Source organism: Brassica napus, chromosome A2 (genome assembly GCF_020379485.1).
Source record: "Brassica napus cultivar Da-Ae chromosome A2, Da-Ae, whole genome shotgun sequence".
In the NCBI taxonomy this organism is placed as follows: Eukaryota; Viridiplantae; Streptophyta; class Magnoliopsida; order Brassicales; family Brassicaceae; genus Brassica; species Brassica napus.
This window is the reverse complement of record NC_063435.1, coordinates 8440361-8510189: the sequence shown is the minus strand read 5'-3', so window position 1 is coordinate 8510189 and position 69829 is coordinate 8440361. Positions and strand designations below refer to the sequence as shown.

Genomic DNA, 69829 nt, shown 5'->3' with positions numbered 1-69829 from the left:
CTACCAAAGAGATCGAATAGATATATTTTTTAAAGAAAATCTCAATTAATAAGGAAAAGAAAAATGCCAGGAAAAAATAATGTGAAACTACCCAGCACTATAAATACATGTGGTCTTCAGCAATATTGTTCACTATATCTCGCCGGCAAAAAAGTTCACTATATCTCACCAAACTCTCTCTCAATATCTTCAACTTTTTAATAAAAGAAAATAAAGAGGGAAATGATGTTTGTTTCAGTAAAGTATGCCCTCGTGATAGTGATGACCTTGATATTAAGAGTCCTATACAACTTCATTTGGTGTTACTACCTCACACCAAGACGCATTAAGAAGTTAATGGAACGTCAAGGCATCACCGGCCCAAACCCACGCTTCCTTACTGGAAACATCATCGACATCTCCAAAATGGTTTCTTACTCTGTCTCCGATCATTGCTCTTCCATCCACCACAATATCGTTCCTCGCCTTCTCCCTCACTACGTCGCCTGGTCTAAACAATATGGTACGTACCCAGGTCCAACGTTCCTGGATGTCAGGTGTAAGATTATTTTTTTTACATATGTTTTTGTTATTATAAAATTAAAATTCAATTAATTTTTCTTGAATGTTGGCGTCAGAAACATTAAAGCCACAAATTATAGTTTCATTTGACGATATATGCTTTCAAGTGGATATGCGTGCAATGCATTTTCATTGAAAACAAAGTCGGATCTGAGACTTATGAAGGTCATGAACATTTTTATAATAATTTTAATATTTAAACTTTTTAACAATTTGGAGGCGATGCAACCCATGCATAATACTTGTTAAAAATTTGGTGGCTGACATACATTTACGCCATGTCATTACGAAATGACGAAAATTACCTTTTGCAGGGAAGAGATTTATAGTATGGAACGGGACGGAGCCGAGGCTGTGCTTGACGGAGACGGAGATGATTAAAGAGTTGCTGACGAAGCACAATTCCGTCACCGGTAAATCATGGCTCCAGCAGCAAGGCACTAAAGGGTTTATTGGACGTGGTCTTCTCATGGCCAACGGCGAGGCTTGGCACCACCAGCGCCATTTGGCAGCTCCTGCGTTCACACGTGATAGGCTCAAAGGATACGCGAAGCATATGGTGGAGTGCACAAGGGTGATGGCGGGGAAGCTAAGGAAGGAAGTTAAGGAAAGTGGAGGAGATGATAAAGAGGTGGAGATTGGAGAGGAGATGCGGCGGCTCACGGCGGATATAATATCTAGGACGGAGTTCGGAAGCAGTTACGACAAAGGAAAGGAGCTTTTCAGTCTACTCACTGTCCTTCAGCGACTCTGCGCTCAGTCCACTCGCCACCTCTGTTTTCCTGGAAGCCGGTGAGTTCTTCATCTTTTCTTCGATTTAACGCTATGATTGATATAATTCGCCTAACTCATGTGATTTAATTAAAAAAAAATTTATAACACATTTATGCTGAACTACAACTTTTTTTTTTGAACTACAACTTATATATTCATTCCATTTCATATTATGTATTGTTTAATGATTTTTCCCACATATAAAAATTTCTACTATAATTTTTACTAACACATAATTTTGTCTCTTTTATTAAAATTAACATAATTAAATTTAAAGCTTTATATAAGTTTTTGCATAAAAATTTAAAACAACAATTAATATAGAAAATATAATAATCATCTTTAAATGGCACTCAATCCGAAACGGCATTCTGCAGTATAGTTTCACAAGTTCTAATTAAATACTTAAATCAGTTCTATAGTATTGATAAAACTGATGTAACTTTAATTCAACAATATCAACATTATTAAAATAAAATTGAAATAACTTACATGAGTATAAAAAACTAAAAAGCATTACTTTCGTACATGGTTACTAATTCTTAATTCACTAGCGCGCCAAAATAAAAACGTTGCATGCAACTATTTGACCTTTATCGTAATTTTTTTTTTTTTGCTAAAAGACCTTTATCGTAATCCCGACGTGTAATTATTCTTTGTGTTTCTATAGGTTTCTACCGAGCAAATACAATCGAGAGATAAAGAGTTTGAAAACTGACGTAGAACGTCTTTTGATGGAGATTATAGAGAGCCGGAAAGACAACGTAGAGATCGGTCGGAGCATCTCGTACGGGGACGACCTCTTAGGGCTTCTCCTGAACCAGATGGATCGCAGCAAAAACAACCTTAATGTTCAAATAATAATGGATGAGTGCAAAACTTTCTTCTTCACTGGTCATGAGACAACCTCTCTTCTTCTCACGTGGACCCTCATGCTCCTTGCTCATAATCCCACGTGGCAGGAAAAAGTACGCCGTGAGGTCCGACAAGTTTCTGGCCAAGACGGTATCCCTTCCGTTGAGCAACTCTCAAGTCTTACCTCGGTACGTTATTCTTACTCACACTGCTACATTTGTCTTCTTATTGTTCATTTACACTGGAACAATGGTTTCTATCGCCATCAAAATCACATGGACTTTGCAATTTTGCCGAAATCTGTCGAAAGATCAATTCACAAAATCACAACGATTTAAAAGTTATTTTCTTTACGAAAAAATATTTTTAAAAATATATAATTGAAGGAGACAGTTCATTTGTGTTTCACGTTTTCCATTGAAATTCCCAAAAAGTAATTTATAAAAATAAAACATTGGATATTAAAATATGTAAAAGCAATAATTAACTTGAAGCCAAAAAGAAAGAAAAAAAATATATATCGTTTATAACAATTGAAACATACATGTTAATGTCTTATGCGTTATGCATCAGAATACACATGTCGACTAAGTTTTGACTTTGGGCGAGATTTGGGATAGAATCACAATCATTTCTTTTATTTTCTTAAAATGTCTTGGTGTGTAATGCCAATTTTTATGGGTGGGGGTGGGGTACTACCTTCTTTCAACACACTACAGGCAATGCCACTAAATCTCAATTAGTACATATCTGGTCAACTTTAATATGATATATATTGTTATATATCTACCCACAAATTTGTATTAATGTATTCTCCCGTAAATTATTATATAGTGTTTCTGTCAACTAAATAAACAAAAATGTAAAGATGGTTAATTGATTGATTAGATATAGTTCAGAGTCTGATAATGCATGTCATGCATGAATGAAACACATAGTCATTTATATAGAAAAACATTGAAGCAAGTAGCATGTGGGTACATACACCCGTGAGTACAAAAGTAAAGCCGTGGGGACATGCCCATGATTTGATACATAAAACGAGTGTAGAAAGTTGAAAAAAACTACACTCTCCCGTGATTCCATCTTACATACCCTACCACTACAACCACCTACTACTACATTACCACCCGTGACTTGATTTGATACATAAAGAAACAGAGACCTGCAACCATCCACGCATCCTCCTCTTTGAACCCGTGACCTACAAAGCACAACAGTTACAATATCAATATACATCAAGGAAAAGATTAAAACACAAACATCATACACTGCATTTCCTAGCAACCAACTGTAAATTTCAAAAAAAATAACCACTCACCAACTTAAAGCAATTCAGATATGAGTTTGTTTTTTAGAGCAAGCTCTTGATCTGTAAGTGTATCAGCGTTTTTGCCTAGCAACCTATCAAGTATTTTCTGTTTGGATAAAATATTCTTGGCTGCTAGAATGGTTTCGATCTGATCAAACGCTGCTTCATTGCCATGCTTCTTGCGTTTTGCTGCTTTGCTAGCCTTGACTCCGGGAGGTCTAACATCTTCCTCGCGACCCACCTCATCCGCAGTTTCCTTCCTTTTCTCCTTTGCACCATTTGATTTCAGACTGTGTGATCTCCATTTTTGATCAAACCGAAGCTCCCTCCAACAATGTTCAAGAATGAACTTGGATTTGTAGTCATTAAAGAAGATGTCATGAGCTACCTTCATGACATCATTCTCATTATGTCCACTCGCCTGCTCCTTCAGAGCAGCTTCATGACATCCCACGAACTTACACACCTGCTCATTAATCCTTCCCCACCTCTGCTTACATTGACTCCACTCCCTAGGAATAGAGCCAACGAGCAGAGGGCTAGCATTCAGGTACTCCTCTATTCTCTTCCAAAATGCTCCTAGCTTCTGTTCATTACTGGTTATTGGATCCTTGCTGGTGTTCAACCAAGCACTGATCAACACCAAATCTTCTTTGGTTGTCCACTTCCTCCTTTCCGGAGGTTTAGGAACCTCAGAAGATCCTATTTCTATTGGCTGAGGGGTCTGGGAAGTAAGCAGGTTAACAAAGCCGGGAGAGTTTAGGGGAAAAGGATCCATTTTGGTTGAGTATTGAAGTTTTTAAGTTTTCGTTTATGTTTTAAGATGTCGATTAGCTAGGTTTTTAAACTACTTTTGGGTTTGCAAGTACAAGGAAGTAAACACCTTCTAACCACTAAAAATTGATGACACTTAACTTAACTACACAACTACTTCACACAGACCATTCAATAAACATCAAATCAGGTTTTCAAATTAATTATTTCAAGTTTAAATTTAGTTCTGGTTCAGTTGAAGTTTAAATACAAGTTCACACAGACCATTCAAAAATTGATTACACTTAACTTAACTACTTAACTACACAACTACTTCAGTTTTGGTTCAGTTCAAGTTTAAATTCTACTACTACTCTAACCTACTCTAGTTCAAGTTCAAATTCATTATTAGGCAACAACTCTAGGGATAGTGTGGTTACCTTTGTGTTTTCAGTCGAAGCAGCATTTCTCCAAGTGATCCACTTGCACGGTCAGGTTATAAACCTTCCCAGTGAGCCTATCAACCTCCACAGTGAGGGCTTTTACCTCTGCCTGTTCAAGGAAATGACAATGAGATGGTGTTAGTCACTGTATAAAAGATAAGAAAAAAATTACAAAACAAAATTCATAAGTGGGAAGTCAGATTACCTCCAGACTCTTGATCTTATTATTCACTTCCGGCAGCCACTTGATCACCGCCTCCACCTCCTCCACACGACTTGTGAGCCGTTCGATATGCTCCTGCACACCAATGACCCAAGGCTGACGATAATGAAAACCATCAGCCTTGGTAACAACACATAAACTATATCAGATTGTTAATTAACAGACAAAAACAGAAGACATAATTTAAAAGACAAGAACCCGTTTTATACCTCGTAGTTTATGCAGGTGAAGAAACGCTTGCCGGGGAGAGTGTCGTATTCCTCCTTCCCACGAACCTCGTGAATTATACTCCCACCGCAGGGACACCTCGTCGGAATCCCGTGTTCTGAATCACACACGATTGAAAGCATATCGATGTGCTCCTTTCTTCTCTTTGTGTCTCTTATCTCTGCTTCGGGATCCATCTGTATCAGGAAAACAAATAATTAGAACAGAAGCAACCGAGAAACAAAAAAAAAAAAATTTGAAAGACTAACTAAAAACCCCCAAATCCAATTCAAATCCACGATGAACGAACTATAAAAGAAATCTGTATGTTGATTTAAACGAAGAAATTAAAACCCCCTTTTAGATTTCAAACCCTTACACGAAACCCCCAAATCGAAATGAAATCCACGATAAACGAACCCTAAAAGGAAACCGTATGTCGATTTTAACCAAGAAATCGAAACCCCCTTCTCGATTTACAACCCTAAGATGAAACCCCCAAATCGACATCCTTAACCTAGAAACCTCTCGAGATCAAATCGAAGCTATCTCGTCCCGGAGTGATTGAGACTCACCTGAGAGCGTTTACGAGTGACTCCGACGACGAATTGATCGAGAAAAGCTCCGGCTCTGGACTCCGACACGAAATCGCCTCAGAGACAGAGAAACCCTAGATTTCGAAGAGAGAAGAGAAAATGGGATCTTTCACGCGATACCCTTTTTTTCTCACTCAACACGCGAGATCGCGTAGCCACTCCCTCTGCGCCGCGTGGCATGACCCCGTATCATACGGGCTCACTTGGAAGACCCGGTTCACGGGTTGAAACCCATTTATTTATTTTTTTTAATCGAAAAGCCCTATGATACCGAGCCTATGACTCCCTCATAAACCCCCGATGCGGGTGGTCTGACACAACAAGTTTTAGATATTCACTTTTGTAACTGGTATTTTATTAAATTAATATATTATTTACATTAGCATTGGTGCAACATCAGATTAGATAAGAGACCCATGATGAATTGGTTTTCCACCCTTAAAATCAAACTAAGGAATATTTGAGTGATGGATAAATAAAATATGCCACTTGTTTTAAAAGATTAGCACTACAACATGCGTTGCATAAAATACTGCAAAAAAAAAAATCATGAACTAATGATTCGATTTGACAGCTTGAAAGAAAGATAATTCTTAAAACTAAGTAAAAGATCTTTGAGAAAGAGTCATATGGCACTTCACAAGTTTGCTAGATATGATTCTTAATAAGATTAGGTAATATAATATTAAACTAACATCTTTCTTTTAAAATTTTTTTGAACAGTTAAACAAAGTGATAAACGAGTCACTAAGACTTTACCCTCCTGCCACTCTTCTACCAAGAATGGCATTTGAAGACATAAAACTCGGCGACCTGATCATCCCTAAAGGCTTATCTATATGGATCCCTGTCCTGGCGATTCATCATAGTAAGGAATTATGGGGTGAAGATGCGACTGAATTCAATCCTGAACGCTTTAGTTCTAGAAATTTCGCGTCAAGTCGTCATTTCATGCCTTTTGCAGCCGGTCCTAGGAACTGCATTGGCCAGAATTTTGCGATGATGGAGGCAAAGCTAATATTAGCAATGCTTGTTTCCAAATTCAGTTTCACAATATCGGAGAATTATAGACATGCTCCTATAGTTGTGCTTACTATAAAACCTAAGTATGGAGTTCAACTAATTTTGAAGCCACTGGATTCGTAAAGGGGGGGAGACCTATCTTATTAAGCTTCCTGAGAGACTACTGAATTTTGAGTAACATGAGGGAGTTGTAATTGAATGATTTTGAAATGAGTATAATGAAGAGTTATTGGGTTCAGTTTAGGAGACACATTATCTAATCTTTCTTTTTTTAATAATCGAGGTAGATACAAGACCTGAAAAACAAATTAATATATCTCCAAGATCTTTTAAAAACTAGGTTTTATTGTGTTCCTATAAACTGCGGGATTATTTGATAGGATATATTAAATAACAACACATCAGTTATTATATAGTATAAAATACAAAATATTGCTATTGGTCATCTATTCTTTTAAAAATATTAAATGGTAAAATACAATATATTGCTCCAAAAACAAAACGTCTTTTTAAAGATAAAGAAATTGATACTTAATTTTTTTGTCACCAGCACAAATACATAAAGAAATTGATACTTAATTTTTTTTGTCATCAGCACAAATATACTCGATTAAGACTCTGCTAACTAAGACCATCTCCATCCATTAGGACCTCTAATGAGTTCTAATGATTAAATTAAGAATAAATAAAGTGATTTGGCAAGTTTAGAACTTTGGTTAGTGGAAATAATTTTTTCCTTCTCCAATGGGAGAACCTCATAGGGGTTCTCTCTGCAACACGTCTCATTTCCATTTTTTTTTGTCATCCTTGTGATTTAATCATCGCATGCATGCATTTCACAAACTAATTTATTTCCGAGCATTCATTTTTGTACTTTTCTTCATGATGGTGATCATATTGGTGTGTTAAAAAGACGAGGTTATGTTTTCTTTTATCATCAATGGGAAAGTGTTGAAGACAAGGAATTGGACAAACATCAGCTTCTGTACAGACTTACAGAAACAAGCACCACAAAAACTAGCAGTGTCATACGTCCACCATCCTCCTCCTCCTCCCCTTCACCACCAGCTCTATCTTCATACTCACTTTTGTTCTCAACATACCAATGAAGGTTCACTCCTTTACCAGCAACACCGTACCCCAACCTATACTTCTCCTCATCCGGATCCCCTGCCCTCGCTGCAGCATCTTTCGCAGAGGCTCTCGCGGTCGCAGCAGCTTCTTTCCTCACCTTCTTCCTCCTCCCCAGGCTTACCATCATCCTTCTTCGGTGTTAGCTCGATGGGGTCGAAGATCTTGATCCTCCTCCTCCTCCTCCCATTCACGAAATCGAAAGGATGATTTTACCAATCCGAGAAAGAGATTGAAATGAGATTCGAGAGAGAAGCGGAATCTTCGAGAATGGAGGAGAAAGAAAACTAATTTCACACAAACGAAGGAGAGAGAGAGACATTAATGTGTGTTCTAATTACAAGATGACACGTTAGGGTGTCTTACTGATTCTAAAAAGTCCACGTTTGGCACCGGTTTTCTGTTTATTTAGCATTTTTCATTTATTTTTATTTTTGCTTTTGGTTAGAACCTGTATTAAACTACCCCGATGGAGGTGCTCTAAACATGCGACTATGTGTCCATAAAGACAAAAGAAGATGGTTGATTGCAAGTACCAAGTGCAAGACTGTCTGCACTTGTGTTTTGAGTCTGGAAAGCAAGATATATATATGTGTGATCTCTAAAGTGTGAAATTTTTTCTTGATCCGTCAAATCACTTCAAGATAAAATGCAAAAGAAGGTTATTCTTCTGGTTCCCAAAATTATCTTGACCAACTGAAAACAATTTATCGCAAATGTTACATGAAATTTTCGTAGATTTTTCATGCTTTCCATCACCCAAATGAAGACTTCAAACTCTGTGTGTAGAAGAGAAATGTTATTTCTTGTATTTCTAGCCTCCATCAATCCATCAAACCCTTCCAGAGTACTATACCAGTCATTACCAGCGGGGAAGTTCAGTCATATAAAAGGTCTAATCACTAACAGTTCCCATCCCAGTTCACTTCTTCTCCTCCTGCTTCTGATGAATCTTGAAAAGACGCATCCACCTCCACCTCTTATAGGCGTCGGGTCCAGAGTACCTTATCTTTCCATGATCCATCAGTGAAATACCATCTACCTATACTTCGGAGCATTATTTAGGTCTCTTCCTTTATGATCCTTATGTTTTTAATCTGAGTCCCATTATCCATTTTTTTGGATTTGTGGCTCCTTTCAGAGTATAGCCTATTATGCCTCATGTCTCTGCTAATTTTAGAATATCTCTAGGATCACTGTCTATGCCATTGAAAATCTTATCATTTGAGCTTTCAAATATACCATAAAATCCAAACAAAATGAACATTTTTAGTGATTGATGAAATCCTCTAAAACTGATGATCCATGTTTGCAAAAACCCATACCTGAAAAGTTGGTGGACATTGAAATAATACATGGTTTACTGATTCCTCATATGCAGCACATCTCTCACATTTAATACTTCAAGATTTTAAATTTTTCTGTACATGTAAACATCATGTAATGATTTGTCAAAGGTAGTGTTCAGCTTTGGGAGACATTTCTTTTTCAGGAATGAGCCCGAAAAGCCTTTGTGTCTGGACCATAAAGTTGAAGTGGTCTTGTCTATCCGGGTAGTGATGGTCTACGTCATAACAAGATTTCACCATATATTTACCTGATTGTGTGAAATGTCATCCATCTTTATCTGAAATGTAATGTCTACTTAAAGGAACCCCCTCAATAATTGTTGCTTCTTCTTGTTCCACCAATAATATAATAATCTGAAAGTTATTTACTGTTTGCTGGTCTCGGGCGAGAGACTGGAAACCAAGGATCATTCCATACTAAGATAGATGATCATGTTCAAATTCTTTTGATTAGTCCTTAGCTAACCAGAGATCTAGCTGATACAATACTTCGTCAACCGTTGGATGATGAATAAGATCGAATCAGTTCTAAAGGGCTTGTCTTTCTGAAATACTGCCCTTTAAAAATCCTGGCGAATGATGAATTTGGTTTCTCGATCAAACACCAGAATTGCATTCCAAGCATTGCTGTATTAAAATCCACAATCGTCTTAAATTGACAATCAAAGCACTCTTCCTTTTTTGCTCTCTGCTCTCCGAATATTGGCAATCAAAACCTCCGTGTAAATAATAAATAAATATGGAGACAGTGGATCCCTCTGCCTTATGCCTCTACTAGGCACTATATGACCTCGAGGTTGGCCATTTAGTAAGACCTTGTATTGCACCGATGTAATATATTCCATCATCAACTAAATCCAATGTGAGTTGAATCTCATCTTTGTTAGCAAAGCCTGAACAATGGCCTATTATACTCTATCATAAGATTTACTCATATCCGTTTTTATCGCCATAAATTTGTTTTAGCATGAATTGTTTGTCCTTAATCTATGAAACATTTTTTAAGCTATCAAAATATCATATGTAACTAGACCGCCCTGGAAGAACGCCGAATGGGTCTCCGAGATTAGTATCGAAAGACATTTCATTAGCCTTCCGCACATCACCTTTTGAAATGATCTTATATTCCACATTGCAAAGAATTATTTGTCGCAATTCGGTCAAACTAGTAGGTCTCCATTTTGGGAATCAAACATATATTCTTTACGTTGAACCTTTCATCCAATCTCCATGTCCGCATAAAATTGTTCACTAGATCAAGAAGATCCACCTTAATTATATGCCAGGCATGTTGAAAAAAGAGGGTTATAATTTCATCTAAACTTGGAGCTTTTTGAGATCATCATAAACAAAACTTGTCTAACTTCCTCTTCAGTCGCTACTGCTGTTAACCGAGTCTTTATCTGTGAAATGATACTGGTCGGAATCCCCACCCCTCCCCCCACTTCATATGTTATCCATTGGCCCTCTTCGTTTTGTAACCTGATGATCCTATGTCTTGACCTTTTTGTTTTTTTCAGCATGGTAAATTTTGTATTTGAATCCCCTGCATAATGCCACATATTCGTATCCTCCTCATCTTTGTATGATTCCTGGAGTTTCTTTGATACCTCTAGAATGACCTCTTGGGTCTTGTTATAGTCAGTTTGAGCTTCTTCTAATGCTTTTTGTAGTTCATTTATCCTTTCATGTGGGGGATTTTCTCTATCTGACTATTTCATGTCTACAGTAACCAATTTTGACACAAAATCTTAACTTTATTGTTCTGTAGTTGATTCCCACCTCCACAATAGATTCAATTAAACTCTACTAACCAATCCATTTTTTGTCAAATCAAATTTGTCCTCTCTTCCTTGAAACCTTATCTTCAATTCTTGCTACTATTGGTCGAGGATCTGATCTCACCATACATGAATATTGTATTAAGGAGCAAGGAAATAATGTGTGCAAATCTTCATTGGCTATTGTCATATCCAGTCAGCATCAAATCATATGTTTTTCCCTCCTGCCTTACCATGACATTTGGTTTCCTAATGCTGGAAACTCAATCATTCCACAATTTCTTATCATATTGTTAAAAGCCATAAAAGATCTAATGTTTCTTGATTCTCCTCCTTGTTTTTCAAGGTTTCTAGTGATCCCATATTAAAGCTTTTAAAAATGTTTTTTCACTATATATATATTTGGGTAACATTGCAGTAACAAAAAATACTCGTGTCTCATGACACTGTCGTTCTCCTCTCGCCAATATCGCCATGACCCCGGATGATTATCTATATATTAAAACTGGAATACTTTTTGGTACTGTTTAGAAACATAGATAGCAGTATAAATGAGAATTGTTTGGAAACATGTATAACCGTATTTTTTTTATCATCAGCATAAACAGACTCCTAAGACTATACAACCAAACTAGTAACTCTGCATCCATGTGAACGACAAAAGACAATTGCTTTCTGGCACTGTGTGCTAGACAATTCGCCTGTGTGTTATGTGTTATGGGTACATGAATGATGTTCGAGTTGTTGAAACTTTCTTTCACGATTCTGATATCTTCCAAATAACTTGCAAAAGCTGGCCATTCTTCTGGTTCCAAAACCATTTTCACCAATTGAGAACAATCTGTTGCAAATGTCACCTCGAACTGACGTAAATTCCGCATACATTCTATTGCCCAAATAAGCGCTTCCACTTCCGCATGAAGGAGTGCCAGACTCGCCCTTATGTTCTTTGCGCCCATCAAACCATCAAAACCTTTCAAAGTACTATACCATCCTTGTCCTAAAAAAATCTCCTCATATTTCCATGACTCATCTGTAAACATGGATAACCGTATAAAAAAGATGTATAGTGTCATTTTAGTAATTTTATTAATATAATTACATTAATTGTCTTTTCATATTTCACTCAGTTTAACAATTTCATTAATTATATTACCTTTCATTAATTATATTACCTTTACAATATATCACATTATTAATTCTATTACATTAATAATAATAATAATAATAATAATAATAATAATAATAATAATAGTGCATATTTTTATTTTATTAGTTAATCAACATTAACTTTGTGCCAATTATAAAATCAAAAATGTAAATAACTGGATTTTGCATATGGATAAATGTTCGGTTTAGTTTGTTTTACTAAAATATTTTTTTATTTTAGTTTTAATCAGTAGAAAATTACATGGCTAAAATATAAATGACATACTTTTGTGAATAAAATAATAACTTAAATCAAAATAAGAAAAATGTATTACATTTATTGTCACTTAGTTTTTCACTCCATATAATTATTTTACTCTTAACCTAGTTTCGCATCACTTGCATCTTCGTCCTTGACGTTCTGACATAGCTTTAAACCGTATGTGATGTTATTGGACCCATTGGAATCGTTTAAGGGAACCTTCGGTTCTAATTCGAGACATGAACCAGTGTTGGCAAATTGAAGAGGGAGATCGATATTCTTCATCTTCTTGTGAGGCCTCCGTGTATTTTTGATAGGAGGAAGAACATATTTGGGAATAGTATCAGCACTTTGTGTTTGATTTGGAAGGAAGAGAGAAAGAGAGTTTCATGAGGATAATTTCTATTTAATAAGTCCATCTACTTTATATATTAATCTATGAAAATAGTACTTTTCACTGCCTTTTCAATTCGTTTGGTTTGGAAGGGAGAGAGAAAGAGAGTTTCACGAGGATTGGTTATCTTCTCTCTTACTCAAACGATGCCATAATGTTAAAAAGGCAGTGAGAAAGTATTCTTTCCATAGATTAATATAAAGTAGATGGATATATTAAATATGTAGTGGAGTAATGAGCTGAAAACATGGTGGTAAGTAGGGGTGGGAAAAAAACCGAACCAGACTAAACCAAATAGACACATCCGAACCCAAACCAAAGTATATATTTAAACCATTTGGTTCAAGATTTATCAACCCAAATAGTTTGATTTGGTTATGTTTTAACCGAACTGAACCAAAAAAACCAAAGTGTTTTTAATTAGATTACTTAAATATACTTATAGTATTAAGATTTAATATATTTTACTTTTAACCTAAATAATTAAATATAATTTATACATTTTAGTTTTAAATGAATAGAATAAACACAAGTAATAATAAAATAAAAGAATATGAATTTTATACATTAATATCAAAACCGAAAAATTACATATGGTATTTATATCAGGTTTGAAGATAATAACATAAAATTATTGGGATTATATATTCTACATTTTTATTGTAATTTTTGGCTTTACGTTTAAATACGAAGATAATAATGATTTTGTGTGAATTGATGTTTTTCTATGTTTTTCTACGCGTAAGGCGCAGGTCTCAAAATTAAATAAAAAACTCTTTCTATTTCACTTAATTTAGCCAAACACATAGAACAAGTCTTTTTTATTAGTTTATAAAATCAGTTAGGCATGAATATTGGATATTCATTTAGGTACATGTTGTTTTTTTCGGGTATCGTTTTTTTTTTTGAAATTAGACATCATTTGAATATTATAAATTTATGTGTAGGTTTTGAGTTAGATCTTTCTTGGTCTAGATGAGTTCAGTTATGATATATAGGAACCGACAAATGTCTAAATAACAAATGTATCTGAAACAGGTTCGAATATACCAAAATAACTATATTACCTGATTCGGTCTAGCTCTTTTGAATACAGTTAGCTATATTTCGACCCATCTAAAATATATAACACTAATTATGAAAACAAATATCGATGTTTAAAAATGTAAAACCAATATCCGCGCGGATGCAATCTGTCTTTCTTTATTTCTTCAGTTCTCCCTTCTGGTTCATATGTCGATTCCAATACATTTCCACTTGATTTTACAGTAAATATAGTAAAATAAATGTTATTAGTTACGGAAGAATTAAGAAAATAAGGAACGATAGATCCTACGTTGGCATAGATAGATATACTTTTGGATCAGAATTCAAAACTATATCCGTTTAGACCAAGTTTTCTATTTTTGTAATTAATATTTTTGAATGAATATGTTGTTCAAAAAACAAAGAGAATGAATATATAAATAATTCAACTTAAAAATGGTTTTATAATGATAATATAACTTTGTGGAATTCTATTTGAAAACATCATTGAAAAGACTATAAAAATACTTGTGGCTAAAGTTCATTAGAAGCAAACCAATTTTCCTTGCATATTTGTAGCTAATCCCTCTCATTGTCCGAATCAAAGAGACTTAAATTTGTTTGTCTATTTACTGATTAAGGCTAGATGAAGAAACATGATGTTCATCATGTATTTTCCCAAACCAAACAGGCTAGGGAAATTTGGGCAAGGTCTCCAACAACGAACATGCTACCGATATGAACCTTCTATAGCATGAGCACTAACTATTAAAAAAGGGCAAGCCAAGTGATTGGGGCGAAATAACACAAATCGTAGGCGAGAAGTATTCAAGTGCTTCATATCGGGTCAACGCAGATGATCAAAAATAACACACTTATGATCCGACATTCAATCATGGGAGAGGTATAATATAGACGTAAGACTCTTTTCCAAATTTGTTGACACTTGGCTAATTTGGGTTTATGTTTCTTGAAGTCCTTTATAAATTAGTATAGTAACAAACGATCGGAATACTTCTTGACATCAGTTGAAAGACACTTCAAATATGGATAAATAGTACTAAGTGCATTTTTTTGGAGACCAACCGGATCAGTTAATAGAACATAGAAAAAAAAAAAAAAAGACATTCTCCTTTGAGAGGATACACTATTTCTTATTCTTGCTCTTATTATTTATTTAAGTCTTAGCCATTTCTAAAAAAATTTATATTTTCCATGTTTTTTACTTTAAAAGTTACAGTACAAAGTGAATACTCAATGAATGCATTATTTTTTCGAACCATAGAAGCTTGTACTATTTTTCGTTGTTTCTATAATTCATTTTTTTGGCACCAGTTTATGGTATTATTTTGATCTTTATTGATTTGAATATCAGAGTGGCATCAAAAACATTTTTTTTTATGTTTAACATGGAGTATCTCATGTCCATAGAAAAGCTTAGACTAATATCCAAAAGAAGATGCAGTTCATAGATAAACTCATTTTCTGAATATTAAAATAGATCATAAACAATAGATTTAATCCTCATGGACACACAATAAAATATTATGAGTACTTTCAAACCCAAGTTTCTTAACAACCTAAAGCTCGCATCAAAAATATTATTCCGTTGTATTTTCTGAGCTTCGACGTATCTATCTATTTTGCTGGAGACTTTTTTCAAAAGTAGAAAGACCCGTATTCACATATAAATCATTATTAATATTTTAGCAGTATAATTCATAAATTTTATTTCCAAAATTTTAGCGATAAATTGTCCTTTTATTCGAATCTAATAATAGCAACTTAAAAATTGTCATTCAACTAGGTACATGTATTATTCTTGTTATTTATCAAGTCATTATTTCAAAATATATCAAGGGTATTTGGCGATTGTCTTTGTGTAAGGTCACATTATGATTTTGGGCATGAGCCAAAAAACATAGTTGACATTCCTCTTGTTTTTTGGACTTTATAGGGCAAAAAGTGAATTTGAATATAATAGTATAGAAACTCATAATTATATATTCTCTCCGTTTTTGATTAAGTGTCATTTTGATACTTTTTACACATACTAAAAAATTGCAGAAATATATGTAAGTTGTTATTAATTATATCTTTATGACCAATAGTATTTGAGATAAATAAAATTATTTATAAAATCAATACAGTTTGCAATTATTTTTCAGCTGAAAGTAAGTATAATTTGCATTGGAATTGTAAAAGGATATTTTTTATGTAACAAGAAAAAAAAGTTAGAATGACATTTATTATGAAACAGAGGGAGCAGTAAGTAGTAAAGTGGGTTCAATCTAGATAAGCTTTTAAATAATAAAGAAACGAGTTGATACCTTGTAGTTTTGGTTTTAGGTCAGCGATTATAATGACTAACAGGTTGGTTTTTTTTTTTTTTTTGAGAAACAGGTTGATTTTTGGATCTTATCTTCTATTATTTTAAGTGAAATCGATAAAGCATCCTTGTTGAGTTGTTTCCCAGCGGAGAAACATGCCAACTTGTAGTTTTGTACGATATATATTTGTCAACCAACTTGCAAGTCTATATAAGTCCATTAATCATTTATTGATTCTTGTATATTCTTTTTTTTTTTAAGGAATTCTTTTATATTCCTTAATAATCTTGTCAACAAATTTAGGATGACTAATTTGAATATCACCAAAATGAAGTTCGTGTAGAGAAAATAAAACGAAAGCAGTTAACAAAAAAAAAAATTTCAACACTACACTGCCATACCAAGTTATCAACGCTATTTACAGTATAGTTGTTGGAACTTGGAAGTAACGGCATGGTGGAGCTGTGCTGCAATTTGTATGCAATGCACACATTTCTCTTTTCTTTTTTTAAACAATCATTGTCAACATGTAAATGACTAAAATATAACTTTTGCAATTGTGCAGATGGGTCACCTTTTTGGCGTCTGCGTAGGATACATCCTTTCAATAATGATTAGATGCAAAAAAAAAAAAAAAATTTTACTTAATATATATATATATTATCCTAAAACAGTTAATATATATATATTAACTGTTTTAGGATAAAATTGGAGATTTGATCCGCGTAGATACTGGTTCTTACATTTTTATATCTTTGTTTTTCATAATTAGTGTTATATATTTTAGGTGAGTATTAATATACCTAATTATATTCAAAGACTTGGACTGAATCAGATAATATGATTATTTTTGGTGTTATATATTTTAGATGAATCTTAATATAACTAATTGTATTCAAGGATTTGGATCGAATCGGATAATATGGTTATTTTTGGTACAAATATCCAAATCCGTTTCAACTACATTTGTAATTTAGATATTTTTAGGTTCAAATATATTAGAACCATACTCATCCAGACTCAGAAGAACTCAACTCAAAACTCACACATAAATTTATAATATTCAAGCGGAGCCTAATTTCAAAAAAATAATACACGAAAAGAACAACTCGTACCTAAATGGATAGTCAATGTTCATGTCTAACTGGTTTTATAAACTAATAAAAAGGACTATTATATGTTTTTGGCTAAATAAGTGAAATCGAAAGATTTTTTTATTTAATAAAATAATTATATGGAGTAAAAAATTAAATGACAATAAATATAGTACATTTTAATTATTTTTTATTTAATTTATTATTTTATTCATAAAACATGTCTTTGTGTTATGTTTTTGGCTGCATAATTTTTCACCGTAGTAACAAACTAAACTGAACGTTTAACCATATGAAAAATCCAGTTATTTAACATTTTTATTATATAATTCACACAAAATTAATATTGATTAACTAATGAATACAAATCTACACTATTATTATAGTAATATATTTAATAAAATTGTTAAACTGGGTGAAATATAAAAAGATAATTAATGTAATTATATTAATGAAATTACTAAAAAGACATTTTAATTTTTTTTATATTGCTATTCATGTTTACAAACAATTCTTATTTATACTGTTATTTATGTTTTTAAAAAATACCAAAATGTACAGAAGTGGGTATTACTTTGGGAGCGTGTGAATGATGTTTTAATAAACATAAAAGTAATATATGGTGAAAGTGTTAACTTATATTTTTTTGTCTTGTACAACACTATAATCTAACCATATTAAATGAATGATGATCAGTTTTTTTTTAATACGAATGATGATGAAGTTACATATAGTTCATATGATTATGATGAATAGATTTACCAACAACAATTCTTTTGAGGTAGCACTTCGCATACTACAAATTTGTAACGAATGGAACTGTATTACATCTATAGTCGACAGTTGTCCTTGCAACACAAAATATCACTACAAACGATCCTGCCTATAAGGCTTAAAACGTTTTATGAACTTAGCATCAATTAATCGGTAAGAAATGAATCTACTAATTCTTGTCAACCTCTAATACGTAATTAACAGATTAATTTATTTGTGCACTTAGTAATTAAATATCTAAAATAATAGTAATTATATATTTAAAAAAAAATTAATACATAAGTATCAAATTGCTCAGCAATAATACTAAAATTGCTATTTTGAAGTTACAATAAACAACGACAGAGATTAAGAGGAATTAATTTTTTTACAAAAAAAATAAAAAAGATTAAGAGGAATTAAGATCCATTAACCAAAGCATCCAGTAAAACAATATTTGACTACAAAGAATACGAAATGTTTAAATGCAAACCTAACAATAGAATTATTAGGTTATATGAAATATCACAATTCACGTGTTCGTTAGAAGATAACTTTATTACGTGTTCGTTAGAAGATAAAACCCATTCTCAGAAAAAAAAAAATAGAGAAGATAAACAGTAATGAAGTTTTCAAGTATTAAAAATGTATACCTTATCTGGTTTTTTTATTTTGCTTGTTCATGTTTGGTAAAATGAAAACTTAGTAAAGAGATATGATTTGAATTAATTCTGGAGTTTTGTTTTATAAATGAAAATGTACAAAAGGTTTTTGTGTTTCCAAAATGAAGTTTGTTTTGGAAATTTGGAATCACATTTTCATGACGATTATACAATAATAACACATTGATGAAACTGCAACCTATGTTTTAATTAGAGACCCTTTTCGAATTACTATGTTGGCCATTTTCACTCGTAAAGCACATTATTTTCTCTATCACATGGTAAATCAGTGACTTGATGCCGAAACTGAAAGTAATTAAGTTGTCATCACAGTGAAGTGATCTTTGCTCCGAAATCATGCGGCTGATGTCATCCACTAACTAGCCTAGAGATTGAGTCTGCGCTAACACTATTTACAATCACCACTATGCCATTGGGTTGTAATTGTAGAAAATTTACTTTAATATTTTGTCTGTAGGATTTTTGATTTAGCTTTAAATGATGTAGCTTTAAAATTTCCTACAGCTAAAAAAATGGGGCTTTAGAAAATAAGATGTTTACAGCCATTTTTTGTGTGTTTTTGCTGTAGTTTTAATTTTTTGGTTGTAACTTTAAAAACCAAGATAAAGCATGATTGGTAGTATTTAAGGTTGTAGATGAAAATTAAAGTTAAAGTCACTTTCTACAGCCCAACTAATCACCCCCATTGTTGTGGGTTGTAACAATAAAAATATCTAACTCTTTTTTTTGGTTGATCTGATTTCAAAACAAAATAACATCTTAAATGCGAAAGTCTACTATGAAAAAAGTTGATAAGATCGGTATTTCTAACACATTAGTTTTCACTATTAGTTGATACTATATATTGTCACTTGGGTTTATAACGAGGGTTGTATATGGTGAGGTTTTTTTCAAACATAAGACTAAATGGACCTCAGAGTTTTTAATTGAGATCTAAAAGTATCTACAATAGTTTAATATGTCGACAAAAAAATATCTACAATTTTCTCAAATAATCATTTTTAAGTTTTTGTCAGACAAAAATAACTCTAAAAAAAAGATCAAAATAGGCTTTTTTATTTTGAAATTTTTAATATTTATTTTTTATGTTTTAAAATTTAAAACATTATCCCCAAAACCCCCTCCCTCCCTCCTTAACTATAAACCCTAAGTCTAGATTAGTTAACCCTAGAGTAAAACTTTTTTTCATTGAGGGTTATTTTTGTGACAAAAACTTAAAAAAAGACTATCATAAAAAAAAATTTTTTGTTATTTATTCAACACCTTCACTTTTTTTCTAATACTTCATATCATTTTCTATTTCTTCACCTAATAATTTAACATTTATTTCATTTTTAACATCTACAATAGTTTTTATTTTAGAATTTGTTATCTTATCTAACCACTCTTATTTTATATGCTTATGCTTTTTATAATGTTGTAACTACATATTTCTATTAGTTTTGACTATAATTAAAGAGAAAAAGACTAGAATAGCACTAAACCAAGTTTTTGTTCCCAAAATAGCACTCAAGGCTCAAAGTCACAAAAATAGGTTTCATTAAAGAGGTAAATATACACTTATACCCCTTGGGTTAATTAATCCAAACCTTAGGGTTTAGAGTTAAGGGGTGAGGTTTTGGAATTAGGATTTAAAATTTTATAAAAAATAAATACTAAAATAAAAAATAAAAAAATAAAAATTTTAAAAACAGTTTTAAAAAGTATTTTTAAATTATAAAAAAAAAAATTGAAAAAAAAATAAAAAAAAAATTTGAAAAAAAATTTGAAAAAAAAATTTATAAAAATTTCGAATCTGAAAACATATAATCTGAAACTATAAAAAAAATTTTTTATTTTATTTATTTTTATTTTATTTATTTTTATTTATTTTTGTTTATTTATTTAATTTTAAACCAAGGGTATTAGGGATATTTTACCCTTTAATGAATGTCATTTTTGTGACTTTCTCCTTCTAGTGCTATTTTTGAGACATAAACTTCAAAAGGTGCTATTATTGACAATTGCCCATAATTAAATTAAATAATTAATTAAATTTGACATAGTTTAAAAAAATTACTTTACCTTTATTTATGTTTGTATTTTCTGTATCCAAATGAAATGAGATTAATTTATATTTTCAAATCATAAAAATCATGAATTTTGATATAAATTTAATTTTTAAAAAAAAAATTATTGACTACAAATCATTAAGTTCCAACCTCCAATAATTTAAGAGAAAAAATTTCAAAAAAGAAATTGAGACCCAATAAAAATACAAAGAGACTCCACCTCACAACACCTAGCTGACCTAGGCGCGTGTGTTTTTCACTCTCTCCACACTTTCTTCCCTCAAACTTTGCTATGTGGCAAAGAGATCCTATTTCAATGGTATTCAACGGGTTGAAAGTTTTCGACCAGAGTTTAATCCACCTATGTATTTTTTTTTTGCAATTTAACAGTTGATCTCTAATTCAACTACTTTATTGTTTGTGGTCTAAGAGCATCTTTAATGCTAAACCGTTTCACGGTTTCTTAGTTTTAGTTTTAATTTTTTTTTGGTCTAAAAAAAAAATTTTAAAAACGAATCAATCGCGGGCCGTCACGTGTCGGTGTGGCCTGCAAACAGTGCAAAAACCCAAAGACCCTCGAACTAAGAAATCCCTAATAACCAGGGATAAAGATGGCTGAAGACAATATTTTATGTATATATATGCCCAAACGGTAATCATTTAGTTTTTTTGTAGGATTCAAATTTAATACTGACAGAACTTAGGACTTGAGGCTACTAACACTTGATAACTTATATGTTTTATCTATTACAAATTGAATAATTTAAAATCAATTCAAATGTTGAACACTATTTGTATTTGTGAGTGGCTGACAAAAGATTAGTGGTTTTATGACTGTTACAACAAATTTGTTGTAACTGTTCAAATTCAAATCTAGCACAATACATGTTGACATAAAAAGGGTGGTTCTTTTACCATAAGTCCGTAAGTGATATTTTTGTTGTGCTCCCACGAGATGTTGGAATGAATGGCAAATGAATATACTTGAACTCAAGTCATGTAGAGTTTGGGCCTTTTTTTTGTTGAATAAACATTTGGATCCAAATCCAATGAACTAAAAAGACCATCCTCATCTCTAACAAATTAATCCATCACACAGGGCCCACGCCTATTATATATAAAATCCTTTGAGAACACAAATCTAGACACATGCAGCTGGTGAGTCTTTTGATTCACATACAAATGTGCTTTTAGGCTTTAAAGTAGATCATACGATTTTAAGATTGGGTTGCTTTCTTAAGCCTCTCTGATCATCAAATGGAGTTTTCTGAAGACAGAAAATTTGTTAAAAGTTAAGATCTCTTTATCATACACACTTGTGAAGAACACCGAACAAGCAAAAACAGTAAACAAAGAAACTTTAAAAGCCAGAAAGAAAGAAAGGAAGATTCGTTAATCTCTATTTGTACACCAAACTCAACACAGAACCAAAAGAAACTTCTAAGACGAGCAAAAAAAGAGACCATTTCATTTTCACTCGCTGCACACGAGTCCAAGCTCAATCTTACACGTATCCGCATCATCATCGCACGTGCCAGACTTCTCCAACTTCCGTTTCTTAATCGGCACCACCACGTGACTCCCACGTGCGCCAGACGGCTCCAACCCCAAAGTCAGCTCAAGCCCGATCCAACTCGGTTCCTCCGTCGTCTCCTCTGACGAAACCATACTTCCTTCACCCTTCACCACCGCAGACTCCTGACTCAGTGACGACTCGTGACTAAGCGACGACCTCACGTTTCTCCCTTCTTTGCATGCACCACTACGGCTCGAACGACACCGGCTCTTCACGGCGTTCTCGTCTCTAGTCACGTGTCTTATGTCAAAGAGTTTGTTGTTGCTGAAAGGAGGAGCTTGACCAGTAACCGCAGCGTCGCATGCGATTGGAGTCACCGGAGAGCCTCTCATCACCGCCTCCACGGCTGCTTGACAAAGATGCCAGTTTCCGGACCATAATAAGCCGACCGATCCGTAAATCGGATTCACAATCCTTCCGCATGCTTCGTACAACAACGATCTAAATATCGCTGCAATAAAAAAAACAAAAAATGATCACTTATTAGCACATGCAAGTGAAATATTGTTGTATAGTCTTAGAATTTTTTTTGCACACAAATAAGTTTAGAAACTTTAAGAGTTAATATACACAAATATAAACAAAAATTATTTTAAAAAATATTAAAAAATTATCTATATCTCTCTGAAAATTTCAGGATCGGTTCTGCTTGTTAGATACATGATAGAGAGAATATTAGAGTGAGATCTTTCAAATGATTCATCTACAGATGCATGCAGAAAACAAAACAACCACCCTAGGTGTTGCAAAACAGGGAATGATCTATTATCAGGTGCATGATAGATTAAATCGGAGTTAAATTGACTCACCAGGACGGAGGTGGTCGGGACCGGTGCTGAGGAGGTTCATTAAGCCGGCACGGCCGTAAAACTTTGCGAGGAAGACGGTGGCGTTGGCTTGAGATTCGGCGGATTTGATCCATTGGAGACACGGTCTTATGCTACAGTTTTCACTGCAGCCTTTTCGAAGAACTCGACATCCGTTACAGCTCATACGCATTTTTTTTTAAAAGGAAGATGGGGAGGAGAGAAAACTTTTCTTTTGGGGGGTTAAGAGTAAAGTACAGTACGGGCCTGATCTTCGACGAAAGGAAAGGTATTAATAGAGAAACGAAGCAGCTAGGTTTGGTCGGAGAGATCATTAAACAAAGATGGACATTATTTGTTGTTGTATTTTTTTTTCATTTTTTGACGTGTAGTGTAGGTGAATTTCGAAAGCGACAAAAATATACCCTATATAAATTCCGTAATTGGCTTTAAATATAGTATAATACTATTATTTAGGTTAATGACATTTTGTTGATTAATTAAAAACATAGCAGAATTTGGATATAAATTTGTAATGGTACATATTGTATTGACTATGTTTATATAATTTTGATTGATATAACTAATAGCAATCAACACGATGTAGATTAAAAAAAAAACACGATATAGATTGAAGAACCGTAAAATAATTGGACTGAAATCACAGAGGAGCTAGAAAACTTATACTCCTACAACACAAATCAAAGTTCACTAAAGTTGTATATCAACACTAAAAAACTATGTTGAAATCACAGAGAAGTTGTTAGAAGCAACTTTCTTCAGTATTTTGTTAACATGAACATAATCAAAATTGTCGTTTTCTTAGTTTTCATCATTTTTATTGCAACTATAGAATGCATATTTCCTTCTTCTAAAAAAAAAAGGGTATCCTTGTCGCCGACTCTCATGCTCTGCGCGTGATTTTGCATCGGCCAAAAGTCAGTAAAAACGTTTTTGGAATTCTTTACATTTGACCGCAGTTTTATACTTTTATGATCCTTCATATTAAATAATGGAACTACCAAAATAATTGGAGAAGGTGAATTTGAAGAGGAGATTACTACGTCGAGACAAGAAGAGGGTATAACGGGAAACATAGGGAGGAGAAGTTCAAGCTTCAAAGCCGTATGCAAGCGGAAAAGTGCCGTCACGTGGCGGAGACATTGTGGTAACAGAGTATGGTCGTATTGCCGCGTTCCCTGAGCAAGATACATTATGTAGCTCCATTTTCAATTCTGATACACTAATATCCAAACAACTTTTAATTTACATTTGAATGGAATCATTTTTAATACTCTCATATTTTCCCTTACCTAATACTCCCTCATTTCGTATTACTTATCATTTAAAATTTAAAGTTTGTTTTATTTTGAATATCGTTTTATGTTTTTAATATATTTATTCGCTAGTTGTTTCAGTTTTACCTTTTATTTTCTTAGCTCATTAATGAAGATAATTAAATTAATTAATATATTAACTAGAAATAAAATAATAAATTTAATAATTTTTTTAATATGTGTAAAGAAATCTAAAACGATATATGAATTGAAACGGAGGGAATAATGTCAACATATGTTCGTTAGATTCGGTAGTTTTATTGACATTAAAACAACCGGGCATTGAGTATCAATGTTTTACCTAACCTCTAGTTACTCAAAATGTTTTTAAATGACAATTACTTAATTTTATTCTTTTCGTTCTTTATTTTTTTTTCATTCTTTATTTTCTATAGCTTTATTGATCAAAATATTTTATATTTGAACAAAAATATCTTTTTAAAAAGTCATAATGCAATCTAGCTACAATTATATACAATATATGTTTACAAAATAAGTCTAAAGACATCTTTTTAGCAGTACAATGTTTTTTCTTCTTTTGAAGATTATTTCCCTATGTGTATATTGATCTATGTGTTTGTTGCTTCTCATTTGCTATACGTACGGAGAATTATACTCCCTATGTTTCTAAATATAAGATGTTTTAGGTAGTACACACTTATTAAAAAAATTAGTTTTTACTTAAAAAATATCATTAAAATTATAAACTAAAAATTACTCAACCAACTACAAAATAGAACTACAGTATAACCTCTTTAAATTAATACTCTATAAATTAATATACAATAAAAATCTCTATAAAATAATATAATTTTATAGTCCCAAATTGAGTTTTTGGTTCAATTAGTATATCGATAAATTGATATCTCTATAAATTAATAAAAAAATTATAGTTTTGGTGTAGTTCCAACATTATTAATTTATAGAAGTTTCACTGTATTAAATTTGATTGGCTACACAGTTTTTGATAAATTTAAAGTTACCTAAAAAGATGAAAACATCTTATATATTGGAATATAAAAATTATTGTAAACGTCTTATATTTAAAACAGAGGAAGTAATTTTTATCATTGCTAGAACGTACATTCATAGATTCCAACGAAAATGGTAAACAGTTAAGAATTGTTGTCCATTCGAGAACTTTTGATAAAGTTGGAAATGATAATATCATCTCTGCTAAAGAATGTACCCACAAGTGAAAAATTAGTCGAAAAAACTTAAATCTAAAAAAAAAACATTTAAAAAATGCTTGCAACTTACGACACGGTCTTGTAGCTCTAAAAAGAAAAACTTACGGCACAGTCGATAGTTACAATGCATAATTAATATTCATAATGTTCTATCAATTTGCACAAGAAACTCACCCATGGTTTATATTGTTTTTTTAATTGCATCATTGTATGTTTAGCTAAAGTTTTTTAGTCAAACACTTTTTTGAACAATGACAGGTAAAGAAATTGTGAAAAACGAGCTGATTCAATATAAGGTCTCTTCAATAATGACATTTGAATAAACTCTCCCATAGAATAACTATCAAATTTAAAGTTCCTTCATGAGGTATGGACTAATCCGGTTTGTTTGTTCTCTATGAGCGTCACAGATGGTTTTACACTTCCGAATTCCGATCTTTCTTGGCTCATCTTTCAGCATCTGGTTTCTGATTTTTTTTTTTTTTGTGTGGTCAACGTGGTTTGGAGTTTCCCTTTCACTCAAAAATGTTTGCATTTTTTTTTTTTTTGATAACTGAAATAATCTAATCCAACTATGAACTATTAAGGTTAGGTCGACAATGTTGATTTATAAATATGAGGCAGTGACTAATTAAATTGTACTTAACGTTGGCCTTAACCCTTGTTAATTGGGCGTCCTTCCCATGATGCACTATTATACCGTTGATAAATCATGTGACAAACAAAATAAGTATAATCTAAGCAACGCCGTCGTCTTCGTCAACGTCTCTCAAGAAACCTCAAAATCAGCACAACTATATATCAAAAATTAATGAATATTTTTTTGATATTATTGGCATGTACCTATTTTAAGAAAAGTTGAAATAGCTGAACTTTACAATGAAAACTTAATCAAGTTTATGTCTGAAATCATATAAATATTGTTTTAAAATAGCAAACAATTGTCTGAAGAATTCGTCCATATAAGATCTTTAAAAATTAAATGAAAAGTCTCAAACAATTAGAGATGTACACCAAATAAATTACTATCTCGAATATGTGTTTGTAAATAAATAGCAAAAATTTATATTATTTTTTTCGATGACTACTAGTTGGTGATATTCATATTTATATTTTATATCTTTGTTATGTAAAGCATGCTTATATAATACCCGAAATTAACCTTTATAGGAATTTTAGATAAGCATTTTGTAACCCAATATAGAAAGTTAATATGAAGATATATTGGTTATAAAAATTACTAGATGAATTTGGTTTGATATCAAAAAAAAATTATATAAATGAAAATTAAAATAATATCATATTAAGAATATAGTGATGTCTTAACGATAATTAAAATTGTTTTATTTAAAATAACATCCACACAAAGCAAATAGAAAAGAAGAGAGGAAGAAAGGACTTTTGACGTCTGTAAAACGACGCTGAAAAGAGTAGTAAAGTTTACTTGCAAATTTATGGTCGTCTTAAATTATCTAGAGGTACTCTATAAACCTTATAATAATTTTTAATTCAAAATGATTAAATTTTGTAAGATCAATAAGATCATAATTCCTATTCATGTTGAAAAGAGTAAATGATATATGTGCGGTACAATATTTAGAGCATTTTTAACTCATAGCTATTTTTGACTCTAAATGTTATAGCAGAAAAAAATTATTCCAATCTACTTCTATTTTTTTTTCTAAAATAAAGATTGTTATTTTCACTTCTATAGTTAGAGGAAAATAGTATTTCTTCACAAAATAATCTTTTAACTTTTTTACTTTAATAATGAAATACACCTTTTATATAAATAGAATTATAATATTTATTTACATAATAGTTTCAAGAGAAATATTTAGTTTAAATAATATCATAATTTTATTAAATTTTAAGATAAATTAGATTAATTTTTAAATTTTACAAATAAAAAATATTATTTGTAAAATTAAAAAGGAATATATCAAAAATATTTTTTAGAGAAAGAATAGAAGAACACATTGAAGATAAATCTATTTCTATTATAGAATTCTATCATTTTAAGAAAAAGTAGTGGAATACATCGGAGATGGTGTTACATGCTTAAACAGGCTGTATGGATAACCTTAATCGATAAACCAAATTATCATGTTGCTATGAAAGTGTGATCGACAGACGGAAGAGATGATTTGATTCTTTCAATAAAAGAAAGATGCATTATGGCATAGGTAAAAATTTGAAAAACAGTTGCATACAAAATATGAACATACGATTTTTTTTTTTTGTCGGCGTATGCTAATCAAAATAACCATATATGCAGAATCAATAAAAGAAAGATGCATTATGCATAGTTAATAAATAATAATTTGAAAAACAGTTACATACAAAATATGAACATAAGAATTTTTTTTGTCGTCGTATGCTAATCAAAATAATCATATATACACTATTAAATATATATGGAGCATGGAGGTTTATCTGATACAGAATCCAACGTTAACTCTACTTTAATTTGTGTATCAATTTCTTTCTTCCCAACTCTATCAAAACTCAAGCTAGAAAAATCCAAATACAGATAAAAAAAAGTCGAGCTAGAAAACAAGCCATGAATGTCTAAAATACAAAGGTAGTGAACTCTTGTTGATAATACATTGAACTGAAAGAAGAACGACAAATGGAGGAGAGATAGGTGAAGTGCCATGCAAAAACGTCCAAAAGGAATAATACACTGGAAAAAGTAAATAAATAAATGAAAGGGGCCAAAAAGAGTTAATGTAAAAGTAGGGTGCATCCATATGACCGCGCGTATATAAATATGTCATGGTTTGATTATAAAATGCGGACAAAACCACTTCTGTATTCCAATCACTTCCATGATATTAGGAGGAAGTCAATAATAAAATTCAACAATAAGGTATTCAAAGTTTCAAATCCAGGGGCTAGCGTTTTTCCACCGTTTTCGGGACTGTGGGCTAAACCAATTAATGGATTTTTCTCTTTCTTTTTTATAAGACAAAAATTAGGACAAATTTGTGATCAATTGTTTGTATTTTAAAAAAAAATACGTTTGAAGTTTACAACTGGTATCGCGACTTCACAAAGTATATAGGACTCGCAGGGGCAGATCACAGACATTTATTTAGACTGAGGCACATAATTATATTTATTATATCAAATATAATAATTTTTTTCAAAATATAACATAGTCACATATATAAAAGCTCAAAATAAACTAAAAGTATACAACAAACCAAAAACATAAAAAATATATATAATTAATAAAATTATATTATACTATAGACATTGGTTTTCAATGTAGATTGACATTGTTTCTTAAAATATTATTCCATAAACACTTAATAAAAATAACTATAATAGTATTTCAAATACGGTAAACAGTGAAAAAGTGAATAATTTAGCTGAAATTAAATATATGGTAAACTATTAGAAATGATAGATAATCTTACTTAGAAGAAAATCTAAAGAAGTAATTTTGATGGATTCAATAATGTTCAATTGTTAAATTAATAACTATAATTAATGTCAACACCATATTTCATGTACAAAGGTTTGTGCTATTTAGTAGAAATATTTTGTTTTTACAACAAAAAAAAATTTAGTAGAAATAAGAAAGCTTCTTTTGTGTGTAGATTTTTTTTTTTTTACAAAAGAAAATAGACATAGTACCCGTAACATTCAACTTCAACTAGAAAATATTAGGGTAATTATATGGGCTGGAGCATATTCATTTTATTTGTAATTGGACTAAAACATTTTTGTTTTGTTTTGATTGAGGAGGTGTTATTGGTTTATATATTTTTATTGATTTAGAAATCCGTATAGTATTTATAAATCCAAATAAAATTTACAAATTTACAAATTTTCTCGGATTAGTATTTACAAATCCGGAGGTTTTCCTTCGGATTTGGACCTTTATATTTTTCACAAAGAAATCTATGCAAATCCATTCAAATACATTATGAAATCAAATCTATTAGTAAATCCGTATGATTGAATAACACTTGTTTTGAAATAGAATTTATGAATCATTAAACGAATAACACTTGATTTGAATTAGAATTTATGAATCATTAAACGAATAACACATGATTTCAATACATATTTTAAAATCATAGAACCAATAACACTAGATTTAGTTTGGATTTTTAAATCCATCAAAATACACCAACTAATAACCCCCACTGAGTGGAGCAATCTTTTGTTTTAATTGGGTGGGGCACTTTTCTTATTTTTTTGATTAATTAAACTTAAACCAAGTTAAAAAAAAAGAAGTTTTATTTACTATTAAGAAAAGAAAAAAAAGAGTGTGGGGCAAGTGCCACACCCACTCCTCTCCTCCGTCCGCCCCTGAGGACTCGATAAAATATTCGTAAATTTTGATTCGATTCGTTATCTATTTTAATTTGAACCAAAAAATCTGGATATATGTAACTTTGCGAAACAAAACAAATAATAATAATCAATATCCGTAAGAAACTAAGCAAATCACAACTACTAATATTTTTAGGTATGAAAATCTGATCCAATCCGTTATATGCATATATACATATACATTTCAATATATATATATGTATATATATATAAATTATATAAATATTTTAATTTATTTACATTTTACAGTATTTGTATTACTAAATTTATTATATTAGTTATTCAAAAATTTGAAAGTATCTAACTTTTCATTTTAAAATAAAATATTATTTTTATTATTTTAGAAGTTTTTATGTTTAATTTTATTTTTACGTATCGAATCAGATATCCAGTTAAAAATAAAAAATTTCGGATATACGGGACACGGAACATCCGAATAGTTGTGGATCAAATCAGGTTGGATAATTAATTAATCGAACGAAATATATCAGATCACAAATATCTCCGAAAAAAAAATTGATATTTGATTTGTGCCCACCTTTAAATATATCATTTTTTTCTTATGACCGGATGAAGAGATAAGACATACTTAATAAATTTCTGTTGTACCAGAGAAGATGCAGCTCGCTGATAAAAGTAGTATAGCAAATGAAATAGAGGATCTAATTATTATTCTCCATGTTCCAGATTCAGACAGTTCTCCAATAGAATTCTGTAAAGCTGCGTCGTCAGCAATAGAAAGAGACTTTATTACAACTATCTAACCGTTTTCCCTCTATGGATTATAACCAAGGAGCATCAACATCAGGCTCATAGTGTACTGTAGTATAATTTACAAGATCATTTTGATTGATTGGTACGAGACTCAAGGAGACTCAATCGGAGGCTATTACGCTTCAATAATGTACATTTGTGAGATAACAAACAAAGTTTCACATTGGAGAATTAGACATGGAGTGTCTAATATATAAAGAGATATCCAATTCTAATTAGTACGAGATCTTTTGGGAAGGAACCAAAAATAAATTCATGCGGGCTTGCCAATTAGATCCAACGTGGACAATATCATACTAATCGGATAATATAGAGCTGGACATGGGCTTTAACAATCCCAACAATTGGAATCAGAGCGGTTGACAAGAAATCTGCAAGAAAATACCAAAATACCCTTCGAGTAGGAACAAGACCCATCGAGTTAGGATTGGGAGGTGTGTGTGGCAGAGATCAAGTCAAAAGATCCTGGAAGTCCGTTGTGGGACACAAGATGAATGTGATCCTTAGTTTGAGGGGGAGAATGTGAGATAACAAACTAAATCCCACATGGGAGAATTAGACATGAAGTGTCGAATATATAAAGAGATGTTTAACTCTAAATAGTACGAGGTCTTTTAGGAAGAAAACCAAAAGTAAATCCATGCGGATTTGCCAATTAGGTCCAAAGTGGACAATATCATACTAATCGGATAATATAGAGTTGGACATGGGCTTTAACAATCCCAACAACATTGTCCAAGATAAATTTTTTTGGAATATTTTACTCGTTAAAACCTTTGTCAAAGACTACATAAGAGCATGGTTTTCTCGAAGACAACAATTAAGTTGGACATTTCCAAAGTTTTTAATACTGTTCAGTGACCATTCATTGAATCTATTCTCTGCGCTCCAGATCTCTGTAACATAGATTATGAGGTGTATTGATACAACTGCTTTCTCGGTCTCAATTAATGGTAAATTGAATGGGTTTTTCTTGAGATCTAGAGTGGTCGACAAGGATGTTTTCTATTTCTTATTTGTATGTGATTGTGAATAACGTCCTATCCAAATTATAAACAGGTGTCGCGAAATTAATCTATCCCACATTAGTTTTACTGATGATACTGGACTGTTTATTGATTGTATCCCTAACTCTTATTACTTTGGAGTCTTTGCTGATGGTGTTTGCATGTCAGGTCTGTACATTAACATTGTGAAATTTATGGTCTTTGCGGCATGTCCGGGAAAATCATTCCTTGAGGATGAGGCATAAAGAGTTGGTTTGTCTGTATCTGTGTTGCCAATCAAATACCTAGATCTCTATCTCACAACAAAAGTAATGGAGAGAAGTGACTATGAACTTCTACTAACAAAATTTTGAGGTTTTTTTTTTTTTTTGTTACACAAGTATATCCTTTTGTTTTTCTAGACATCTTCAATTAAAAAGGTGAGTATAGTATTTCTAATTCATGTTCAACGTTCTGCCTGCTCCTTCTAGTATTAAAATTAAGGCAATGGTATGAGGGGAAAATGTATGTTGTCCCAACTCCCAAGGCAACAAAGAGACTTGCATAGTCGGCCTAGGTGTGTGGGAAGGGATGTGACTACCCTAAAGTTCAAGAGCATCTCCAACTCTATTTCACATTTTACTACAAAATAGAGTAATGAACAAAACATAATACATTACTCCATTTATAGAGTAATGTTTTTTTTTCATTACTCAATTTTTCACTCCATATTGGAGTAAAATATGGAGCGGGTTGGAGATGCTCTAATGATATTGGTGTGTTACCAAATTCACAAAATAGCAAAACTGATTTTTTTTCACCTAATCCGTATAAAGAGTCTTTCATTTCACTTGTCCCCCCCCCCCCAATTAAAAATTAAAATTCAAAATTATTTCAATAGGTGAGAGTAAAACTTGGTTTAACTAGCTTATAGTTATACCAAATTGTACAATTGTTTGAAACTTCGTATAAATAAAACTCTAGTTATGTTGTACCATTCAACAATGGTCAATTTAGTATAACTAAGTTCTAGTTATACAAAACTATACACTTTTACCAAGTTAGACTCGAGCGGTGGTATAACTTGGTGTGACTGGTTTTTCTGGGTTTGTAGTTTTAATTTTTCATAGTTCATATTTTCTTTCTAAATCTAGGAAATCGGATGGAAAGAGAGGGAAACCGAATGAGAAAAAAAACGAAAAAATAAGAAGATATCCGAAAAGAAGAAACATGGAGAACAATTCCAAATCCCATTCCAAAATTGTAAAAGACAAAGAATAAGAAAAAGAAAATAAAATCTAAACCTCACTCTTTGGTGAGAATCAATGACGAAGAGAAGTGAAAAAAGAAGAACTTGAAAAAGAAAAAGAAGGAGAAGAAGCGTAGAATGAATTATGTGGATGAGAGGAAATGATTAAATTAGGTTAAAGAAGATGGTATAATTAGTAAATATGTAAATTCAATAAGGGTTTATGGGTCTTTTTAAATTAAATAAAAATGAAAATATTAAATTAAATTTACAGAAAGGAGTATATAGGATTAAAATTGAGGAGGAGTGCTTGAGAATTTGATCTGGTATCCCCCTAATTTTCACCAATAATGGTATGAGTCCCTAATGGTATTATGTTAAGTGAAAGGTTATCCATATTGTGAACCCATATATAAATTATCAACATACAATTATTAAACGCCTTGGTTCCATCACATATCACATCCTCTCTTCAGAGGATAAAAGAAATATTAGAATTTTGATTTTTCAATTATTCAACCAGTGATGATACCCATTAAGCCCAACATCTGAAACAAAGTGATTATTATCGCCATGAAATGTTGATTTCTGAATCTAGTATCTTTATATAAGTTAAAATTAATTTCACCAGACCAATTTATTACACACGACAAGGCTATTGGTTCATCTTCGACTCCAAGATTCAGATTTTCACTTACACGATGCACGCTGTCCGCCATTTGGAACAAAGTAAAATTCAATCTAAAATAAAATATTATCGAAGAAAGGAGAGACTTGTGATGGAAAATAATTTGAAATTTTCCAAATTTATAAATCGATATTTTTTTAATAAATTGACTTTCACATCAATTATTCAAATTACATATTTTCAGGTTATCAATTTGGGTATGATTATTTTTAAAAAATTTTGAAACCCAATCTAAGTTTCAATTTGGGCCTGGCCATATCATATCATTTTAAAGAAAATTCAAAATAAGAACATGGAGAAAATATATAAAGCATAAAGTATTATTATTTGTTTCCCTTTAAGGGATGGGTCCCACCAGAAAATAAAATGAGTAGCACCACCATCACACATTTCACTCATAGATAAAGATAAGACTCATGAAATTATCTTCCACATGGCATTATTTTAGTGGTTCAAACAGATAAAGATATCACCACTTTTCCATAGCATTTGTGGCTGTTACCATAAAATTAAAATTCACACATATCCACTCAAAATCAAACGGTCTAAATCCTATTATACTAATCTCATGTATTCTCAACCTTCTGATCACTCCACAGCTTGTTTCCATTGTTGATACCATTATATATAGACGACCAAAGCACTATACCCACACCTAACTCACATAGTAAAAAACAAATAGAAAAGGAGATATGTCTTCCGTTATGCTCTCTTCCGCTACAATAGCCTCTTCTCCGTCTCATGCCACAATGGTCGCACCATTCATTGGACTTAAGTCATCTGCTGCTTTCCCAGTGACATGCAAGGCCAAAACCAAAATTACTTCCATCACAAGCAACGGCGGAAGAGTTAACTGCATGAAGGTCATACATATTTCTTATACCCAAAATAAATTGATGGTTTTCAATTATGAATTATTCAAAACTAATATTTCTTTTGTTGATTGGTTATAAACAGGTGTGGCCTCCTATTGGTAAGAAGAAGTTTGAGACTCTTTCTTATCTTCCTGACCTTACCGATGTTGAAATAGCCAAGGAAGTTGACTACCTTATCCGCAACAAATGGACTCCATGTATAGAGTTTGAGTTGGAGGTAAGAAAATTTGAAAGAACTGTTTCTTATATATCTGGAATAGATAGATCTTGTAAATGATACTATGTTATAGATAATCACCATATGAATCTTGTAACCATCTCAAACTGTGCTTAGATATCATATGCAGATTTTTGTTGTAGAAAATTAAATTAAGGAGTCTCTATTTATGGTTTGTATAATTTTTTTTTGTAGCACGCCTTTGTGTACCGTGAGCACGGAAACATCCCTGGATACTATGATGGCCGATACTGGACAATGTGGAAGCTTCCTTTGTTTGGATGCACTGACTCATCTCAAGTGTTGAAGGAAGTGCAAGAGTGCAAGAAGGAGTACCCCAACGCCTTCATTAGGATCATCGGATTCGACAACAACCGTCAAGCCCAGTGCATCAGTTTCATCGCCTATAAGCCACTAAGCTTCGGCGATGCTTAATTTCACAGCTTTGTTGCTTTGTGTAAACAACAAACTTTATCCTTCTCCACCTTTGATTCTATCATATGTTTTCTATATAATCTTATATTTTTCTTTAAAAAATCCGGATTTAGCGTTTGTGTTATGATTGAAAGACATTTTCGGTCGGATCCTCAAATGTCAGATGAATAAATATGGATGTTCTATAAATCATTGATTTTGAATTTGCATTCAAGAAAAACAAATCATAATTTCTCAAAACATGAAATCTACTAAAGTTTAAGAATAGTATGACAAGTACATTTAATCTTTGAATTGTCATCATTAAATTTAGATACAAAAAACAAGGGTTTTCATTAAAATGAAGTAATCATTTGAAAAATTAGATTTACATTAAAGCCTTTGTCACATGTTTGAGGTGTAGAAACATTTTCTAAACAATATCTTGAAGTAAAAGATGGGCCTACTGGAAATATGTGATGGAAACATAAGTGGACATTAATTCTTTAGGATACGCTTTGTAGATAAGAATCTCATATATTCATATTTATTCCCATCTAACCATAGTATATTCAACGATATTGTGAAATGTGGATCATACGCATTTCTTATTTGGACATTCATCTTAAACATTTTCCAATCAAACTACGTTTGAACATATTCACATAACCATATTGTTGGAGCTATGCTGAGTAAATTTGTAATTACTTATGTTATTTACCTAGTTTTAAATATATAATTTATGTAGAAAAATTCAATTTTTATTAGTTAAATAAAATACTTTTTAAGTGAATATCTTAGAAAAATAATGTGTTATGAAAAATCTTTAAAAACAAAAATAAATGATTTATTTTTTCCAGCTAATCTAAATAAATCAAGATTTTATTATCAAAATAACTTTTATCGTAATTGAATACATAAAGTACATTTTGTTTTCATTTGTTTCCTTATGTTAATTAGACAAGGTGGAGATTGACCAAACGGGGGTAGGTCAGAAAAGAAAAGAATTAATTTACGTAAATTATCATAACAAAGAGCCCACAAAATCTATCTTCTTACTCTATTATTTCCTCAAACAAAGAGCCTGCATGTATATACTTTTTAGACTATCTCCAATGGTCTTTCATTTTGAGGAAAGCATCAAAAATGAAGGAAAAACGTTCTCTTTGGTGTATCATTTTATAAGAAAAATGAAAATATGAATAGTATCCACTCAAATTTGAAGAAACGCTATCCAAAATGTTATTTTACTTTTGATTTTTTTTTTATAAATTGATCCTTAAAATTTTATATGGTTTAGTTTTATATCTAAAATATTACTATTTTTGTTTTATACTATAATTGTATATATCATTGTATATTATATTCATAATTCTATTAGAAACAAAACTTATATATAAAATAAAGATTTAGTTAAGATAAAATTTAGTTGGCTATTTTTTTTTAGTTTTTTATTTTGAAAAAAAAAGTTTTAGAATTAATAACAAATATTGATAATAGAATATACTTGAAGTCCTTGAACGAATGAAACAATACTTATTAATGGCTAATGGTGAGGAAAGGAAAGTTTTTGAAGAAAGGGTTTGAAGAACAATTGGAGAAGCTGAAAAGGATATTATTCTTAAGAAAACTTTTCTTAGTTTGGAATATGATCATTTTAGTAACTACGGATCTTAATAAAGGGAAAAGAATAGTGTTTGGTTATGATTCAGAGGATCTCCATCTCAGTCTATTGTACTTGGCATGCAAGTTCCAAAATTAATGGAATTGGCGATCTCTTCGAGATTAAGGAAGTTAGGGAAGGCTGTATGGATTGTGGTGAAAAGGAAGTTAAGGAAGGCTAAAATGGGGTGAGGAAGGAAAATGTGGTCTTAAATCCTTGTAGAGCTGTATGGATTGTGGTGAAAAGGAAGGCATAAGTTGAAATGGGTTGAACATCAAAGGATTTTAAGCCAATTGTTCCAGTGATAGTCTCGAATGAGGGACTATCCAACCCATATTGAGCTTAATGGGATGGAACTGTTAAGGATTCGTACGGTCTCATGATTTGATAATTCTCTTCCTCATGGAAATACGTAAAACATATTTTCCGAGGTGCTTTTATTATGAAGACTGCATAATAGAAATATGTTGGTAGATATTAAAGTTTGGTTGGGTTATGATCAAGTGCATACTTTGACCTTATCGGAAAAAGAGGGTTTGCTATTTTAGAAACACTGGATATATATTAGTATGCTAGTTTCACATTAAATTTTTATTCATACGGAGATGCAAATGGTGATCGGAAGTGTTTTTTTCGTGTGTATATAGTGATCCCATGGAAAATCTTGGTGTGGAAAAAGCTTGTTTGGATTGACATTTCTTGTAGTAGGGAGTGGTGCATGTTTGGAGACTTTAATGCTATATATAATTATAGTGAAAAGCTTAGGGGTCCAAGTAGATTTGACTCATCGTTTGAGGATTTTAAAGAGATGTTATGGATTTGTAAAATGAGTAAGCTCTCAAATTCTGTAAATCCTTTCACTAGGAGAGGTATGAGAGGCAAGTAATAGATCCAGAACAAAGTCGATAGAGGTTTCAACAACAAAGAGTGGATGAGAAGATCTCCAGCTCCAAATCAAATTTTCTTAGATAGGACAGTCTCAGAAACCGATTCTTATCTTTGGTTAACTCCAATCACTCATACAGAGGATACTTCAGATTTGATAAGCATTTACTTAATTTTACTAATGGTAAGGAAACTGTTGTAAAAGCTTGGAATGCACGAGGAAGAGGTACGGCTTGCAGTGTGGCTTAGAGAATCAGAAGATGCTGAGAGGCTTTAAGTTGATGGAAAATATCTTTTAATCTCAACGCAAAGCTTCAAGAAGCTTTGGATAAGAAATAATTTGTTGATATGCCATGAAGGTGTAAAATTCTTTGTTTACAATAAGAATTGATGAAAGCTTACAAAGATAATTCTTTTGGAGCCAGAGAAGCAATAAAAATGGTTAAAGATCAGAGAAAGAAAATCGAAAAAAATTCATGCTTCAGTCCAAAATACTAGAAGTTATAATTGCTTGGGTGTTCTTCAGGATTCAAATGGCGTTGAGCATAGGAAGATAGATCAAAAGGAGAGATTGCCTCGACTTATTTCAATGATATGTTTAAGTTTGAAGATCCAAGGGATTTTGAAGACTTGTTTGAAGGTTTATGTCCTAAAATAACATATGAGATGAATGAAGAATTGAATAAACATGTTAATGATGATGAAATAGATAAAGTGGTATTTTCCGTCCGAGCATCAGGTTTTTTGGGACCAGTTGGAAATTGGAATGGCTAGTTTGATCTTTCATATATTTTGGACATATTATGGTCCTCAAGTTTCTGCTGAGGTGAAATTATTCTTTATTTTGGTGTTTTTCAATGGAATGGAATCATACTCATATTTTCCTTGTGCCAAAAGTGATGACAGCTTCCAGAGGGAAGGATCTTAGACCAATTTGTTTATGCTCGATGTTTCATAAGATTATATCTAAGCTACTGATCATGAGGCTACAACCTTTACTTCCAACCATTATATCTCCTTGTCAATCAGCCTTCATTAACGACAAATATCTGATAACATCCTGATTGTCCATGAAGTTTTTCATAGTTTGTATACCTTAGATAATGTTACGTTGCTTCTCAATTAGTGGCTGTGAAAGCTGTTACGTCCAAGGCATATGATAGATTTGAATGAAAGTATTTAAAGAGTTCTCACTGCTTTAGAGTTCCATTAAACTTGTGTAGAAGGGGTAATGTTTTGTTATAGTGACGTTTTCAGTTCTTATAAACAATAATCCTCGTGGATTAATAGGGCTCGGAAGAGGGTGGTTAAAGGAACGATATTTGTTGTCCCCTGAGTTATTTGTTTTGTGCATTGAAGGCCTTTATCATCTTTTCAATAAGGCTGAGGATGCATGAACTTTGAATGAGGTTAACTTTGTGGATTCTGGTCCTTCAGTTAGTCATCTGCTTTTTGAAGATGATAATTTATTTACTAATCACTCAGATTTTAACCCGACCAACTAACTGCAAATGCACATTAAAGTACACAAAGATCACACATAGAGAATTCAGACAAGTCACTATCTAAAGCTATAAAGAAAATTGTTTGTCTGATTTTCTGTTTCTAAAAATTGTTAATAAAATAAGCAAGAAAGCAAAGAACACAAAGATGTAAACAATAGGATGTCATTGGGTGCATGGAATACTCAGGGAAAACACTTCAATATTAACAAACAGATAAATTAACAGGGATTATAATTAAGAAATGTCTCGAAAATAAATCATGAAGATATAACTAACCTACTTACTTATGTAGTGTTAACAGCCTATGTTATAGAATCCTAAATACTAACTTCCGTTGAATTTAAAATTTAAACCACATTCAATTTAGGTTTGATAAGTTCACAAGCACAGTAACATCAACTTCCCCTGGTTAATGACACTTTGCTCATTTACAGTACTTTCAGGTATTTAAACAAACACTTTCAGTGTATTATATAATATGTTTATGTTATCGTAACTAGGTGATCAATCGAGTTACATCAGTAAGAACAACAGTAAATGAAGAATCAAATGATATATCCCTATTCTAACAATCCTAGATCAATTGATTCTTCATCTCCTCACCGAACGGCCCCAGCTCTGCTCTTCGCCGAAAAGATCAGATGCCCCAGAGACTTGGATTGCCTGCACACAAGAAACACGGTGAATGACTCAAGTTCAAGTTAACAACTACATCAAGAACCATTAATCTTGGGTCACTAATTACCTCTTTAAGCTGAAGCAGTTGTTCTCTGGTGAAACATAAAATCTCATGACCCTCAATAAGCACGAGCTCAAAATCAAAAAGCCGAATCAATAATCCATAATTCAATTCAAAATCCAGATTAATGAATCCAAACCCTAGAATTTACATATTGTCTAAGCTTATGATATGAGCATCTCCACCATTGGTGAAATCGAAAGAAGAGGAGGACGAAGGGAGATGGGCAAAGAGTCTAGCCATTGATGGCCATGAGAAGGGGAGGGGCTTTTTTAATCACCCAAACGGTGACGTTCCAGGAAGACTACTCGCCGGAAACGGAACCGGTCGACTGTCTCCGCTGAACCATCCGTCTTAAGATCTGAGATGCGGTGGTGGTGGAGGTGGTGAGGAGCGACGGTGTTACCGTCACGCAACTCCGACAGCAGCTCCTTCGTGGCTTACGCTCCTCCTCCTCCACTAATATTCTTCGATCTCAATTTGAGAAAAGAAAAGAAAAAAATAAATACAAGAGAGAAGTAGAATTTTTTATTTTTTTTTCAGGAATGATTTTTTAGTGTTTGGCGGACAAAACTAAATTTTTGGTTCTCCAACCTCCAAAGAACCTTATCCTCAAGGTTCTTGTCACGTAATGGTGGTGGTTTACCAGAAACTGGTTCGTCTTGGCTGAGCTTCTTTGGCGTTGGGGTCAGTGGTTCATGGCTTTGGATTGGACGCGTCAGATCAGAATTGACATGCCAATGTGTTTTGTGAGCAACGGTCTAGATCCAAAACTGTGCGATTAGAGCTTCATCATGGGACACATCAATGGATTCTTTGAATAACTCATTGTTTCTTGGTGAAGAAGCAAAGCATGAACATCCTTGAACCGCCAAGTCTTTATCACCATTGATTTTGATAGTTTCGGTAATTTTCACCGGACGACTCATGACTTGCCGCAGACGTTTGAATTCATTCATCATAACATGCTTCAATTTCTGCAACTCATCATGCACTACAAGGAGGATTGATCTTCACATCTTCCATGCTCAAACGGTTGTCAAGCTGTTCATACGTGCACTACAAGGAGAACGGTTTTTTTTTTGAATAGAAGTTTTGATACCACAAATTGTGGTCCGAATCAAAACAGAGATAGGAGTTTTTGATACCACAAAGTGGTCCAGATCAAAAACAAAAATGTGCTTGGATGCCGATTAAGGCCCTTCCTCAAAGCTAAGAGAGTTTGCTCTGATACCTAATGATGGATCCCTAAGACTTAAGAAACAATTTACTTCAATTTTCTTTTCATATCTATTGAATAAAACACTCGATCACTTAAATACACAAAAGATGTCAAGTGAATAATGCCAACTAAACAAATATGGAACATGGTAAACAAGTGGAGAACACACGATGTCATGACTCTTGTTATGATCTTATCAGAAGAATCATATATTGGGAGGTGCTTAGGTTATTCGGGATCACCATAGAGAGGTTATTCTTCATAGCATGAGATTATTTGCCTTTGTTTCCAAGTTGAACGAAGCTAGGGTCATCTGTTTCAAGTGAGTGATTGAGAGTGCTGTTTCTCAACACTTGGAAAAAGTGATTGTCAGTATGAAAAATTCTGTTATGTGTGGCTTTTTGGAAAGACCAAAGGCGTAGTCTTCTCTTTCTTTTGTCAGCTCTCAACTCTCTTAACAAATGGAAAGTCCTTTGGAAATCTAAAGAGATTAGTAAAGGTGTCTTTTTATTTCTTCAAGTGCAATTAGGACATCTTTTGGTCACTTGTATGTCGCTACGGGAAATCTGTTTTTTTTTTTGGATTAAGTATCTAGTGATCCGATATTTTTTTTAATTCATTTGTGTTTAGTGGTTGTGACGTATAAATGTCTTATATCCTCTGTATGTTTAGATATTTTCTCTTCTTCATATAAAAAAGCTCAAAAAAATAAAAATATAGATATAATTTTTTTTTCTAACTTTTAATTTTTCTTTCCTCTATGTTACAAGTTACAACACGTTAGTCTACTAATACAGTATAACATCTATAAATTAATACTCTATAAATTAATATTTTTTATAAATTAATAAATTTTACCAGTTCCAACTTAGACCGGTTCAAAATTTGACACAAATCGATAAAATAATAAGATAATATTTTTATAAAAATTCTATGTAAATATATGGTCCCATTAAAATTATAAATTAATAATTATATGTATACATATTTTATATAGCAAAAACCAATTATTATATTATTTGTTTTTATATTCACAATCGATATATCTTTATATTCTCTTAATACTTAAAATATTTTTGATAAGATTTAGTAATATTATATCTAAAACCACATTTAAGTTCTATGCAATATATATTATATACACCAAATAATATAATAAAATTAATATAAATGTCAAATTCCAAAAAAATAACAATTAATTTCTACACACTAAAATCAAATATTTTTCTTATCTTAGAATAAACATATCTTAAAATAAAAAAATATCTAAATAAGGAAAATTTTATGCTGTCAAAAAAAGGAAAATTTTATAAATTAATATCTTCATAAATTAATAAAATTTTAAAGTCCCAACATTATTAATTTATAAAGGTTTTAATGTATTACACTTAACATTTACCAATCAGAAAAAAAACATTTACCAATCAGACCCAATGAGAATTAGCCACATGTCTATTTATATTCTTATTGTTTTCTACAAATATTAAATTTATCTTATAGGGAAGATTTTCTCCCTTAAATAACTCCATAAGTTGACCAAAAAGAGATTTAGTTCCCTTAATGCAATTCTCAAAGTCATAAGAAAATAATGATACAATTAAAAGTACAACCGAAGTAATGGTGGAAAACAAACTTTGTATCTTGTCTACCTACATTCATCCCGATTTTGAGTAAGCCATTCATTTTTAATATCCTTTGAAATGATGATATTTAATTTAGCCATATTATCAATTCTTCTATTTTTTAATTATCTTATGAGTCACCATAAATCGGAACTCCGACTTTTGCTTGAGTAATTTGTTTGTAGAATCCGCAGACGCTTCTTTCTTTTTTGGCTTACAAGATTTTAATGCTTTTGTAATCACTCTATGATGATTTAGTGGCTGGATGATTCAGCATGGTATTAAGATACTAGAATTTGATTATTTTTTTCATTGCAATATTTAACAATGGTTGGTGAAGATGAATGTTTTAAATGACAGAGATATCCCATATTTATTAGTTTAAAAATTTCGGATTAACATCTCTTATAACCAAAAAGAAAGAAAAAAAGGTTAATCAATAGGAAAAAAGTAAATTACGGAAACAAAAAGTACAACCTTTTTTTGGTTGAAGTGAGTGGACGAGCCACAAAAGTGACGAGTATAATTGTAGACACTGAGAAAAGAAGAAAGAGTGACGTAAAGGCTTTCTTCTTCTTTCCCTTTTTTTAGTCACTGGAAAAACTCTTTTAAGATTTGTTTTATTTACCCATAATAAAATGCATTACAGTTCGGTGTAGAAGCTAAATGAAGGTCCAGTTTCTGTCAAAGAGTTCGTGAATCGAATCGGAGATGGCTTTTTCTCAGCCTTTGTCTTCTTCGTCTCTCTCGGTATTTCGCTTTTTTCTTTTTTTAGTTTACTCCAAAATATATACACATCTGTAATTATTGTATGTTCATGTACACTTGTTTGATATTGTCGGATTAGTTTCTGTGTCGAGCTTTACTTACTAGTACTCATATAGTTTAGATTCCTTATCCTTAAGAATCAAATCAGCCAATTAAAGGGTTCGCTTGAGTTCGCTTGCCCCGTCTCTGTCTGAAAATTTCAGATTCTCTGACTTAAAGTCGTTATCAAGTTTTTTGTTTTTTTTTTTGTTTTTAATCAGATTAGATTCATTTTTTTGATGGTACAGATGATGAATCGGAGCTTTGTAGCTAAGAGCTCGGTGTCAGCAAGTCTTTCTCTCAACAAGTCTTTAAAGATTCGATTCCATAATCGTTGGAGCTTCAACGGAGGATCAAGAATCGTTCTTTTCCCATCCAATTCGTCCTCCCTTGTTCACAAGAAACGCTCCTGCGTACGAGCTTCATGTAATGTCTCTTTTTAACTGAAAACATTGAGGCCTTAAACTTTGTCGAGAGATTCTAGTGATTTCAGACTAAAAACATGTTGATGTTCAGGGATGGCTACGTCTCAAATCGCAAGCAGTGTATTTGCTGTCGGAACAACCGCGGTTCTTCCTTTTTACACTCTGATGGTTGTAGCTCCTAAAGCTGAAATTGTGAGTCCTTTTCTTTGTTACAGTCTTACAACTTCCTGTGCAGAACTATGAGAGGTTTTCATCTGAAATTGAATATATGTGTTTTCTCTTTCTGTGCAGACCAAGAAGTGTATGGAGAGTAGCATACCGTATGTCGTCTTAGGCGTATTATACGCGTATTTGTTGTACCTTTCTTGGACACCTGAAACGCTCAAATACATGTTTTCCAGTAAATACTTGTTGCCAGAGGTTTGTTTTCAATACAAACTCTATAACAATGTTTCATAGTAGCTACTAAATGTTTTCCTCTCTCTCTCTCTCTCTTTTTTGGTTATTTGCAGTTGTCTGGAATAGCGAAAATGTTCTCAAGTGAAATGACTCTTGCTTCTGCTTGGATTCATCTTCTTGTTATTGATCTTTTTGCTGCTAGGTATTGTTGCAATTTTCAGGTTTTGGTTTTTAATCAAAAGTCTAAAACATGTTTCTCATAACACATGTTTTGTTTGTTTCTATGCAGACAAGTTTTTAATGATGGCTTGGAGAATAAGATCGAGACGAGGCACTCGGTTTCACTTTGCCTTCTCTTCTGCCCGGTTGGAATCGTTTCTCATGTGGTAACCAAAGCTTTGACCAACAGTTCTACATCCAATACCAACAACCAGTGCAAGTAAACTGATCATCTTGGTTGGTCTCTCATCATTGTCTTTCTTAACTGCTTATAAAGATTTTTGTTTGAGAGAGTTCGTTTTGCTTTAGCTTCGGTTAAGTTACAACAGAACGAGTTTGTTGTGGATTTAGTTCTTGACAACATCAAATAAGACCAAACAATTTGAGATAATGTTCTTACTATTTGGTAGCCAGATCAGTCACAGATATTCCCTATCTAAACATTAAACAAAAGTATATTGTACTGGCCTTGATAGAGCAGAGACGACTAAAACAAGCTTTCTTACTGAAACAACAATGATCATAATATTGTTGTAAAAAACAATGTTTTAAATTGTACTAGCTTTGCTGGATTCTAAGAAGTTATGGATTCAATTTCTGTGGGAAGGGTTTACTTTGCTAAAGAGGTAAGGGATTGGAGTGGTATTCCCTCCCCCCCACCCCCAATTTTCACCCATTATGCTATTGTGTTGAATGATAGGTTATCCACATCCAGAACCCACCTGTAAATCATCAACATACAATCACTAAAAGCCATAGCTCCATCACATATCACATCCTCTCTTCAGAGGAAAAGGAAAAATAAATTAGAATTTTACTTTTCAATTATCCACCCAGTGGTGTTACCCATTAAGCCCCAGATCAGTGGCAAACATGTTATTATCACCATGAGGTTTTGTTTTCTTTGAATCAAGGATATTAAATATTGATTCACTCATACTGATTCATTACGAATGTGACTAGTAACTATCATAAGAACAATATGAACAGATAGGAAATGAATGAGTAGGAATAAAATTTAGGAATGATGAGGAATGATGGTTCCTTATCAAAATTAACGAGGAATTGATTTGTTCTATAATCAACACAATACTAAAAGAAGAATAAGGTGAGTGGAGAAGCTGTCCACGTCGTTTAATTAAATCGACCAATAAAAAACTTCTATTTTGCCACATCAGACAAGCCTCACAGTGTGGGCTTCATCCTATAAGTTTTGCGTATGGGCTACATCGAATTTTTAATCTGCTCAATGAGACCCAAATCACAAAATAAACCTGTCGAAGGATGACGATTCTCTACGCCTCTACCACTTCGTCTTCTCCAGTTGAAGAGCAAAGAAACTGAATAGTAATTGAGCCACTTCTACACAATCAATACTTTCGTTTCAATCAATCAATACCTTCTTAATGATTTCGTTTCATCTCTCTGTTTTCCTCCTTCTTTATATACTGATCTTCTTTCCTTCCTCAAATCTCCAAACAAGCGCAACAGCTGATGACGATGAAACTGGAGTTGAGATTGCCATGAGGGTGGTTAGATTCGCCAAGGGCTTGAGCGCTGTGACGATGTTGAGTTTAGTCCCGAAGGTACATATTCTTCTTCTATTATTTTTTGAATGATTTGATTTTATCGCTGTTAATCAAAGTTTTGGTGTTCATATCAGCTTCGTAAGGTATGGATTTTGAAATGTGTAATAAATTTGAAGCTTCTGGTACGGTTTAAGGTGTGATGGTCTACTTTCTGCAGCAGAAGAACGTCAATTTTTTTTTCCTTCCTTTGAACACTCTAATTATAGTTTGACCATTCTAATTATAGCATTTTCACTTTGTTAGATCTTCAGGTTGATTAAGGATTAGGTTCAATACATTGTTTTATTGAGAATAAGATTTACGTAATTTTCAGGTATAGAGTATGTTCAAGCTCTGTTTTCTCGCAGCTCTACTATTTCATTGTTTATTCTGCTTAAATGCATACGCAACAACTGAGATCATGTGTATATGTTATGTTCGTAGGTATTCTCTTTAGGGAAAAAATTGCAAGTAGAGATGATGAAGCTTTTGCATCTGTTCATAACTTCATCAAAACCAGTGATGGATATTCTACTGATAACGACAGTTGGATTTTATATCACTCTTGATGGAGTCAATCTTCTTGGTCATGGTGCTCACAAATATTTGAACAACGTTGGTTATTACTTAAAACACTCTTTTTGTTAATAAATCTAATATACCACTCAACTTTAGTTTAGTTTTTTCTGTAAAGACAAATGAGGTCTGGTCTACTTAGAGATCCTGATAATTGCCACAAATATGGAATGGGTTATGTCTCACTCTGCAGGGCCGTAAGTGTTCTTCTCACTTCTTCAAAAATCACTGTTCTTCTCACTTCTAGAAGACAATGATTTGTGACACACTTCTTGAGAAAGACCAGGTTTTGTAGTATGAATGATCTTAAAAACTCAAATCTTCAAATTTTGGTTTTTGCAGTTAACCAACGTTTGTGATCTGTGATAACTTCAGTTCGACATGAAAAGAGGGCCATGAAGAGTCTTCTCTGCTTATGCCGGAGAAGCCACAAAGTCTTAAGAAAAGAAAACAACTATGTACTCATGCTTGGTACTATCGTAAACTCTAGAAACACATTTCGTGGTGTGTTTGGATTCTTAGAAATCTCTATTTTTTTTTTAATTTGGAATATTTTCAGGTGTGATCTGATTCTATGGAGAGGAGAAGGAGTATAACTTTCTTATACTCCAGGAGAGTCACGGTTTTCAGATCACAGACCCGTTTCTGCAATGTTTGCAGTAGAAATTGATATGAAGAGTCTGAAAAAAGATAGATTCAGGAAAGGTTATTCTTGTGCAGCCACTCCACAAAGCATAGTTTTAACTAAGATTATTACAGTTCTTTTTTAGACCAAAAAAAAGTTTTTTTCTTTCTTCATTGTATAGCTATATGAATATTTTTCTTGCATCAGCCATCATGATATATATATATATATATATTTTTTTTAATGGTATCAGATGAGATTAGTTTACATATAGAGTTATAATCTTATGCGGCTGCTACATATTGAACTCTCCCATCGACACACAACCTTCCATTGAATCCAACTATGACAGCTGCAAAGTTCCATCGATTCTTCCAAAGAAGAAGAAGAAGATGACGATGAGGTCTCATCACTTGATCAATAACTATTCATCCTTATATTAATGAGGAATGACCGTATACTATGAATGTGTAACAGGTTAGGAGGTGGAGAAAGTAAAAAAAAATGTGATTCTACTATCACATAAAGTCAACTTAACTTAAGACAACAATTCTAAATGATATAAATTGGAGTAAAGAAGAGAGAGAAAATAAAAGATATGAAAGGGGAAAAAATAAAAAATAAAATTAGAAGTAAAGTTTTTCTTTGTTTTAACTAGAGATAATATTATGCTACAGTTATTAAGCATTAAACATCCATCTTAAAATGTAAAATATATAATATAAGTAAATACACAATTTAAAAAAATGGAAAAGTACATTAAAATTTAAATATCTATTTTAAAATATAAAATATAGATATTACGTAAATAAAAAAATATAAGAAATGGAAATAAACATTTTAAAAAATAGAAAAAGTACATTAAGATTTAAACATCTATCTTAAAATGTACATCTATCTTAAAATTGTAGTAAATTATATAAAAATGGAAATACCACATTAAACAAAAAAATGTATAGTTTTACATCAAGAAAGTCCCTATAAAACTCATTATTCCATCAACATCAACCTCACACTATCAAAGAAAACTTCAAAGCACTCGAGCAAAACAATGGTTCCACCATCAACTCTTGCCGTCCCAAAAACCTTTAACGACCTTGAAGGAGATTTTTTTATAACAACGAACTTTTTGTTAGGTAGATTCATTGTTGGGAAACCCGTAACTTCCAAAATCCAAACTTATTCATGGAATTGAATTGCTTTTCATAGACTCAAAAGTATTCTTACAAATTTAAATTAATCTAATCCATGATTTTATTGTTAATATTCATACAAACTCTTTCATGATCAAGCCATTGCAATTAATAACCATTTAAGCGTTTATCCCGAAACACTTCCATCCTCGCCGAATCAGGTATTGGTTCATGTTGGTTTAGTATTGTTTTTGGTTTATTAACCGGTTTAGGATGGTCCTATTGTAAATATAGTTTAAGTTAGTTTAGCATATATTATGCTTAAAATAACTTAAATTAAATAATAGTAATATTATGCTTAAAATATAATTTTAGAGAGTTTTCAAATATAGTTTACAAAACATTATAGGTGCTGAATTTAATTTATTAAATTCGTTTATTACTTAAAAATAAGTTTTTTTAAAAAACATACTAAGTTATAAATATCAATGATGGATTGGTGAGTATAACATGAAGACAAAAATATAAATATTTGATTTTCAAGATAAAAAATTCAGCTTTTATTCAGTTACTCAATATATAATATCTTAAATTATTATTTTTTAAATATACATAATTTATATATATAGATTAATCTTCCAAACTTAAACTATTATATTATATATGAATAATTTTTTTAAATAAAAATAATTTATGATTTAGAAAAAAAAATAAAAACAACAAATAGTTATTTTCAAATAATGGATGTAATTTACATTATACTATCATTTAACAAGTATTAGATACGTTTTGTTATATCATTATTTTCTATTTCCAGAAAACAATATATTGTTAAACATCAATATCATCTAGGTTAAGTATACGAACATCACAAATTCAAACATCACAAAAAATATTTACATAAACATTATAATACAATAATTTAATCAAAAAATACAATTCAAAAAAACAATATTTAAAAGAATAGTTATATACTTAATATTTGAAAATCAAAGATATTTTTGCTAAAATTGTACTTACCTGGCCAAGGAGATCGACCATCTTTTTACGGATCGATCGATTGTTGGGCATGTGGTCGATCCGAAAATACTCTGCAGTTATATCTAAAACATTTATTCCAACACTCAACATATAGTTTTGCTAAATATGATAACTAGATAGCCAGCAAAATTACAAAAAAATATTTAAATAGTAAAAAATATGTTAATTTAACGTGTTAAAATTTAAAAATAAATTTTAATTATGGCATGCATCTTAACATTTATATAAATATATATCATAACCTAAATATAAATAATTTAACAACTTAAATTAGAAAAAAAATAAAAATCCCGGGCGTAGCCCGGGTTAATCCCTAGTTCTCTATAAAACAAAAGAATGAAGAGGAATAAAAAGGAAAACATATTCCTTATGAATGGTAAAAAGTTTAAGAAATATTAAGAAACATAGTGTTCCTCCTCATTCTTTTGGTTACCAGTCACACTAGTAGGAATATTTCTACAGGAAGGACTAGTAGTAAATTCGACTCCTAGATTCACATCTTGAATTAAATGATACAAATTATCCACCATTTGGAACAAAGTAAAATTTAGTATGAGAATATTGAAAAAGAGAGAGACAATTTGTAATGAATATAACTTGAAATCCTCTAAATTTATAAATCAATATTTTAGTATATTAACTTTCACATCAGTTATTCTCATTACATATTTTTAGATTTTCATTTTAGACATGAAAATTTATTCACATTTTTAAAGGCCCAATCAAATTTTTAATTTGGGCCTTACCATATCATTTAAACTAAAATTGAATATGATCAATGCGGAACATATATAAAGTCTTAAATAATATTATTTGTTTCCCATTAAAGAATGGGCCAAACCCAGCAGAAAATAAAATGAGTAGCACCATCATCGCCCATTTCATTTATAGATATAGATAAGATTCATGAAATTATCTTCCACGTGGTACTATTTTAGTGGTTCAAACCGATAGGGGTATCACCACCTTTTCTTATCCTTTGTGGCAGTTACAATTCAATCAAACTTCATCCATATCCACTCAAAATTTCAATGGTCTAAATTCTATTCTACTCTAATCTCTTGGATTCTCAACCCTCTTATCACTCTGCGGCTTGTTTCTAGTGTTAATACCATTATATATAGATGGCCAAAGCATTATACCCAAACCTAACTCACATAGTAAAGAAGAAATAGAAAAGGAGATATGGCTTCCGTTATGCTCTCTTCCGCTACAATGGCCTCTTCTCCGGCTCATGCCACAATGGTCGCACCATTCATCGGACTTAAGTCCTCTGCTGCTTTCCCAGTGACATGTAAGGCCAACACCAAAGTTACTTCCATCACAAGCAACGGCGGAAGAGTTAACTGCATGAAGGTCATACATATTTCTTATACCCAAAATAAATTGATGGTTTTTAATTCTCAATTATTCAAAACTAATATTTCTTTTGTTGATTGGTAATAAACAGGTGTGGCCTCCAGTTGGCAAGAAGAAGTTTGAGACTCTCTCTTACCTTCCTGACCTTACCGATGTCGAAATAGCCAAGGAAGTTGACTACCTTATCCGCAACAAGTGGACTCCATGTATTGAATTCGAGTTGGAGGTAAGAAAAACTGAAAAATGAACATTTACAAATATTTATAATAAAGAGATCTTGTAAATGATACTAAGTTGTAGATGATCACCATACGGATCTTGTAAAACACTTAGAGATCTTATGCATATTTGTGTTGTAGTAAATGAAAATAAGGAATCTCGATTTATGGTTTGTATAATTATTTCGTAGCACGGTTTTGTATACCGTGAGCATGGAAACATCCCTGGATACTATGATGGACGATACTGGACAATGTGGAAGCTTCCTTTGTTCGGATGTACTGACTCAGCTCAGGTGTTGAAGGAAGTGCAAGAATGCAAAAAGGAGTACCCCAACGCCTTCATTAGGATCATCGGATTCGACAACAATCGTCAAGCCCAGTGCATCAGTTTCATCGCCTACAAGCCACCAAGCTTCACTAATGCTTAATTACACAGCTTCATTGCTTTGTGTAAACAACAAAACTTTATCCTTCCCTGCCTTTGATTTATCATCTTTTTATATATTTTATCTTTTGTTGTAATTTCCGGATTTAATCTTTGTTTTCCGGGTTGCAAGATATTTTCTTTTGGGTCCTCAAATGTCCTAAAAAATAAATATGTAATGTTATAAAAATATATTATTTTGAATTTTGCATTAAAAAAATTAAGACAATGGATCGAAACATGAATTTTACAAAGTTGAGGTATATTAAAACTAAGTGAATTTAAACTTTGGACTGTCTTTACTGAAGTTAGGCAAAAATAAAAGAAGTGATGTTATTAAAATGAACTAATTATTAGAAAAATAGATTCACAGTAACACTTTTATCACATGGTTGAAAGGTAGAAACATTTTTCAAACTATATCTTAAAGTAAACGATGGCCCCACTGAAAATCTTTGATGGAAGCATAAGTGGACGTGAATTCTTTAGGATAAGATTTGAAGATAAGAGTCTTGGATATTCATTTTTATTTCCATTTAACCATAGTATATTCAATTATTTTGTGCAGTGTGGATCATATACATAATTTAGCCATTCTTGTTTAAAAGTTTTCCAATTAAATAATTTATAAAAAAATTATTATCTTGGAACTATGTCAAGTGAATTTGTAACTTTTTATGTTATTTTGATAGATCTGAGTATATCTTATTTGTAAGAAAAATTCAAATTGTCTTTTCTTTTTTTTTTATGGCCATTTGACGTCAAAAAAATTGTCTTTTATTTAAATAAAAATTATTTAAGTAAAATATCTTATAAGAAAATAATACATATGAGAAATCTCCATATACAAAAATATAATTATTTTTTCTACTATCTTATCTAAAAAAAATTATATTTTATTTGCTTTAAAATAATCGCAACATAATACGTCGAATACATTTTGTTTTATGTGTTACTTTTGTTGATTAGACAAGGTGGAAATTGACCAAACAAAACCAAAATTTTTGGGTCAAAAAGATCCAAATGGTATCATGAAAAAAGTCCACCCAAGCTATCTTATTATTTTTTCAAATAGTAGAGGATATAACTGTGAGGTTAAGCCCTTGCCTAAAGCATAGCATGCAGCTTTTTTAGGCGCCATTACATATGGTACAGCGGTTTTGTGGTGTTTTACTTTTCAATTATCCACCCAGTGATATTACCCATTAAGCCCCAGATCAGTGGCAAACATGTTATTATCACCATGAGGTTTTGTTTTCTTTGAATCAAGGATATTAAATATTGATTCACCCGTACTGATTCATTACGAGTGCGACTACTAACCATCATAAGAACAATATGAACAGATAGGAAAAGAATGAGTAGGAATAAAATTTTAGGAATGATGAGGAATGATAGTTCCTTATCAAAATTAACGAGGAATTGATTTGTTCTATAATTCTCTACAAACAAAAGAATGAAGAGGAATGAAAAAGAAAACATATTCCTTATGAATGGTAAAAAGTTTAAGAAATATTAAGGAACATAGTGTTTCTCCTTATTCCCTTGGTCACCAGTCACACCCGTAGGAATATTTCTACAGAAAGGACTAGTAGTAAATTCGACTCCTAGATTCACATCTTGAATTAAATGATACAAATTATCCACCATTTGGAACAAAGTAAAATTTAGTATGAGAATATTGAAAAAGAGAGAGACAATTTGTAATGAATATAACTTGAAATCCTCTAAATTTATAAATCAATATTTTAGTATATTAACTTTCACATCAGTTATTCTCATTACATATTTTTAGATTTTCATTTTAGACATGAAAATTTATTCACATTTTTAAAGGCCCAATCAAATTTTTAATTTGGGCCTTACCATATCATTTAAACTAAAATTGAATATGATCAATGCGGAACATATATAAAGTCTTAAATAATATTATTTGTTTCCCATTAAAGAATGGGCCAAACCCAGCAGAAAATAAAATGAGTAGCACCATCATCGCCCATTTCATTTATAGATATAGATAAGATTCATGAAATTATCTTCCACGTGGTACTATTTTAGTGGTTCAAACCGATAGGGGTATCACCACCTTTTCTTATCCTTTGTGGCAGTTACAATTCAATCAAACTTCATCCATATCCACTCAAAATTTCAATGGTCTAAATTCTATTCTACTCTAATCTCTTGGATTCTCAACCCTCTTATCACACTGCGGCTTGTTTCCAGTGTTAATACCATTATATATAGATGGCCAAAGCATTATACCCAAACCTAACTCACATAGTAAAGAAGAAATAGAAAAGGAGATATGGCTTCCGTTATGCTCTCTTCCGCTACAATGGCCTCTTCTCCGGCTCATGCCACAATGGTCGCACCATTCATCGGACTTAAGTCCTCTGCTGCTTTCCCAGTGACATGTAAGGCCAACACCAAAGTTACTTCCATCACAAGCAACGGCGGAAGAGTTAACTGCATGAAGGTCATACATATTTCTTATACCCAAAATAAATTGATGGTTTTTAATTCTCAATTATTCAAAACTAATATTTCTTTTGTTGATTGGTAATAAACAGGTGTGGCCTCCAGTTGGCAAGAAGAAGTTTGAGACTCTCTCTTACCTTCCTGACCTTACCGATGTCGAAATAGCCAAGGAAGTTGACTACCTTATCCGCAACAAGTGGACTCCATGTATTGAATTCGAGTTGGAGGTAAGAAAAACTGAAAAATGAACATTTACAAATATTTATAATAAAGAGATCTTGTAAATGATACTAAGTTGTAGATGATCACCATACGGATCTTGTAAACACTTAGAGATCTTATGCATATTTGTGTTGTAGTAAATGAAAATAAGGAATCTTGATTTATGGTTTGTATAATTTTTTTCGTAGCACGGTTTTGTATACCGTGAGCATGGAAACATCCCTGGATACTATGATGGACGATACTGGACAATGTGGAAGCTTCCTTTGTTCGGATGCACTGACTCAGCTCAGGTGTTGAAGGAAGTGCAAGAATGCAAAAAGGAGTACCCCAACGCCTTCATTAGGATCATCGGATTCGACAACAATCGTCAAGCCCAGTGCATCAGTTTCATCGCCTACAAGCCACCAAGCTTCACTGATGCTTAATTACACAGCTTCATTGCTTTGTGTAAACAACAAAACTTTATCCTTCCCTGCCTTTGATTTATCATCTTTTTATATATTTTATCTTTTGTTTTAATTTCCGGATTTAATCTTTGTTTTCCGGGTTGCAAGATATTTTCTTTTGGGTCCTCAAATGTCCTAAGAAATAAATATGTAATGTTATAAAAATATATTATTTTGTATTTTGTATTAAAAAAATTAAGACAATGGATCGAAACATGAATTTTACAAAGTTGAGGTATAGTAAAACTAAGTGAATTTAATCTTTGGATCGTCTTTACTGAAGTTAGGCAAAAATAAAAGAAGTGATGTTATTAAAATGAACTAATTATTAGAAAAATAGATTCACAGTAATACTTTTATCACATGGTTGAAAGGTAGAAACATTTTTCAAACTATATCTTAAAGTAAGTGATGGCCCCACTGAAAATCTTTGATGGAAGCATAAGTCGACGTGAATTCTTCAGGATAAGATTTGAAGATAAGAGTCTTGGATATTCTTTTTTATTTCCATTTAACCATAGTATATTCAATTATTTTGTGCAGTGTGGATCATATCAATAATTTATTCATTCTTCTTTAAAAGTTTTCCATTTAAATAATTTATAAAAAAATATTATCTTGGAACTATGTCATGTGAATTTGTAACTTTTTATGTTATTTTGATTGATCTGAATATATCTTATTTGCAGTAAAAATTCAAATTGTCTTTTCTTTTTTTTTTATGGCCGTTTGGCGTCAAAAAGTTGTCTTTTATTTAAATAAAAATTATTTAAGTAAAATATCTTATTAGAAAATAATACATATGAGAAATCTCCATAAACAAGCAAGAGAGGGGAACATCTTGAACAAGCAAGAGAGGGGAACATATTGCCGCCGAATGCAGATTGTTATAAACTGAAGAAATCCATTTATGGATTCAAACAAGCATGTCAACAGTGCTGTAAGAAAATTTCTGCATCACTCATTTATCTTGGCTTTGATAAAGCTCATGGTGATCACATATTATTTGTTTGTCAAAGAAATGATGATTTGGTGTATGTAGATGACATCATTATTGCCAATACAAGTGATGATGTTGGAGCCAAAATTGCATAAGAATTGGGATCATTCATTAAACTTCGAGGTCTTGGCTCCTTAATTTTTTCTCTTGGGACTGGAATCTTTAGATCATCTGATGAATCATCTCTTTGCCAGAGGAAGAGTGCATTAGAGATGTCTGATTCTTCAGTACACATAACTCCTAATTTGAAACTGTTAGAGGAAGATAGAGACTTGGTTGAAGATCATGAGTTGTATAATCGGATTCCTGGTTGGTCATCTAATGTATCTGACAATTACAAGGTCATATATATTACATATAAACTCTGTCAGTATTCATCAGCGCCATGTTGTCTCATCTCCCAGCGCTTTATAAATCAAAGGTACTGTTTTGTAAGGGTTATTCTATTATGCATCCTATGACTATGATCTTACAGTAAAACCTTACTGATGATAATTGGGATGCTTGTGTTGATAGTATACGTTCTACTACAGGTTTCAGTATGTTTATTGGTGATTCTATAATTTGGTAGAGTTCTAAGAAACAACACACAATTTCTAGATCATCAGCTGAAGCTGAATATAGAGCTTTAGCTCTTTCTTCTTGTGAAATGATGTTGTTTTGTACTCTTCTGAAGTCATTACTGGTTGAACCATCTTCACCTCCTGTTTTGTTTTCTGAAAGTACAGTTGCATTTACGTTGCTACTATTCTGGCTTTTTACAAGCGGACTAAACATATAGAGCTAGATTGTCGACATATTGTTCCAGAGAAGATTGATAATGCTTTACTCAAAACCTTACATATACAAACAAATGACCAAATGGCTGATAACTTACCAAACCATAGATTAAATCCAAGATGAGCATTCATAATATCTTCAGCACTTCTTGAGAGTGGCTTTTTTTTTTAACTCAAAATTTTATCAAATCTTTCATAATGAAAAATATCGGGTCTAATTGGTGACCAATGAATGAAAGAGAATAATGCATTTTTTACTATTCCTTTTCTTTTTTACTATTTACAAAGAATAGTTTTTTCTTTCCATTCGTTCTCATTCTTTTTATTCTAGGGGGAATATAGAACAAATAGTTTTTTCTTTCCATTCGTTCTCATTCCTTTTATTCTAGGGGGAATATAGAACAATTTTTTTCCTCCCCAAAATTGATAAGGAACAATCTTCCTTTTCATTCATATAATTGTATTCCCCTGTATTTTTTCTAGGGGTGGGCAAAAAAAAACTGAACCGAACCGAGTCAAACCGAACCAACTGAACCGAAACCGATTCAAACCGAACCAAATTCTATTTCAAACCATTCGGTTGAAGATTTTCCCAACCCGAATAGTTCGGTTTTAAACCGAACCGAACTGAGAAACCGATGTGTTTTTGTAATTATTTAAATTAAAAATATTAGTAATACCAATATACTAAAATTCTAATACCATACCACATATTTTCCATTTTTCATTTATTATATTCTTCAAACTGGCTATGTAATCATTAAAATATTTGATTTAACAAAATAGAAAAGTCTGTATCTTTATATTCTTATATATGTAAATATGGATGTTAAATCTAAACCTAAAACCTAAAACAAATTTTACTAAAAACAAAAGTTCTTCTCCACAGCATCACATGGAAGATGATTCATTGCAAGCTTTTTAATAATGATATAAAACACATTACTATTGATGTTGTTTTTTTTAGTTAACTTTTATTTGTTTTAGTTCTTATATATTTTTGTGACATTTTAAAGGTTTTTGTTTCAGTTTTATATTGAATTTAGTTCACATAATTTTGTTTACATAATTTATGTCTAACTAAGAAGAACCTAAATAAACTGATCCAAAAAATAAATCCAACTGAACCGAACACAACCGAACCAAACCAAACTAACTATGGTTTATTTCAATTGGAAAAATACTAGAACCAAACTAACCAAACCGAAGCGAACCCGACCGATACGAGAAAATAACCGAAGTGCCCACCCCTAATTTTTTCTCTACTCATTCCTAATGTTCATATAATGGTCACCAGTTGAACCCACCTTGAGAGTGGCTATTAGAGTTAATTATTGTAACTAAACTAGTTAAAATACAATTTTCTTGTTGCGGGTTTAGCTTGTATATAGTCAGCTATATTATAGTCATAATATATAAACGCCATGTAGAAACATTGACAATTAATGAGAAAATCATTTCTTCTTCCTCTTCTTCTTCTTCCTCTTCTTCTTCTTCGTCTCTAACAAACTTTTTTCTTAGTCTCTCTCAGGCTAATTATATGACTCTTCCGTTTATGTTGGGAAAGAACTGTTTTGTTGGTTCCAGCGATTTGATAACACCCATCACGGATGAGAAGCTGAATGAATACACCGCCACAAGAAGAAGAAGAAAAACGTCGTTTTTAAATCATTTTACATATAAATTCGGTTATAAAGTGAAAGAACAGAAGTTAATAAAATATAACAACTCGTTAAAACCTTAATACGCAGTAGGCCATTGGGAAAATAAAGAACATGGACCAAGATATACTATGATCACATCAGCGCATTGATCCCTATGGTTATATGTAGAAATAAAGAAACAAATGTATAAATGTATTTATACTTTGGCTAGAGTGTCTGGAAGAATCTGCTGCTGACTCCAGCTCTGTAAAGCTTTATCACATCACTTTCTCCTGTTACCTGAATCTCGTTATGAGCCGGAACAAACAAAACATCTCCTCGGTTAACCAACAATTGAGATGAACCGGTTTGCAGTTTCCCTGTTCCTTCTATAACCAGATAAACCGAAGGCCCGGGTATGGCCGGAAAAATCGTCGATTTCCCTGTAGGAAGATCACAATGGTCCACTTCAAATTCATCAAATGGGGGAAGATATCTTGTAATGTATGGAGTCAGAGGAAATCCTTTCAAAATCTCCGGGTAGCCCTGAAACAAATCCGGTACAGTTAATCAATAACCAAACAAAAAATCGGTTTTGGCTAGGCCTATTCGGTTCACTAACTTAACCAAAACGTTATCGTGTAAAGAAAGTTACCAGTTTATAGGTAAGCATAGAGCATAGCGTCTGAACATCGCGGTGTTTAGGAGTGAGACCAGCTCTAACAACGTTGTCTGAAGCCGCCATACACTCGACACAGTCGCCGGAAATGTAAGCGTGTGGCTGGTCCGCATCCAAATACAAAGCCTCTCCGGGATTAAGCTTGACGTAGTTAAAAAAGAAAGCTGAGATCACGCCTACGTCACCTGGATACTGTTTCTCTAGTTCCAAAACTAACTTCTCCTTCTCAGATAGTTCACGGTGGTTTGTCTCCGTGATTAGACGCATCTTCATCTCAGATATGACTCGCTTCGTCTCATTGTTAGTTGCAGACATTAACTGTGTGAAGATCAAACGGACAACAGATTTTACACTCTCCTCTCCGTCTTTTTCGTTGACCGTGAAGATTTGATCTGCAGCTTTACTTCCAACGAGCTCTGGGATCTCTGGTACATTGGCGATCACTTCCTTTAGTTCCTGTTACAAAACCAGTTCAATTTTTGTTTTAGCATATGTAATAGGTTCCGCAAAAAAAAAAAGCATATGTAATAGGCAAAACAACCGTAATAAACCATATCAGATAAAATTATTTCGGTTTAACTGAGGTGAACCATTGTGAACCAAACTCCAAAAATAAACAAATTAATTGGAACGACCCATGTCCCACAGAAAGTGTTCATTCAAGTTGGCATTAGTTCAATTTGGGTTTATGTTTCAGTTATTTGGGTTTGATTTTGCTTTTAGATCAGATCGGTTTATCTTGATTGAACATCACTGATTGTTAAACCAAACAATCCAATCCGAATAATCAACCGGATCTACAATACAAGCTTAAACCGAGTGTAATTTCACATGGTATGAAAAACAATTTAGGACAACTCCCATTTCTAACTTTTTCGCAAAAATAATCTTCAAAAAAAAAAAAACCAAAATAGTCTTTTTTATTATGAAAATTTTAATATTTATTTTTTTATTTTTTAAAATTTGAAATTTTATACTCAAAAACGTACTCTTTTAACTCTAAACCATAAGTGTTATTAATTATATAAATATATTTTTACCTTTTAATAAAATTTGTTTTAGCCATTTTTTTAGAAATATTTTTATGATAAAAACTTAAAAATTGATGTTCCAGGTAATTTCTCAACAATTTAACTGATATAGTCTAAACCAAAAACCAACCTAATTAAAAGTTATCTATAAAAAACTAGTTACAGGTTTTCAGAACCTGAGAGAGAGAGAAGAATCTAAACAGTGTACCTTAAGAGATACGAAACCACAAAGTGCTTGAAAAGGAGTAATTGCCAGAGCAATCTCAGGCTTACGGTTAGCATCTCTGTAAAGAAGAGGCTCTTCTCTATGCAATTTCTCTGCTAATGCCTTGTTTGGATGTGCTTGAATCGACAACGCTTTTGTCACTGACAAAACCTAATTTTACAACGACAAAACTTATCGTTAGAATTCAAATCTTTATGTATTAACTTTAAAACACACACAAAGAAAATCTATTTCTAGATAAGAAAAACTGAGTTTCCGTTCTAAATAAAACAGAGTCAAAATGTAAACAGATCTAATATATATACAAACAGAAACTAAAAGCACAGAAGTTTTATTATTTTTTCGAACAAAGAAAAAAATCAACGTATTTAGTATGAAAACAGAGGAAAAATTCATGATTAGGATCTGATGACCAAATAAATAGTTTTAATTCCTTAATTATTTACTTAGTTATTTAACAAAACGAGAGAGTTTGACCATAAATAGAACTTGAAAATATATGTCTGAGATTAAATGGTAATATAAATATATACCTTGAAGAGGAAAGGAAGATCACATCCCCATTTGTCCACGGCTCTAGACCCGAGCACATCCGGGTTATCCGAAACCCACGACTTCAACGTAACCATGCAGTCGGACCCACCATGACCCGACCCGAGTTCCTCTTCCTTTACAACGTGACTCGGGCCTGACTCGTGAGTACCCATCCACAACTCGGCGTGAGGAACCGCCGGGTCGACACGGTTCCCTGAATTGGCCTCGTGGAGTCTCGCAACCAGTGATTCATGCCCGAGTTTGCCCCACTCGTAGTTCTTCACGGCGCATCTCAACCGTTTGATCCCTTCTACGACGGTTAACTTGGCGGGATCACCACCGTTCGTTTGGATTGCGTCTGCACCCATTTTGGCTTTTTTGTTTTGTTTTTCTCGCTGAATCAGAGAGGAGATGATAATATGATATGGGCGTTTCTTGTATTCTATGCTATATATATAATATACTTCCTTTTGACCAAAAATAATAATAATATACTTCCTTGGAAGAGGGTTAAAATTCAATCATATTATATGGAAAGTATATCATACATTCACAAGCAATTGGGTAAATATGTATATAGTTTCTTTATTCTTGTGTAGTTATAAAGATATGCATTTACTGATATCGTAAGTGCTTAGAAATGAGGCTATGAAAAGTACTTGCGTGTGAACAAGAAGAAAAGCTTTTCTTTAAACCTATCTATCAGTAGATGTGGAGGAGAATTCTAAAGATAGAGGTAAAGACCATTTCAGGAAGACAAGTTGAGAACTCTTTTTTATTTGTATTATTCTAATGGTAATTGCGTGTTTTACTTTGAAATTATAGAATTTTGAGAAAAGACAGGATAAGGAGGATAAACAGAAAAGTTCTAGATCCGCACGAGTCAAAATATGCTGAATTATTTGTTTTATTCGTTACTATGATTTATTAATTAAATATCGTAGACATGGAATGCAAGCTATTTTTTTTATTTTTGGAATGAACCTAATTTGCTATGTGAAAGTAGAATATGTCTCATCTACATTATTTGCCACATCAATGTTCAATAGGTTAGATTAAAACACGTCATTTATAGGTGGCTAAAAACTACCATACTACTAGGTTGACTTTATTAATAAAATTTGTCAAATCAATTTATTTCAACCTTGTTCACAAATTAAATAAATAATTAAAATTATCGTCGATCGTAGTTTAAATATTTTATACATAAAGTTCTCATAACTTCAAAAGACAAAAATGGGTCAAGCTGGAAATCAAGAAAGGTAGAGGAAGTCAATGGCTTCCTTGTGGAAGTTCTCCATGAAAAGTATCAATGATCCAATTTACATGTGACATACTTCCTCTTCTGATATGACATAATTTAATTTTCTTACTTTATTCACAAGCCAACATTATTACCTTTTTATATTTTGGTATTACTTGGTTTGATATAGAAGAAACATTAATAGTAGTTTACAAAAAAAAAAAGAAACATTAATAGCAATGCAAACTGTATGAATCGTGCTTCCTCGCATCTCTTAGGTTTGATTGTGTGTCTAAAGATGATTATATATTCATATTGGTAAATCATACTTTCGGGCCATAGTGCGTTACTGTAAGTCAAGCAAGGACCAAAGATTTAGAAGTTCTATATATCGTGTTCAATTCTACAACATGCAAAAATGTTTTAAATCTTTTTTTTTAATGTTTTAAATCTTGGATGGGAAAGTTCACTACAATACAAGTTGCAATGCAGTTTTTTGTTTCTTTAGATGTTTTGAAAAGAAGAAAAAAAGAAAGAGAATGAAGGTAGAGTGGAATCACATAAAAGATTAAAGGGTTACTGTTAGACGACGTCTTCAAAATCAATGGACGAAACTTAGGAGATGACGTGGAGTTCGTTAGGCTCCAAGTATGAGCTTTCTGTCATCTTTTAAATGTGACTTTTTCTTCTACACGGTATAATTCGTCAACTAATTTAATCCGGTTCTAGTGGCATTCGACCAAAGAATGTAGAGAGAATAGGCATCTACGACCACAATTCTACCTTTCTTTCTTTGATTTTTATATAGAACAAATTCTATAGATATGATAATTCGATAGAATAGTCCAATGTCCTATACGTTTATTATTGAGATAAGAGGGTGATTGGTAATGGCAGTGAAAACTGTGGACACCCTTTTTAATCTCTACAGTTATTTTTAAAGCAATCATGATTTTGTTTTTAAAATTGAATCCAAAGCAAAAACATTATAAAAGAAAATATGTTAGATTTAGAAAACACTTCCTTTAGAATTTTTATTCAGTGCTTTGAAAAATTTTCTATACCAAAATAAATTAAACTCAAAGCTTAAAATCTAAAGTCTAAATTTTGGCGCAAAAAAATAGAAAGGCAAAGCCAAAGCCTTAACCAATCATGATCTCTACATAGGTATATATATTCATTTTTGTACATGATTAAAACACACAAAATTTTCCCTATCACAACATGGTAGCTGAGCGGAATTGATTATTCGATCAAATGCTTTCATATTTTTTCCGTTTTCGTATAAATCTCAAATTCTCTTACTACTACTCCTACAATATATTCTTTCGCCATGGGCGAGGACTTATCTTATTCTACTCATTCTACTACAATGGCACCTTCTACAACTAAGATGACTTCTATTACAAGTTCGTATGAATCTCCATACACTCTTCATCCTTTCGACAATATTGGTGCTCTCATCACATCAATTCTTTGAAGAGACAACTACTCAAAATGTTTAACCGAGTTTTGGAACTCCCTACAAGCCAAGCACAGATTGGTTTCATCGATGGTACAATTATTAAACCTACAACAAATCCTGACTTGCTCGTTGGACTGCCACAAACTACATGATTGTTGGTTGGATTCCTACCTCTATTGACCGTACCATTCAGTCGACGGTTACCCATGTTCCCGAATCCCGATGCGTTCAATCTTTGAGAACCATTGCAATGATGATTCTCTGTTAAAAATGGAGTTCTTAAACGCATGCTTGGGGATGATATTACTAATTGCAAACAAAACATGAAATCAGTCCTTGAGTATTATGGTTGGCTTTCCAAGCTCTGGGAAGAGCTTCAGAATGTTACTACTGCTACTATGTGTACTTGTTATGCATCTTCAGCAATCGAGAAAGAACGAGAGGATGCTCGAATTCATAAGTTCTTTGCTATAATTCGCCCTCAGGTAATTGATGAAAGAATCCCTTCTCGATCTAAATTCTCTATACTCTCGTGTTGTACGAGCTGAAAAAACTATATGTAATATGCTTGTGGAAGAAGCTAAAATGAAGCAATAGGCTTCTCTGTTCAAATAGATTCTTCAATACCTTCTCTACCATTGGTCACTATTGCTATTACTCAGCGAAGTCGCGATCCAAATAGTTTATGTACACATTGCAAGCATAGGGGTCATGAAGTGATTGAGTGTTTTCTTCTACATGGTTATCCATATTGGTTTTCGGAAAGGTCTACTTCGTTCTCAAATAAGCAAGGTCGTGGTGGTCGCGTCTCAAACTCTGGAGGACACATACGTGGGAGAGAATATTCATCATGAACAAATCCTCTCAGCTTTAGTGATAACAATATATCAATGAGCTCTTCCGATCAAATTGTTTTTTGATCAATGTTTTCCAAAACCAACAATTTAATCTCTCTATAGATCGGTTTTCGGGTAAAACAAAACTAACATATGTTATTATTGATAAATGTGCGCGCTTCTCACCATATGATATGCTCTTTACTTCGGGATGTTAAAGATATTATCCCTTCTTCGGTTATGTTTCCAAATGGAAAAGATTCTCCTGCCATCAGAACTGGGACAAACTACACCTTAATTCTCACTATTTTATACTCCATGTTTATGTTCCATATTTAAGTTTTACATTGATCATTGTGTCAAAATAACGTATTTTCGTTAAACTGTTTTAATCTTTACCTTTGAAACTGAAACCAATCAAATAACGTATTTTCGTTACAAAGGTAGTCTAGATTCGTCGAAAGTTAACCGTTAAATATTCACTAATAGATTTAATAGTTGATTTTCAATGGGTTTAAAATGATTTGCTCAATGAAAATATAAGATTACTCGTGTGTGACTAAAAGTTGATGACTGAAATGATGCATTGTGAATTTTAAATTTGAAAGTTAAGAGATTATTATGGCGTTTTCCCGATTTTTTTCACGAAGTTCACTATATATTTTTGAAAACTAAAATTACATACATTTTAGGAAGAGGTCGTATTCCAGCTTTCAATATTTTCAAGAAAGAGAAGCTTTACCTAAATTAGTCAATAGACTTTCAGTGTATTACAAAGACCAAAACAATGGATACGTACTTGATGCAGCGCATCTATCAGTTATGGGCCATGGGCTTGTTACAACACGTGCTACGGGCTTGACGTATTGTTCAACCAAATATTATTTTAGATTATGTTTTATTTAAAGATCATTTTAGTATCATCAAGAGATACATTACAATTCTCATTGTATAGTATAAATAGGATCTTTGCAGCTTTGTAGCTTTGATTATTGAATATATAAAACCCTAGAACTTTTCAGTTCATCTTCCTTGTCTTCGGTATTCTTCGGAATCAACGATTATAAAGAACACTCGTTTGAACGGCCATTCTTCGTAATCAACGATCATCGAGTCCTCGTCGAACGGCCATTCCTATTGGAATCAACGATCTTCAAGCTTATCAAGCTTGACGCTGCGCCAGTACTATTCAGCATACTCAAGATTATGAAAGGAATTCAAACTTTTATTAACACTGCATTTGCATAAGCACATTGAGTCAGTATGTAATGGAACACGGTGATGTTTAAAAGGTTATAAATGGATTTCACCAAGCTTGATAGATATTTTTCAAGGTTTTTTTCTTCTTCCAAACTAAAAAGTTATATATATTTATCCTTTTTAAGCTTCAAACATTTTCAAGATGGAGAAGCTTTACCAGAAGTCAAAGTACCTCTTTAAACGATGTATTAAACAGACCAATCAATGAGTTGTATTCAATACACGTCAAACTAAAATAAGAATACAAACTTTTCAAATAAACTTTCAATCAAATGTAAATCCCAACACACACAAAGGGATCTTAAAGAATCAAACTATTGTTAACTGCGCACTGATGATAGAAAAGAATCTCTGCATTTCACCACGAAGAATCTGAACCTGAAGAGACACCAAGAGGTTCACAAAAGATTAATCAGAATTCAAACGCCAAAAAGATATGAATTCAACGGTCATAACAAAAACAAGAAAGCCAAACTACAAGAACACCTTTCTCTATGACAGGATCACAAGCCCAAGATACAGCGAAGCGCAAAGAAACATAAATGATATCATTCCCCTGAATATCAAAAAACAAATGATCAGAAAAGAAGACATACTTTCACTTTCGCTATTGTGTAATGAATTGGGACTAAAAAAATCTAACCAAATGACACCCCAGCCACAACCAGTGCAGCAAGGACAGATCTCTGCAAACTTCTCAGCATCGCTTGAGTGGACTCTCCGTGATATCAGATCATCATATATATCTAATTTTCCATTGCAGCCAAAACAAAATAAGAATTTTTTTTATACTTGTTCATAAAATGAGAGAAAAAGTAACACATACCGTAAACTGAGAATAAGCTGTTCATCACACCTGCAATGTGAATCCGGTTTTTAGTTTAAAGATGAAACTTAATGATGGAACTTTAATAGAGAGCTTACCAATGAAGAGAATGACATAACGGAGTATTTTGACAGTAGTTAACTCTTGTAGAACCCAAATGATAGCGAGGAAGACTATGAAACCTGAGAAACTTTTTCATTTACTGTTAGAAGTTTTTTGACCAACAAGAAGATGTAATGAGAGGAATCATGAGATAACACACCTATACAAAGACCACGAAGCGTCCACTGTCAAGATTGAAAATTTGGATCTCATTTGTTTGATGTTAATGTCTCAAAGGAGATAAAAAAAAAACTGTTGGATAAGAGAGAAAAAGAGTTGACGTCTTACGTTTTTGGCAATGAAGAGGACGATGAATAAAGCAAGACCCAGACCAGCAGCAGCTATTCTTGCTGTAAGCAGATTGGTAGATGCAAGAATCAAAGCCATTCCCCAAAATGATGAGCCAAGATCTACAAAGCCAATTCAACAGAAACAAAAAAAAGTTAAAATACTTTTAACCCATCAACAAAAAGTTGGACTCTGTTGTTGTTAATTTGTATAGATTGTGGATTACAGCCAGCAGGTAAGATGAGCCAATAAATGCCACCACGTGTTGTTGTGGAACCTCCTTCATTTGCATTCACCTCCATCCCCTCTACCTATTGGTTCAAGAAGGAGATGGTTGTTTTCAAACACATGGCACTATGCAAATTAATATCTCAATTACATACAAGAAAATATACACCGTCCCTAAACAGTCGGCGGCAAGGACATGTTTATAAACGCAGCCCTCTCGCAAGAGCTATATATAATCTGTTTTATTCAGTCCAAGGCTAGTTACAGTAGAACTACTACATCTATGGCTTGAGTAGCTGAACTTGTGTAAGTAGACTAACTGTGTATCTTCTTAGCTTCTTAAACTATGAAAAAGCTGATGAAGAAGGGATAAAACAATGTTTTCTATAATACCAAATAAGGAATATTAAGTATATAACAAATGCCACACAGCAATCTAAGAGCGTCCAAAACAGTCATCTACAGAGACAATGCCACTAAAGAAACCCCCCTCTTCTCTGCCCATTTGAACATTCAAGGAACCTAAAACTATTCTGAGTTCCAAGCCTGGCCTAAAGCATATAATTTTTCATGTTTGCAAACTGAATCAAGATACCAATTATATGATTCAACCTAAACAGTCATTTCCATATAGAACGCTGAAACATAAAGAGAGGCAGGTTGCTTACATCTCCACAAGTAAGCTTGCAAGCAACAGCATGACTGGCTTCGTGAAGAAACACCGTGATCAGTTTAAAGGGAGTCAAAAGAAATGTCCTCCACAACTGCACACACAAAAAAAGGCACAAACTTTGAATCAAGTTATTACATTAAAATCGAACACCCTTTTGACTAGATTGCGTGATAAACCCTTCGGATCGAAGAAAAAGGTTAAAATTCTTTAAGACATTATTAGATGGAGAACTGACCAGAAGGATAACGACGGTGAAGATTCCGATGGTGATGAGGAACGCGTTCTGGTTTCGGTTACAGCAACCCCTCAGTTCCCAGTTCGGCGTAACCATCTTTCAAGTCTCAACTCAACTCCGGTTACACAATAATCTTTCTTTCTTTCTTTCTTTCTTTCCTCTTTTTCTTCGGAATCTGAAGAGTGATTGAGGAAAATTGGACGATTTTGATTGGTTCGGCTGTTGTTGTTTTTTTTTTTAAATTTGTTTTGTTTTCTTTTCTAATTTTCTTCTGGGATTAGGTGACACATCGATGACCAACATTGACCAATATCACGCGTTTAATTTTCCTATATTTCTATCGCTATTTGAGTCATTTTCGAATTGAAAATTCTTAAAAAATAATTGTTATTAAAATTAACGAATTTGCTTTTCTTTTTTTTTTCATCAAACAAACTTTCCCTTTACTAACTTGCTACCGCTAAGCTAAGTTGAGAAGTTAGCCAATACGGTACAAAAACGCAGGGGCGGATCTAAAAAATATCTTAATATGTGGCACAATATATAAATTTATGTTGTACTAAATATAAGTAAATAAATTATATTAAACTATATTTAAAAAAAAAATATATTAATCTTTAATTTTTCTAAAATGCATAAAATAGAAAAGAGATTATTTTCACGATTTTAAATATTCATTTTAATAAATTTATTAAATTATATACGCACATAGTAATTTCATTATAAAAATTTATTCCTTCTAGTTTTTATTTTTTTCTTCTAAATATTTAAAGTAAAATAAATAAAAATAATTGTCAAATTTAAATATTAATAAATTATGAGTTTTTATTTTGAAACGTAATATTAAAAAGATGATTGAAAACTATAAGTTGGATACCGTTGACAAAAAAAAAAGTTGGATACCATTTTTCAAAAATAAATCAGTAAAAAAAAACTTAATATTTGGGTTTATAGATTATTGTTTAGGGTTTAATATTTAAGGGATAAGATTATAATTTATATAAATAACTTAAAAGAGTTAGTTTAGTCATTTTTTCAAATTTGTGGTGAAATTAGAATTTTTCCTATTAAAAACAGAAAATAAAGCAGTTTTTTTAAAATAGTTATGGTGGTAAAATCAAAAGAAAATATTTGATGGAACAGTAATTAAAAGTTTGTAGAAAAATTAAAATACATAATTGCAACACACATGGGTTCGAACTTCATACCGGGTGGGGCACAGGTAAGACGTCATTACCCAATAAGCTACATTGCCGTGTGTATTGTCAATTGCATAAGAATTAATTTAAAGTAGTATGTGGCACGTGCCACAGGTACTTCCTACTTGGGTCCGCCCCTGCAAAAACGTTTACAAAATCCGATCTGACTTCACGTGATCTGGCACCTTTTGCAAGGCTGTCCGCACGAATGTTTAAAGATCTTGGGATAAAAGTTACAGAGTATGGCGCAGCGTACGAATGGGTGAACGGTCGATCTAAGAATTTAGGGTTCTTCGAGACCTGTTCTTGGATCGATCAAAGGTTTCTTTCGATAGCTCTTTGAGACCAACTTCCTGTTTTGATGAATTTAATCAAATCTAAACAAGGGATAAAAGCAAAGCTCTTCTTATTAAAATCAAACGTATCTAAAACAAAGAGATCAAAGGTGCTTATATAGCCCTTCCTTTAGACAAACCCTAAAAGGAAAAGGTTAACATAAACTTATTCTTAAAAGGAAAACAAAAATAAAAGGAAAGCTATGGAAAACCGAAACATAACATAATATTTGAATGTCTTCAAGTTGGCGCCAAAGATGGAGATGATGCTGCATCAGGTCTCCCCGGGAGAGAAGGATTCGACCCCGAATCTGGATCATTGGCGCTGGAAACAAACCGAGTAAGATACTTGACGTTAAAGACATCAGAAGTGTTTATATCAGCGGGCAGGCGAAGGCGATATGCATTATCATTAATGCGTTCCAATACTTCAAGAGGGCCAATCTTCTTGGC

At 32.2% G+C, this 69829-nt stretch overlaps 9 protein-coding genes and 2 long non-coding RNA genes across 18 annotated transcripts; 6 read left to right on the top strand and 5 right to left on the bottom strand.

Moving 5' to 3' along the window:
* The first annotated feature begins 119 nt into the window (after positions 1-119).
* LOC106391900 (cytokinin hydroxylase-like) lies at positions 120-14910 on the top strand. 4 transcript variants are annotated; one of them, XM_022701919.2, is made up of 4 exons: positions 120-502; positions 876-1353; positions 2006-2378; positions 14531-14910. In XM_022701919.2, the coding sequence occupies exons 1-4, from the start codon at positions 223-225 to the stop codon at positions 14579-14581; spliced, it is 1182 nt and encodes a 393-aa protein (XP_022557640.1). In that variant the 5' UTR covers positions 120-222; the 3' UTR covers positions 14582-14910. The 4 variants fall into 4 exon arrangements, with proteins under 4 accessions (XP_022557640.1, XP_022557645.1, XP_022557641.1 ...); XM_022701924.2 differs by lacking the exon at positions 14531-14910 and adding an exon at positions 9371-9554 and having other exon boundaries at positions 121-502; XM_022701920.2 differs by lacking the exon at positions 14531-14910 and adding an exon at positions 2764-5417 and having other exon boundaries at positions 121-502.
* Positions 3109-6391, bottom strand: LOC125585667. The gene is made up of 5 exons (XM_048755126.1): positions 5704-6391; positions 5131-5325; positions 4904-5041; positions 4696-4807; positions 3109-3394 (listed from the first exon to the last, which is right to left on the bottom strand). Exons 2-4 carry the CDS (start codon positions 5323-5325, stop codon positions 4706-4708), a joined length of 435 nt encoding a protein of 144 aa, XP_048611083.1. The 5' UTR covers positions 5704-6391; the 3' UTR covers positions 3109-3394; positions 4696-4705.
* A 7121-nt stretch (positions 14911-22031) lies between the features above and the next one.
* LOC106391892 (LOB domain-containing protein 40) lies at positions 22032-23457 on the bottom strand. The gene is made up of 2 exons (XM_013832627.3): positions 23136-23457; positions 22032-22777 (listed from the first exon to the last, which is right to left on the bottom strand). Exons 1-2 carry the CDS (start codon positions 23323-23325, stop codon positions 22224-22226), a joined length of 744 nt encoding a protein of 247 aa, XP_013688081.1. The 5' UTR covers positions 23326-23457; the 3' UTR covers positions 22032-22223.
* A 10866-nt stretch (positions 23458-34323) lies between these two features.
* On the top strand, positions 34324-35422 carry LOC106391883 (ribulose bisphosphate carboxylase small subunit 1B, chloroplastic). The gene is made up of 3 exons (XM_013832615.3): positions 34324-34569; positions 34664-34798; positions 34994-35422. The coding sequence occupies exons 1-3, from the start codon at positions 34399-34401 to the stop codon at positions 35231-35233; spliced, it is 546 nt and encodes a 181-aa protein (XP_013688069.2). The 5' UTR covers positions 34324-34398; the 3' UTR covers positions 35234-35422.
* Positions 35423-39711: 4289 nt separating this feature from the next.
* Positions 39712-42079, bottom strand: LOC106419514. Its single transcript, XR_001283834.3, has 2 exons — positions 40011-42079; positions 39712-39928 (listed from the first exon to the last, which is right to left on the bottom strand). It is a non-coding gene; the product is annotated as an uncharacterized LOC106419514 (long non-coding RNA).
* A 1187-nt stretch (positions 42080-43266) lies between these two features.
* Positions 43267-45089, top strand: BNAA02G12820D (protein ABA DEFICIENT 4, chloroplastic). Of its 2 annotated transcripts, XM_013832605.3 has the most exons (7): positions 43267-43406; positions 43498-43598; positions 43904-44081; positions 44172-44272; positions 44372-44500; positions 44593-44681; positions 44769-45089. In XM_013832605.3, exons 2-7 carry the CDS (start codon positions 43560-43562, stop codon positions 44920-44922), a joined length of 690 nt encoding a protein of 229 aa, XP_013688059.1. In that variant the 5' UTR covers positions 43267-43406; positions 43498-43559; the 3' UTR covers positions 44923-45089. The 2 variants fall into 2 exon arrangements, with proteins under 2 accessions (XP_013688059.1, XP_048611064.1); XM_048755107.1 differs by having other exon boundaries at positions 43328-43598.
* Positions 45090-45786: 697 nt separating this feature from the next.
* LOC125585660 lies at positions 45787-47716 on the top strand. 4 transcript variants are annotated; one of them, XR_007322657.1, is made up of 5 exons: positions 45790-46284; positions 46711-46881; positions 47036-47128; positions 47218-47313; positions 47402-47716. It is a non-coding gene; the product is annotated as an uncharacterized LOC125585660 (long non-coding RNA). The 4 variants fall into 4 exon arrangements; XR_007322656.1 differs by having other exon boundaries at positions 45787-46284; positions 47036-47313; XR_007322655.1 differs by having other exon boundaries at positions 45793-46284; positions 46711-47128.
* Positions 47717-50728: 3012 nt separating this feature from the next.
* LOC106391848 (ribulose bisphosphate carboxylase small subunit 1A, chloroplastic-like) lies at positions 50729-51849 on the top strand. Its single transcript, XM_013832576.3, has 3 exons — positions 50729-50997; positions 51092-51226; positions 51410-51849. The coding sequence occupies exons 1-3, from the start codon at positions 50827-50829 to the stop codon at positions 51647-51649; spliced, it is 546 nt and encodes a 181-aa protein (XP_013688030.2). The 5' UTR covers positions 50729-50826; the 3' UTR covers positions 51650-51849.
* A 2013-nt stretch (positions 51850-53862) lies between these two features.
* LOC106391858 (ribulose bisphosphate carboxylase small subunit 1B, chloroplastic) lies at positions 53863-56312 on the top strand. Its single transcript, XM_048755099.1, has 4 exons — positions 53863-54121; positions 54216-54350; positions 54534-55734; positions 55837-56312. The coding sequence occupies exons 1-3, from the start codon at positions 53951-53953 to the stop codon at positions 54771-54773; spliced, it is 546 nt and encodes a 181-aa protein (XP_048611056.1). The 5' UTR covers positions 53863-53950; the 3' UTR covers positions 54774-55734; positions 55837-56312.
* Positions 56313-58214: 1902 nt separating this feature from the next.
* On the bottom strand, positions 58215-61342 carry LOC106391840 (mannose-6-phosphate isomerase 2-like). The gene is made up of 4 exons (XM_013832566.3): positions 60686-61342; positions 60135-60302; positions 58872-59351; positions 58215-58762 (listed from the first exon to the last, which is right to left on the bottom strand). The coding sequence occupies exons 1-4, from the start codon at positions 61052-61054 to the stop codon at positions 58445-58447; spliced, it is 1335 nt and encodes a 444-aa protein (XP_013688020.2). The 5' UTR covers positions 61055-61342; the 3' UTR covers positions 58215-58444.
* Positions 61343-65659: 4317 nt separating this feature from the next.
* On the bottom strand, positions 65660-68120 carry LOC106391831. Its single transcript, XM_013832554.3, has 10 exons — positions 67843-68120; positions 67603-67698; positions 66933-67017; positions 66707-66828; positions 66579-66603; positions 66415-66498; positions 66317-66346; positions 66134-66236; positions 65977-66046; positions 65660-65868 (listed from the first exon to the last, which is right to left on the bottom strand). The coding sequence occupies exons 1-9, from the start codon at positions 67936-67938 to the stop codon at positions 65983-65985; spliced, it is 705 nt and encodes a 234-aa protein (XP_013688008.1). The 5' UTR covers positions 67939-68120; the 3' UTR covers positions 65660-65868; positions 65977-65982.
* Positions 68121-69829: the final 1709 nt, after the last annotated feature.

Excerpts from the sequence above, each read along its gene's own strand:
- LOC106391900 (XM_013832639.3), top strand. The coding sequence starts at position 223 with ATGATGTTTGTTTCAGTAAAGTATGCCCTCGTGATAGTGATGACCTTG. Across the intron at positions 503-875 it reads CGCCTGGTCTAAACAATATG|GGAAGAGATTTATAGTATGG; the intron begins GTACGTACCCAG and ends TACCTTTTGCAG. Across the intron at positions 2,379-6,447 it reads AACTCTCAAGTCTTACCTCG|TTAAACAAAGTGATAAACGA; the intron begins GTACGTTATTCT and ends TTTTTTGAACAG.
- LOC125585667 (XM_048755126.1), bottom strand. The coding sequence starts at position 5,325 with ATGGATCCCGAAGCAGAGATAAGAGACACAAAGAGAAGAAAGGAGCAC. Across the intron at positions 5,042-5,130 it reads TCACCTGCATAAACTACGAG|GCTGATGGTTTTCATTATCG; the intron begins GTATAAAACGGG and ends GTTGTTACCAAG. Across the intron at positions 4,808-4,903 it reads ATAAGATCAAGAGTCTGGAG|GCAGAGGTAAAAGCCCTCAC; the intron begins GTAATCTGACTT and ends TTCCTTGAACAG.
- LOC106391892 (XM_013832627.3), bottom strand. The coding sequence starts at position 23,325 with ATGCGTATGAGCTGTAACGGATGTCGAGTTCTTCGAAAAGGCTGCAGT. Across the intron at positions 22,778-23,135 it reads TCCCGACCACCTCCGTCCTG|CGATATTTAGATCGTTGTTG; the intron begins GTGAGTCAATTT and ends TTTTTATTGCAG.
- LOC106391883 (XM_013832615.3), top strand. The coding sequence starts at position 34,399 with ATGTCTTCCGTTATGCTCTCTTCCGCTACAATAGCCTCTTCTCCGTCT. Across the intron at positions 34,570-34,663 it reads GAAGAGTTAACTGCATGAAG|GTGTGGCCTCCTATTGGTAA; the intron begins GTCATACATATT and ends GGTTATAAACAG. Across the intron at positions 34,799-34,993 it reads GTATAGAGTTTGAGTTGGAG|CACGCCTTTGTGTACCGTGA; the intron begins GTAAGAAAATTT and ends TTTTTTTTGTAG.
- BNAA02G12820D (XM_013832605.3), top strand. The coding sequence starts at position 43,560 with ATGGCTTTTTCTCAGCCTTTGTCTTCTTCGTCTCTCTCG. Across the intron at positions 44,273-44,371 it reads TAGCTCCTAAAGCTGAAATT|ACCAAGAAGTGTATGGAGAG; the intron begins GTGAGTCCTTTT and ends CTTTCTGTGCAG. Across the intron at positions 44,682-44,768 it reads ATTGATCTTTTTGCTGCTAG|ACAAGTTTTTAATGATGGCT; the intron begins GTATTGTTGCAA and ends GTTTCTATGCAG.
- LOC106391848 (XM_013832576.3), top strand. The coding sequence starts at position 50,827 with ATGGCTTCCGTTATGCTCTCTTCCGCTACAATGGCCTCTTCTCCGGCT. Across the intron at positions 50,998-51,091 it reads GAAGAGTTAACTGCATGAAG|GTGTGGCCTCCAGTTGGCAA; the intron begins GTCATACATATT and ends GGTAATAAACAG. Across the intron at positions 51,227-51,409 it reads GTATTGAATTCGAGTTGGAG|CACGGTTTTGTATACCGTGA; the intron begins GTAAGAAAAACT and ends ATTATTTCGTAG.
- LOC106391858 (XM_048755099.1), top strand. The coding sequence starts at position 53,951 with ATGGCTTCCGTTATGCTCTCTTCCGCTACAATGGCCTCTTCTCCGGCT. Across the intron at positions 54,122-54,215 it reads GAAGAGTTAACTGCATGAAG|GTGTGGCCTCCAGTTGGCAA; the intron begins GTCATACATATT and ends GGTAATAAACAG. Across the intron at positions 54,351-54,533 it reads GTATTGAATTCGAGTTGGAG|CACGGTTTTGTATACCGTGA; the intron begins GTAAGAAAAACT and ends TTTTTTTCGTAG.
- LOC106391840 (XM_013832566.3), bottom strand. The coding sequence starts at position 61,054 with ATGGGTGCAGACGCAATCCAAACGAACGGTGGTGATCCCGCCAAGTTA. Across the intron at positions 60,303-60,685 it reads ATCTTCCTTTCCTCTTCAAG|GTTTTGTCAGTGACAAAAGC; the intron begins GTATATATTTAT and ends TTGTAAAATTAG. Across the intron at positions 59,352-60,134 it reads GTGGTTTCGTATCTCTTAAG|GAACTAAAGGAAGTGATCGC; the intron begins GTACACTGTTTA and ends GTTTTGTAACAG.
- LOC106391831 (XM_013832554.3), bottom strand. The coding sequence starts at position 67,938 with ATGGTTACGCCGAACTGGGAACTGAGGGGTTGCTGTAACCGAAACCAG. Across the intron at positions 66,347-66,414 it reads TTATGTCATTCTCTTCATTG|GTGTGATGAACAGCTTATTC; the intron begins GTAAGCTCTCTA and ends TTCACATTGCAG. Across the intron at positions 66,237-66,316 it reads CAGCTTATTCTCAGTTTACG|ATATATATGATGATCTGATA; the intron begins GTATGTGTTACT and ends ATGGAAAATTAG.